Source organism: Anabrus simplex, chromosome 1 (genome assembly GCF_040414725.1).
Source record: "Anabrus simplex isolate iqAnaSimp1 chromosome 1, ASM4041472v1, whole genome shotgun sequence".
Lineage (NCBI taxonomy): Eukaryota > Metazoa > Arthropoda > Insecta > Orthoptera > Tettigoniidae > Anabrus > Anabrus simplex.
The window spans coordinates 504890313-504962401 of NC_090265.1; the positions used below are offsets into that span (position 1 = coordinate 504890313).

At 40.5% G+C, this 72089-nt stretch overlaps 1 pseudogene; it reads left to right on the plus strand.

The window, feature by feature from the left end:
* Nucleotides 1-26962: 26962 nt before the first annotated feature.
* LOC137500994 (uncharacterized) lies at nt 26963-37118 on the plus strand (annotated as a pseudogene).
* Nucleotides 37119-72089: the final 34971 nt, after the last annotated feature.

Genomic DNA, 72089 nt, shown 5'->3' on the forward strand with positions numbered 1-72089 from the left:
ATCGTGGAAAGCAGTGGTGTAAGAAGGTGCTGAGGTGAATGCGCAGGCAAGGAAATGACCAGAGCATACGTTAAAGCACAAAATTTTGAAATTTGATTTCTTTACTTCCTTTTTTTATTTTAAAATTGATAGATAGAAGATTTGGAACAAATAACAGTTCAGTAGGACAACAGCGGACTACAAGTACGAAAATCACGTACAAGAACTAGAAAGAATTATCAACACGATAATATACAAGGAATGAGCATTATTGCTCTGAACAGGTACACTATTTAATATGAGCATGTTTGATCCACTCACATCATCTAGGAGTTTGAGCTACAAAGGTTAATATAGTCTTGCAATTCTTTTAGGCAAAAAACTCCTAAAATCCCAAGTGGGCTTATAGCCGAAGTTGCAGAGGCTAAGCCTATGCTACAGAGGGGTGACTAAATGAGAACTATTAAATGCCAAGAATGTGTTGAGAATTTAGGGGTTTAGAAAACTTTAGTCACCCCATACCTAGTTGAATGGGATTCAACAGAGGTGATCAATCTTTGTGCCCTTAGTTTACATGTTTTCCAGCAGGATCTGAACGGAGTCCTCAGACTTGCCGAAAATCTACATTTAAACCGTTAAATTAGAACTTTACATAAAATGAAAGAGGCTTAAAAACCAACCTTCCCCTCAAGTTATCTGCCGGAACTATCACATGTTGAAGAAAATTTTGCCATTACCTTGTTTAGCTGGGCCTTCGGAACGCCGACCTGCAATCCCTGCCTTCGAATAACACGCCGCACTCACAGAACTGTAGCGATGAAGATGACAATGCGGCTTTAAAGCGCTCAAATTATAGCATTTCGAGGGGAAGTTTCCAGAACTCTTCACAGATAGTCTGGATGCCTGTACACACTCCCAATTTTAATTAGCTAAAAAAATATTTTAAAAAATCCTGATTGGTCAGTAACTAAGAAAGAAGGAAGCAGTAGAAGTGTTGACAACTTTGATACATGAACAAAATAATCTTCAAAATCTAAGGTTAACCAACATTGGAAATTGAAATTCCCTTAAGAATTAATGGTCCTTAATCCCGCCAGAGGGGGGCACTTAGGCCGATGGTAGAGACATCTAACAGTTGCAACCCCAAGTATATTGCATCACATTAGTTCAAGTTCAGTTCCATAGATGGCCTTATAGAAGGCGCGCAGTTTAACTAGACTGGAACGTTGTACCCCCGGTACAATCTCCACACGTCAATCAAAAAAGCCTCCACTTCCTTGAGCACATCACAAGGAGAAAATCTTGGAACGTGCATCATATCAGGGAAAGTAAGAGCTACAAGATCGTGGTGAATGGCACCGTATAGATGGATCGACCAAATAAAAAAGGTTACAGGTTTACTTCTTCAACATGTTGTAAAAAGCGCTGAAAAGACCGCCATTTCCAGGCTGGAAAAGCGTGTTTAACTGGGTCATGATGGTAGGAAATCTGTAAAACTCGAGTGAGTTGGCTGCGTAGCTTGGGTCACGTAGCTGTAGACTTGCATTCGGAATATTAGAATCCCATCAGTTTTGGCCTTGAAGACAGTCTTCCGCAGTTTCTCCATTTTCATACTAGGTAAATGCTGGGCCTTAATTTAGGCCATTTTAGCATCCTTCCAAGTCCAAGTCCTACCCCTTTCTTTTCGCATCGCCGTCGAAAACCCATGTGAGTTAGTGTGACGTTACACCTCTGAAGATTGAGTGAATTGGCCGTACGGATAGGGCCACGCAGCTATGAGCTTGCATTCGGGAGATACTTCACCTTGTCGAGAAAAAAAAAAAAAAAAAAAAAAAAAACCTTCACCGTCGTCAGACCTGAAGATGGTTTCCCACTTCCACACCAGGCAAATGTTGGGGCTGTACCTTAATTAAGTTCGCGCCCGCCCTATTCCTTTCACCCCTAGACCACTCCCATCCTATCGTCGCTATATGACCTATCTGTGTCGGTGCGACGTAAAGCAAGAAAAGTAAGATAAGAAATCCTCTGAAGAAAAATAAGGAATGGATAATACGACTTATGATGATAATTTTTTAATGACGTGTGGCCTCCGAAGAGGCCTGACGCAGGTTTTTCTAGCTGACGCCTTATAGGCGACCTACGCGTTTGTGAGGACGGGGCCCTACCTGTGACGAATTCTAATGCTGAAGACGGCACACACACCCAGCCCCGAGCCATTTGAATCATCCAATGAAGGTTAAAATCCCCGACCCGGCCGGGAATCGAACCCGGGACCCTCTGGACCAAAGGTCAGTATACTAACCATTTGGCCATAAAGCCGGACATGATAATAATGATCGTGATGATGACGATAAAATGCCTCACGATTGTACCACAATTCAATCCCGAAACTTTGTACGAGACGAGTGTCTACAGAGTTACGCTACTCTGTCGATTTCTTTAACTCCATGCTCCCCTACCGTCCACTGAGATGACATTGAAAACCGGAGGTAGCTCTGACACCTTTGTGCAGCAGAGCCTTGACCCCGCCAGGCGATGATTACCTGTTAGCATCTTCATCTTTTATTCAGGTGAAACAAACAATAAATAAATATGTTTATCCTAAACATATATTTTCAATAACATATACCAAAAAAGAGGTCAAAGTCATGGCAATTATTTGCTAGAAATGTAATTAGGGTGATTCACATATGAAGATTGGTATATGTTTGTCATCAGCAACACGTACTTAATGTGTGTGTTAGTCAGATGGTTAGTTTTGCTACCCTGTCAGTGATGAGCTACACCGTCGTGCCGAGGAATCATGTAAGGTCTTAACCTTCCAAAAACGCAGGAAAATAGCCTATTTGGTCACATCTTGCAAAATGACATGTGCAACCTGATACAACTGATCATGGAAGGGAGGGTAGAAAGGAAAGGTGGGGGAAGATCATCGTGGACGACGTGGCAACTCTCATACGGGAAACACAAAATAGGAAAAAGCGTTCTCCATGACGGCCCCCAAACTTCTGAGAGGATAATAATAATACTAGTAATAATAATAATAATAATAATAATAATAATAATAATAATAATAATAATAATAATAATAATAATAATACTATAATCGGTCAGTAACGATGGCTGTATTGATAATCTCCTATGGAAACTGGAGCTAAAAGTGGAAAGGATGGTCTTCAATTTAAACATTTTCCTGGAGTTCATAAATAATTTAAAAGAAGAAAGGAATAAGTGATGTATGACAATGAGTGATTCATTACAGAAGTCCTTTATCTTAGTGGGCTATAGGCCTATGTGTTAAGACTTGTAAATTTTGAAAAAATAGAATGAAATTAGGGTAGAGAATTGTTTGATTTCTAGCCCATAGTAGATCTAACGCGTGCCTGCCTCTTACCCGAAGGCCCCGGGTTCAATTCCCGGCCAGGTCAGGGATTTCTAACCTGTATATGAGAACTGGTTCATGGTCCACTCAGTCTGTGTGATTACAATTGAGGAGCTATCTGACGGTGAGATAGCGGCCCCGGTCTAGAAAGCCAAGAATAACGGCCGAGAGGATTCGTCGTGCTGACCACACGACGCCTCGTAATCTGCAGGCGTTCGGGCTTAGCAGCGGTCGCTTGGTAGCCCTTGGCCCTTCGGGGCTGTTGTGCCGTGGGGTTTGGTTACGTTTTATAATAGGTATGATTATGTTAGTCCTATCGAAGGACAGACAACCCACAAGAAAAGTCGGAGTAGAGGTAACTTTTGATATTTCATGTTTTATTATATTTTTAATGTGCTATCCCTGAGCTGTAGCTAACGTTTTACACATTAATTCTCAGTAAGAATATTTGTATAGTCACTCAAGAAAAGAATGAACGCATGATGTTGTATGCTCATCGCATTTCATATGTTATCACAATTTAAATTATTATGACAATATAATTTACCTCCCATGATATAGACAAAAACCCCTGTTGCACCCACAAAAAAAAAAGAACCAAATAAAACCCCATGGCGCAACAGGCCCGAAGCCTTGCAGATTTCGAGGTGTCATGTGGTCGACACGACGAATCCTCTCGGTCTTATTCTTGGCTTTCTAGATTGGAGCTGCTATCTTACCGTCAGATAACTCCTAAATTGTAATCACGTAGGATGAGTGGGCCTCGAACCATTTCTCACATCCAGGTAAAAATGCCTGACCTAGCAGAGAATCGAACCCTGAGCCTCGAGGTAAGAAGCAAGCACACTACCACTATCAATCAATCATTCGATACTGATCTACATTTAGGGCAGTCGCCCAGGTGGCAGATTCCCTATCACTGTTGTTTTCCTAACCTTTTCTTAAGTGATTTCAAAGAAATTGGAAATTTATTGAACATCTCCCTTGGTAAGTTTTCCAAATCCCTAATTCCCCTTCACCGGGCGAGTTGGCCGTGCGCGTAGAGGCGCGCGGCTGTGAGCTTGCATCCGGGAGATAGTAGGTTCGAATCCCACTATCGGCAGCCCTGAAGATGGTTTTCCGTGGTTTCCCATTTTCACACCAGGCAAATGCTGGGGCTGTACCTTAATTAAGGCCACGGCCGCTTCCTTCCAGCTCCTAGGCCTTTTCCATCCCATCGTCGCCATAAGACCTATCTGTGTCGGTGCGACGTAAAGCCCCTAGCAAAAAATAATTCCCCTTCCTATAAACGAGTATTTGCCCCAGTTTGTCCTCTTGAATTCCAACTTTATCTTCATATTGTGATTTTTCCTACTTTTAAAGACACCGCTCAAATTTATTAGTCTACCAATGTCATTCCACACCATCTCTCCACTGGCAGCTCGGAACATACCACTTAGACGAGCAGCTCGTCTTCTTTCTCCCAAGTCTTCCCAGTCCAAACTTTGCAACATTTTTGTAACGCTATTCTTTTGTCGGAAATCACCCAGAACAAATCGAGCTGCTTTTCTTTGGATTTTTTCCAGTTCTTGAATCAAGTAATCCTGGTGAGGGTCCCATTCACTGGAACCATACTCGAGTTGTGGTCTTACCACGGGGCCGGCGTGTATATCGACAACAAACATTTTATTTATAGATTCATTTGTTTTTGAGAAAAGTTTTTGAGCGACTGAACATTCAATATTATAATGTCAAAAATGAGGAGGGAAGTCGAAGCTACAATTAGAGAACGTTCTGTGTGTTAATGATAAGTTAAGAGCACACATTCAGTGCTAGCAAATTTATTGATTAAAATATATTGCAGTCCGCTTCTGTGATGCAGTGGTTAGTGTTATGAGCTGCCACCCCCGGAGACCCGGGTTCGATTCCCAACACTGCGACGAAATTTTAAAAGTTGTACGAGGGCTGGAACGGGGTGCACTCGGCCTCGGGCGGTTAACTGAGTATAGGGGGTTCGATTCCAACCTCAGCCATCCTCGAAGTGGTTTTCCGTGGTTTCCCACTTCTCCTCCAAGCAAATGCGGGGATGGTACATAACTTAAGGCCACGGCCACTTCCTTCCCTCTTCCTTGTCTATCCATTACGATCTCCCCATCTCCCACAAGGCCCGTGTTCAGCATAGCAGGTGAGACAGCCTGGGTGAGGTTATGGTTCTCCTCTCCAGTTGTATCCCCGACCCAAATTTTTACGCTACAGGGCACTGTCCTTGAGGCGGTAGAGGTGGGATCCCTAGCTGAGGCTGAGGGAGAAACCAACCCTGGAGGGTAAACGGAGTAAGAAAGAAAGAAAATAAATTTCAGTCTCATTTCTTTCTTTTTTCTCTTTTTTTTTCTGTTTGCTTTACGTCGCACCGACACATATAGTTCTTATGGCGACGATGGGGTAGGAAAGGCCTAGGAATGGGAAGGAAGCGGCCATGGCCTTAATTAAGGTACATCACCGGCATTTGCCTAGTGTGAAAATGGGAAACCACGGAAATCCATCTTCAGAGCTGCCGCCAGTGGGGTTCGAACCCAATATCTCCCGATTACTGGATACTGGCCGCACTCAAGCGGCTGCAGCTATCCAGCTCGGTGGTCTTGTTTCTAAATCGTTTAATTCCCTGGCGATGAATCAAACCTACATTATTCTGATAAACCAGTTTTCATACCACTTCGGTTAGACAGCACCCTATGGGTCAATAAATGGAATGATATGATACAACGTGTTCATATTACATTTTGATTAATGGCCATTACTAACGGTCAGAGAGAATACAAATAGTATCACAGTACGTTCAGAAATGTGTGTTTCCTCAGTTTTCGCTTACAGCTCCGACGATATTAAGAAAGTTTAATTTCTTCAATACCACTTCGAGATTTTCGGATGAAAAACACGAACGTATATGTCCAACAGACTTACACGCCATCTTATTTAAGATAAATTTTATTGACTGAGTGTGGAGTGAAAATGTTTAGACTGAAAAGCCGCCATGAAAAATATACCGGCTGATATTATTATTATTATTATTATTATTATTATTATTATTATTATTATTATTATTATTATTATTATTATTATTATTAACCAGGCAGTACATATTCCACCACATACTATTCAGCTGAGTTTTCCGTTAAAACGGTTACTTTGATAGCAGTATTTTAAGCATAATTTAGAAAATCGCATTCACTAAACGATGTGGAATAAAGGAAATCATCCTGCTGTTTTTATGAAACTAAATATTACCTTTCGCAAATTACGGCGTTCTATATAATTATGTATTTACCTCATTGCACAGACTAAATCATTCTGTAATGCTAAGTCAACAATCATTAAGGTCAGGGCCAGGTGAAAGCTTTCTCTTTTACTGGGTGAAGTAGGACATTTTGTGGTTAAGAAGCGTTACAGAATCCCCATCATCTACCTGAACAGTGGCTGCGATTACTTTATAACACCATCATTCATTCGTTTATTCATTCACTGACTTAGAACACTTAATCATTCATAGATGATGATCATTTGTAAACGTATTTATTAAGAATAGTCTAAATATTTCTTCAATGAAGAGTTCGGAATATGTTTTCACACGCAAAAATATATATGTGCATCAGTGTAAACGCTATCAATCATCTTTTATATAACGGAGATAAGAGAGGTCACTGACACACGACGATCTCGTCCGCTGTCCTATTCTGCGAGGCCTCACTATTCGAGCCCGACTTTTTGACCTGCCAATTTTCTTAAATAGCAATAATGCCAACAGCTTTACTGTTTCTGCTACACAGAAAGTGAGAGGGTTTACAAGAATGAATCTCCGTAGCAAATACGAGTATATGATGAAGAGGTTCCTTGACTATGTTCATTTTGAATTATAAATCACTATCTGGAAGTTAAAATTACCCAATGCATAAAGCACTACACACTAGCAATAGATGAAGGTTGAAGCACTTGTTTATGCAGTTACAGTATAGAAGTTTCTACTAAACACTGAGTGACTGCAGCACGTATGTATTCGACGACGATGGAATAGAGAGCGTAGAGGCCGTAGACTAAATTGAGATAAACCTTCAGCATGTTCATGCTGTGAAAATGGGAAACTATTTACAAATCTCCATATGGGCTGCCAACTTCTGAGATCAAACCCACTATCTCCCGAATGTAAACTTACAGCTACAAGACCCATAATAGATCTGACAGTAACATTATAGAGCTGTGAGGACATATTATTTGGATATTTAACACCCAGATCTTGGCAGATAGGTGTCATCCACATAATTAATTTTCCTGATAATTGCTTGTGAGAAAATTCTGGGATGCTATTTTATTTTCAGCCACATTACTCTTTCCTCAATTCAGATTCTATAATGTTCTATATTCTACCAGCAACAGTTTGAATATTTTAACGGTATCCTTCTGGTAATAATTTGTATGAAAACTTCCGTATACATGCGCACTCCGTTATCACTAATTAATTCTTGCTTCATACAATTACAATTTTTATTGAAACTTCGTCAATTAATTTAATTTAGTTTTTTTGTATTCATTCAATTACAATATTTTTCACAAAATAAATTCATAAGTCGAAAGAGTTTTTTAATAGAACTGAAAGTGCTCCGTACAAAGAATGAAACGAAACCACGGCGGCAAATTTAGTAACAGTTGAAGTGAAGACATATGAAGGGTCTGGGAAAGTAAACTTCGTTCTAAACTCAGAAAAACGGTTTTAATTTCAAAACATTGCTATATACAAATAAAATTATACAAAATCATATGTTTTGAGTAACTGAAGTTCTAAACATAGTAAACTGAATTACACTTAGTCCGATGCCCAGTACGGTAGCCTATATCAGCGCTAACTCGATTACGACAAAATATTGACTCACTGACTCACCTGTTGTTTTCCCCTGACTCTTTATATCTGATTGATCTGAAATCAGTATACGTCATAAGATGTATTCCAAAAATAATCGAATATTGGTATTAAACATGAAGAAAGGGGAAAAGCTAGAATTCTGTTAAACCAAAAGCATGACAGAAATTACTTCTGGATTAATAACTTTACGTTTTACTTTTGCATAAAGGAAATTATTCCTCAACCTAACAATGTTGTATGACGATGATGATGATAATGGTGATGATGGTGACAGTGATGATGTTTTAAAGGACCTAACTGTGAAATCATCAACCTCTCGTAATATGTTATATAACGAATTCAGCACAAATGACGTGAAAGGAAGGTTGTTGGAAATGGACAGGTATTCATTCCAGTTGCAGTAACACATTAAAGCACTTCGTGTATTCAATGCGTGCAACTTCGGTTACGAATATGGTTTCTTCTTGACTGAAGATTGTAATTCTTAATGACATATTCACACAGAGTGGAAAACATTATGTTACACGCCAATACGCTCATTGTTAATGAAATATCATGCGCTATGCATTATCCTCGAGATTTTAACTTTAGCAGATAATAAATATACTTGGTAAATATCCAAAGTGCGTCTCGTTGGCTGAATGGCCTTTATCGGGAGGGTCCTGAGTTCAATTACCGGCCCGGTCGAGAATTTCAGTCTTCTGACTCGGGGCTGGGTGTTTGTATTTGTCCAGATACACGCTTTTTAATCTTCACACAACACACCACACTATTAACCACCATAGAAACACACAATAGTGAATACATCCCTCCATATAGGGTTGGCATCCAGCGGTAAAACAGGATGTGGGAAAAGTGGCAGTAGATGAAGAAGAAATACTTACCTGTCATAAATTTATCTCTGCTTGCGTCAGTATCCTTGGATGAATGGTCAGCGTACGGTTACTGAACTAGTCTAGTCTAGTTTAGTTACTATGGGTCAGCGTAGTGGCCTTCGGTTCAGAAGGCCCCGTGGTCGATTTCTTGCAGCGTTGGGGGTCTTGAAGTTTGTTCTGTCCCCAACAACCCTGCAACTCATACGCCGCACATAACGCTATCCCTCGCCACAATTAATTCGCTTTTCCAATTTTCTCATACAAGGCAGGTGCCACCCATCCTCTTTGGAGGATCTGCCTGACAAGGGCTGCACCAGTAATCTAATCTAATACCTCTTTTTTCTTGTGGAGCAAATGGCATCCAGTAAAACTCCTCATTAGGTATGTTCTGCATCCAGGTATTTTACCTCAACCCATGTTATCCCAGTTTCAGTCATTTCCACTCCAACTGTTCGCCTCCAGTTGTTCCACGCTTCCATGCTTCTCATTTTATTTTAGATTTCATTCTAAGACCGACTCTTCAGCTGCTCCGTGCTGTTTTCTTCATGTGTGTCCTATGTATCCCTACTTTCTTTTTCATATTTCTGCATCAGTTGGTTTTTGGTTGATTTTCTTCGACAGGTTTTCGATTGTGATCACTTCAGGCCGTCCTATATTGATGATGCGTCGCAGACAGCAATTCCCGAACACTTGGAGTTAGTGTATGATTTGTGCAGTGAATTTCGATAATTCACAGCCGTATAGAAGAACAGTGCCGGCCCCCGTGGTGTAGGGGTAGCGTGCCTGCCTCTTACCCGGAGGCCCCGGGTTCGATTCCCGGCCAGGTCAGGGATTTTTACCTGGACCTGAGGACTGGTTCGAGGTCCACTCCGCCTACGTGATTAGAATTGAGGAGCTATCTGACGGTGAGCTAGCGGCCCCGGTCTGGAAAACCAAGAATAACGGCCGAGAGGATTCGTCGTGCTGACCACATGACACCTCGTAATCTGCAGGCCTTCGGGCTGAGCAGCGGTCGCTTGGTAGGCCAAGGCCCTTCAAGGGCTGTAGTGCCATGGGGTTGGTTGGTTGGTTGGTTGGTTGGTTGGATAGAAGAACAGTATTGAAAAGTCGGATATTGGTTTTTCGTGAGAGGTCACTGTTCATCCGAGTAGGGTATGGGAGAACGAATGAGCTATTTGCTTTCCGGATTCATCTTCCTCCTCTGTGCCACCAGTCCTTGTCTTTGTGCTCCCTAGTAGGCAAAAACTTTTTTTTGTTATTTGTTACACGTCGCGCCGGCACAGATTGGTATTTTGGAGATGATGGGAGAGGAAACCCCTAGGAATGGGAAGGACGCGGCCGTGGCCTTAATTAAGGTACAGCCCCAGCATTTGCCTAATGTGAAAATGGGAAACCACGGAGTAGGCAAAATAACTAACTTCTTCTGTTTGTTTGCCAGATATTGTGAGCTGGTTGTTTGCAATACCATTGATTCTAGCAATAGTCACATGAAATTATTAATATATATAATTTCTGTTTATATTAACATCTTACCACGATCCAGTCAATATGACGACAAGGTAGTAAACAATGTACACAAAACCACACACATATATTATTAATAATATTACTATACTCAGAACGTTGTTTCGTAGAACTACATGACGTTGAAAATGAGAAACTATCTTTATTCCTATTGTAGGAAACAATAGTTTACATTTAAGCTAAAACACTGAGAAGAGTAAAGACTGCCTGTCCGAGGTTGTAAAGGTGTGTTGGGTTCACTCGAAAGAAGTGGGTTCGATTCCCCGTCAGAAAGTCGAAAAATTCACGAAACATTTCCACTTCCGGAGGTGCATATGGACCGGAGGTTCATCCAGCCTATACCAAAAATGAGTACCAGGTTAATTCTTGGGGGCAAAGGTGGCCGGGCGTAAAGCTGACCACTCTCCCCGCAACCAAGCGCCGTGGTTACGGATAGTGGAAGCCTTTGCCTTACACCTCTACAAAGGCCTTCATGGCCTGTACCCAAATGGCTTCACTTATTAATGATAAGAGTGGCGCGACTAAACAGGAAAGAAAGCTTTGAAACAGTGACATGAAGTAAGGGAATTTTAGAAGCTGCCTCTTCTGCAATATTGAGGATTTAAGAGTGTACACCTACACGGATTTGCTTTAAGAATATGCAAAGTGGTTATGTTATTTGCTTGAGATGAAGGTCAGTGATTAGCGAGTGGAAAGGAAAATGCACGTTATGAGTCGTAGATAAAACAAACATCACGAATGGGCTAGTCTAATACTATTTTTATGCGGAAAGCGATTTTAATGATAATAGTAATAATGCTACAGGTTATACTTACTACGTTTAGGGGTTTTTGGAGATAGAGGTACCGGAAATTTGTCTACCTGGAATTCTTTTATGTGGAGGTTAATCTACCGACTCGAGGCTGGCGAATTTTGATACCTTCAAATTCTAACGGACTGAGCCGGGATAGAATCGGCGACCTTGGGCTCAGAAAACAGTACTTCTTCAGTGTAAGCCACTCAGTCCGGCCGTAAACTATTGAACGTTCACTAACTGATAGTGGTTTTCGAAGATGCCCAAAGATTGAAATTTTTGCCTACAAAATTAATGTTCCAGTAGAATAAACTGAAGTTAATGCCTGAGTGATCGACAGTGCTGACCTGCTGGTCTGCAGTCACAAGGTTTAAACAGATTATGGAATTGAAGTATTGACCGAAAAGTCAACATACGTCTTTCAGCCACAATCGACACTACTTCTTCCTTTTCCTGGTCCACATTATTGGAGTCGGCAGTTGATGATTTGGCTCAGTTTTACGAGCAGATATTCTTATTGATGCCAGACCTATATAGACAGATGTTTTCACTACTGCGTGTATCTGTGTTGGTTTGTTGTGTGGAATGTTGTATGTAGAAGAGAAGTGCATTACGACGAACCAGAGGAATTAATGATACGCAGTTAAAAACCATCAGCCCGACCGTGAATCAAGCCTACGCTCTCTTAACCGAAGGTTAGTGCTCTGACCATACAGCTAACCAACCGGACGATCGACACCACCTTTCTATATATGAAAGCTAATTATGGATAATGTAGGTTCATGAGAGATGAAGTCTACACATGAAATTCAATGCAGTTTATTATAGTTTAAAGGTAGTATACGTTTCCTCGAAGGAATTACTTGTTCAAAAGCAACACACGGACAGCGTTATCAACAGCCGTATAGACCATGCGCGTACTCTGCCGTCGTCATAGTTACCATAAACCATTGTTAAGTTCAAAGTGTGAAAAATAAACATATTTATGTACAGTGAGTTTCTTTCATCGGTCGGCCGGCGGGCGCGCGATGCCTGCTGCCAGCCTGCCGTTGACGCACTACTCGCCCCTCAGCGTCATAGCAACAAGCATGGCAATTCCCCAACGACATTAAAGATATATAGACTGCTAAACATACTCGTTACAGCGCCCCTGGTTGAAGCACAGCGAACTAACTTTTGCCTAAAACTGTCATGGCGGCTGCCACTTCTTGGTCTTGACAGTTAGCCCTTATCAGTTCAATGAATTGATGAGATTATACGTTATTGCAAATTAAAGATATATTTAAGAATAAACACGACATTTTCAAACATGCTTAATGTTGCATTGACGTTATAATGAAATAAGCGCAGTGAATATGGTGAGCATTTGCTTGGTTAAAACGAGAAGTACGTATGTAGAAGAATGGATAATTCGGCGTCATGCACTAACAATAAAGTAATTCACTACAGAAAGACATGTTATACGTACAGTAGTTCATTAAGGAATTCACACGCATAGAGAAAGATACCCTGCCTTTTCATGACATACCTTCAGTGTCATTCTGCTATCATTTTTGAATTTTGCTTCTTTGTCTGGTTTGTTACGTTTTACGCTTTTTGCTACTTATGGCTACTTTCTAAGAACTGCTGTGCGACATGTAGCACAGACGTCCGTTGGTTGCGGTGTACAATATCTCTACGGCATCCTCTGCCTGTCGTAAGGGGCCACTAAATGGGGTAACCCCAGATTCTAAAGTTGAGACCACCGGACCCCTGGTTGAGTGTAGCATTCCTTCCACATACGGTATCCTACCAGCTTTACCACTTTAATATTTCTACCGGACCTCACTTGGTCAAACCTCGCCTGACTTCATTCGACTGAATTCATAGCCTACATTTATTTATTTATTTATTTATTTATTTATTTATTTATTTATTTATTTATTTATTTATTTATTTATTTATTTTAACCTTGCACACCTTCTCAAAGACCGTACTCCATCACACAACAACTTCTGCAGAGCCTTTCTATGGCAGATTCAGAGGAAATAAGCATATGTTTTGCCTACAAGTGTCATGGCTGCCAGTGGTTCAAGTAGATTCAAAGATGGCCATCAGATTAGCAGTCTATATCTTTAATGTCGTTGCAATTCCCTCACTTTGTGCTACCCGCTTGGAACCTTTAAAAAGTGTTGATCTATCGATCCAACTCTTCTCGAGTTCTGAAATTTAGTTTGAGTTATAATTCTCATAATGCCTTCACATGTGTACACAGTACAGCAAAGGGTATTTACGAGGGCTGTAAATAAAGTAGTGGCAACGTAGTCCAGACACTCGCAGGAGATAGGACATGCGCAAATAGCATATGGGAGCGATCAGGTGGCGCCGTTGTCGATCTGTACTGTGCATGTGATTGGCATCCAGTTGGGAGTGTTGTTGCTGTGTGGCGTCGAAGTGAAGAGTGTCGCTTTCACCTCTCTAAAGCATATTTTCAAAAGGTGATCTGCGTTCGAGGTCGCCTGTGACAAAAATGCATCAGAATGTTATCGAGAATGACCTGATGCCTGTGGTGAGAATGCTTTAAGACGGTTGAACGATGGGTCAAAGCGTTCCGTGCGGATTTGCACAGCACAGGTCGGTCGTCCATTCCGCAAGATCAGATTGACATAATGAGTGGTGTCGTTTCCGTTGATCATCAATGGACTGTCCGAGAATTATCCATAGAGGCATCTGTACTCAGCACAGTAGGTCGCCCCGTCGCTGCCATCAACAGAAAACGCCTTGCCAACGGTCCCCAATGGCTTCCCGACATTTGGCAAAAGACTTTGCGGGAGACAACATTAAAGGAATGTAATGCAATTGTACTTGTTAGTTCATTAAACAATGCGTTCTATCAATATTGCCACTACAGCCCTTGTATTTACGATAGTTATGTGTAAACAGTGTCTTACAGGAAAGTCGCTAGACGATTCATAACACATTTCCCGTCACGGTCCCCATATTTAACAGTTTGCGACTATTTTATGGGGGAACTTAAAAGTAAAGTGTGTGAAATAAATCCCCGCACGTTAGACGAACTGAAAGAACCGTATCAAGAGAGAAATAGCCTCAATTGCGGAAGACGAACTAATGCGGGTTAAGCGGAGTTTCCCAACAGGTTGTCAAAAACGTGTTGATGCAGGAGGAGAACATTTCCAACACCTTCTGTCATAAGGCACGTTCTTAGTTTCATATCTTTAATTGTTATCCCGTGTCATGCACGCACAAAGTGAGGGAAGTGGCGTGTTTGTTGCTGTTCCTCCAAGTGGAGAGTGATGAGGTAGGCAGTCATCGCTACACCCCCTCCCCCCCACCTCTCGCCCGACCAAAGACAGAACCTCCCTGTACTATATGCTTCTTGTATCTCTTTGGGCATTTTGAACAGTGCCAGGACAAATAATACGGGTTCATTAGAATAAAATATTAGTAATAATTATAATCACGTTGCAAATCATTATGTAATATTAATTAAACAATAACGGCCGAGCACAATCCCTTGGAATAAATGAAAGTTGCTCTAAAATGGAGTGATTCAAGTCGGATAAGAAAATATATTAAATATGATTTTTAATTTAGTGGTTTGTGTTGATTCATTGATATAGAAGTTCCCTCTTCATCATCATCGTTACAATTATCTCGAAGTTCAGGATTCCAGTGTTTGCTTAATGTGGGTTACTAGGGTTGAGGTAATGTAATCAACGTAGGCTTTGGAATGAAAAGGGGTCAAAGAAGATACTAACAAAAATAGTTCGGCACTTTTTGACAGAATGCGTTCCTAATTTCATTTTAAAACATTTCAAAATTCAGAACCTTACCGCAAAAATAGTTTCAACTTGATCTAACTTGTTGAATAATAAAGGAAGAATTTCATGCAAAGTTTGAACAGCATTTGTTGAATATTGAAAATTGCTCAATCATGTGCTTTGTGAATTAATTGAACACCTATTAAAATGATATGGAGAAACTTTATCTACTGCCAGTATAACACAAAAAGACTATGTTAAGTAATTTGAAATAATCTATGAAAACAAACAGAGAAAAGGAGAGAGTTTACTAGAAAAATAGGAAAGAGGAATTTGGTGAAAGGTTTTCTGTACTTCATAGTTAATGTAACGAAAGGCAAAGAAGTGTAACTCACTCGACATAATAATGAATGTATTCGCAGATCCCTATGCTTCTAGTTCGCGTAAGTTGTAGCTTCATGACGAAGCATATTCTGTAACTGCAGATTTTTCTTGTTGGTTGAGACATAACGTGGTCCTTTCACATTTCATAACTGGAGTCTTAATGCAATTGCTTGTTTGCTAGCGATAGAATTGGTAGAAATTCCTAGGGATCTTGTACAGCCCGAGACGAAACAATAGGGTCGTCTATATCTGTCCACGAAAAAAAAAATCAACCAATATTTGCTGTACCGGTAAAGTAGAAATCCAAATGTTCCCGATTTTATCCAGGATTGTTCTGGCTTCTTCGTTCATTTATTTTCTAGTTTTTAGCAACTGTATACTACGAGATGGAGTTAAGAAACGTTAAGAAGCACAACCGGATAAATGTCTTAGGTACTACCTATAGCAAGCAGCAAGAAGATCTATTTCTTGTGATATAGGGTCTGTACAGTGCTATCCTCTGGTAAATGTAGAACAAATTTATTACTGTCATCGATCTCCCGGTCAGATCTTAGACTCTGACAATATGAAATTGAAGTATGAACGATGCTAGTAACGCATTTTCTTATATAGCGAGGCCCTTTAATGAATGGCGTTAATTTATTGCTTATAGGATGGATGGTTTATAGGTTTCAATGGGTTTGGCAGACTAATACCTCAGTGAGTCGTCTTCTGGATTTCTACGACAGCTGATAGTGAATCTGATTTTATTCAACCAGCTTTACGACTCAACTGTTCATATACTGTATATACATCATGCTATTACCAGAATAGGCAGAATAACATATCAAATCTTTCTCTTGTGTATGCATTATCGTTGATTTTTCAATTTCCAACAATTTTACTACCTCTTTCTCCAACTTTCTTCAGTGTTTAGTTTTAATGTTTTTATTTTTATTTTTAGAAGCTCTGAATCCTAATATCGCGTCAAACACTATTATTTTATTGCGTAGTTTCTTTCAATACATTATGTTTTGTCATGATGTTTCTCTTCTCTTTGGGATACAAGAATCTTCCAATCATTAGGTCACTGTAACCATTAACCTTGAGTGCAGCATTCTTCCGCTCTGCAGTTGATGACTTGCAGGTTCTTTTAAATCGTTTCGTGAGATTCGTGAGGTTACTGAGAAGTGGTGTGAGGGCAGACCACACTAAAGAATGGTAAAGGAGCTTAACTGGTAGGTACTGAAGTTATGGTATTCACACCTAATTCCACCGCAACTGTTATTATCTAAGAACAATACTTATGCTTAGCTTGTGTAAGTGCTGTAATATTGAGTATGCAGTCATATCTTGATTACGATAGATTACAGATTTGATAGATTTGCCATGGCTTTAATCTCCGTTTGCGAAGCTTTTTCGGCGGTCGGTTAAAATGTTTGTTTTAGGGTGACGGGTAAATTCAATATTTATTGAATGTTAGCAAACAAAATGAATAAAATAGAAGACAAGAAGTAGTGATGCTACATGTTTTGTGGTTGGATGTTCTTTAATTTAAAGAAATAGTTAATATTTGATTTTCTGTAATTTTTCAAAAGAGAGAAACAGAAAGAGACAATGGGAATGAATTGAAGCATCGAACAGTGAAACAAAACTTTACATTTTCTTCTTTATCGTTCATGTTAAATAAGTATATTATTAAATGTATTCTTCTCCTTATTGTTATTTTACTTCTTCTTAACCTTGGCGTTTATACAGCATTTGCTAAGCCATATGGCCTCTGTGGCAGCTTCCTCAGCCGTACTTCTAATATTTTTTTTACTGTCTCTAATATCAGAAAGCTCTTCTGTTCAATGTACACAGCTGAGCGAACACTATTTCGGCTCTCTCTTCCGAATAATATCCTTGGACTAACCGAGAATCGATCCAGAGGCGTCTGGTTAACAGACACTCTATCCGTACGCCAAGGCACTACCATTATTTTTCTTCTTCTCCTCCTCATCCTCTTCTTATTATTATTATTTGAGCACAATTGGCTCTATATGGGAATCTGAAATATTCTCAAGAATTTTCAGTGAACATTTTATGTTAATAAATTATCAGGTCATCTCGTGTGTCCGTCTAGGATGGTAGAAATGTAATGCCTAACATGATATGACTACTGAGCTTATCTAGTGAGTGTCACGAAGAAAGGCAGCAATACATCGTAAAGCAATCGATTTTTAGACACAGATAATTTGAACTGTCACGTGGACACACAAGATTTTGTACATAAATTTGCATTTTCACTTTAAAAATTTGTCAACACTCAACACTCGCAAAATTATTAAATATTGAGGTTTATCGACAAATACATTCAGAAAGAATTGATAGGCGTGAATTTTGAGATCTATAATTCTAGGTTCAGTTCATAGTACAGCAAAATACTCAACAAGAAGCAACAAACAACAGCCTTGAAGGCAATCCATCTCCTTACAGTCCATGAAGGCCTTTGGAGGAGTGGAAGGTAAAGGCTTCCCCATTCTCCGTAACCTCAGCAGTAAGTGGTTAGCTCCGTGCCCGGCTGTCTTTGCAGCTAGGAATTCAACTGGTACTCATTTCTGGTGTAGGGTGAGTAAACGTCAGGGCCATGTGTCGCTCCAGAAGTGGAAAAATCTCTTCTTAAATGTCTCGACTTTCTGACGGAGAATCGAATCCATGTCCTTCCGGGTAAGCCGAGGACATCTTTATCGCTTCTTCTAGATAGCCTTTCCCGCAGCCTTAAGGGGAATTTGAATGTCCTGGCTCATCAATGAATTTACCAAATTTATGTTCCTGTATCTCTGAAACTTTTAAATATGTAGAGCTGTTTCGGGATGATTTCGCAACTGTACTGAACTAGCGTTAAGTGTTTCTTATGGTATCAATGAGCTTTCTCAGGAATTCTGCCTCAATGTGAGAGGTAAGCAACAGGACTTGATCACAGCTGCAGCGTCTGGGTCCGAAGGCTGTTTGATCTGGTTACTAACAATTCTGTGAAGGAATGAAGAGATCGTTGGACAACCACCACATACGTTTCCCTACACAACATCTTCTATGGTGAACACTTTGCCAGAATATTCCATTTACAACGTAAGATGTGGAGCACTCTGATTAGAGTCAGGTCAAACCATGGAAGATGCAAGGGCTGACTTTAAAACTGGAAATATGTTTCAACAACAGCGTGCAACAAAGGCGCCTCACGACAAACAGTCCTCCGCGTGACTGCAAAGTGCGGGCCCAGTGACTTCCTCGGATCAACAGTTGAACCTATACACTGGCTTAAATAACTCTGTCTTCAACTACGATGTGATGTTCATGGAGAGATATAGGTTTCTTGTTTTTGTGTGTATTATAAATATAAACTGTATATATGTATTACATCTTTGCCATACGCTAATAAATAAATAAATAAATAAATAAATAAATAAATAAATAAATAAATAAATAAATAAATAAAAGCTTGAAATCAAGAGCTCGACAATGGGTAGCTATATTTGTCGACTTCCAGAAAGCATACGACTCAGTAGATAGAATTACTCTTTACAATACATTAAGAGAACTAGGACTTAACGACAAGATCAACAGGCTGGTGCAAGCAACCTTGCACAATACCACAGCCAGAGTAAAGTTTAGAGGACAACTCTCGGAGAGTTTCGCCATTAAAACAGGGGTGAGACAAGGAGATGGCATCTCATGTATATTATTTAACTGCGTTCTGGAAAAGATAATTAGAGAGTGGATGAGATTCCTTCCAGAGAACACTGGATTACGGATGGGGATTAAAGCAGACAACCTGAGGATACCATGCCTAGCCTTTGCAGACGATCTGACTTTATTGGCAAATGACATACAGGAGGCTACTACTCAGCTCCAAACACTGCACTCAATAGCGGCTAAAACGGGTCTTTTGATCAACATAGGAAAGACCGAGTTTGTTACTAACATCAAAGATGCCCCTGGAAAGATGAGAGTCAGTGATAATATCTACATCAAGAGAGTCAAAAGTGTAAAGTACCTTGGGGAATGGTTCTCAGAGGACCTCAGCGAAACAATGGCTCTTGAACACAGGAGACTCAAACTAGATAAGGCTTACCATGCCTGTAGAAAGCTGTATGCTTCAAAAAATCTGTCGATGAATGTCAAACTAAGACACTACAATGCAGTAATCAGACCGTCAGTCCTCTATGCAGCAGAGTGTCTATATTTAACTAAGAAGACCCCACTAAGAGCCCTCGAGGTACAAGAAAGAAAGTTCCTGAGACGGATAGTGGGACCAAGAATTTTACCAGATGGAAGCCGATGGTATCAACCAAATCGTGAGCTATATAAACACCAAGAAAATCTCATAGATGCCATCAGAAGAAGGCGACTGGCTTTTTACGGACACCTATCCAGAATGGACTCAAATAGATTATCTCATAGGATCTTCAAGGCTGCTAACAAGGGCAAAGCTACTGGGTTCATGTGGATGAAGCAAGTGGAGAAGGACCTTTCGGAACTCCACATAAATCAAAACGACATAGCTGATCGGAGTAACTATCATACAACTCTTAAAACTAAATCCTTTGTAACATCCCTCACAGAAGTTACCCACAGACCAAAAGACGAGACCAGGAAATGGTCTGAGGAACGTAAGATTGAATTTAGCCGGAAAATGAAGGACTACTGGGCCATCAGGAAAGCTCGAGGTACCAACAAGAAAACAGCTGCCAAACCAGCCGCTAAGAACACCAATTGTGGCAAACAACGACGATGACTTCAAGAAACAGCTAAAACACAAGCACCGTGGTCCATAGATGGCCCTAACGAATTAAAAAAAAAAAAAAAGCTTGATTAAGATTTGAGATTTCTTTTCATTGTAAGCCATTTTAACAAGGATTATTGCATTAAAAATTCAAACTTTTTAGGCCTTTTCAATCGTGAACTTAATTTAGAATATTACATAAGTTTATCCGATTCAGACAATGAGCAAGATTTTACTATGACTTTGGTTTAGTGATCTTTCATATTTGTTTTAGGAAGATGATGAAAATTTGTATGTTATCCAGCCAGTAGTTTGTAAGATAGGGATATTTATTGTATTCAGAGTGTGGGGTACAACAAGCTGTTGTCAAAGGAACTCGTTATGAATAGACAGCTCATACGATGAAGCGCTTAACTACTAACCAAACTCTGAACTTTAAGTAGTCGTACTTGGTTTGACAGTACTTAAATTGAACAACATGTAAATTAAATAAATGTCAGAAATTTGTGTCTAGAACGAGTTTCCCAACAACTAATATACCAGATTTATATTGCATGAGGGAAAACTAGAAATGTCTAATTTTCCATTTTTTAAGTTCCGACTCCCTTAACTGCAAATTACACTCTACCGTGGCACTGTGGCTGATAACAGTGCCTAGCGCACATTAAGAGTAGACACTTTATAAATACGGTATATTTGGATGCCAAAATACTTTCCTAATATCTATCAGACGGATTTAAATGATACTTGGCGAATAATCAATTAAGATATCCTAAATTTAAGGGTGAAAATAATTTTGCCGTAAAGTGTTAGTGTTATAATTAATTTGGGGCTGTCTAGCCGAGGCGGTAAAGGCGTGCTAGGTTCACTCGGAAGGACATGGGTTCGATTCCCAGCCAGTAAGTCGAAACATTTAAGAAGCGATATTTCCACTTCTGGTTAATTACTGGGGGCTAATGCAGCCGGGCGTAAAGCTAACCCCTCTATGCCACTTAGTACCAATGGTTACGGATAGACTAGTGGAAGCCTTTACCTTACACTCCTCCAAAGGTCTTCAAGGATTTTACGGAGATTGGTTTGATTTTTCTTGAAATAATTAATTGATGAAACATAGCTAGGCAGCTGAAAGCAGTTAACTAACGATGGCGTAGAATAATCTTGCGTATGTATTGTAAAAATGTACTGATAATTATATTTTAAAGTCACATGAAATATTGTATAGGCCCTACTGATATTTTTACGACACGAACAGACTTTCAGGCTCTAGGTATAAACGTGCATGCTTTTATTATACATTTGTATTACACAAATGAAGAATGCCAGATCCCTGTTTAGAATCACTCATTTTGTCATGCTGTGGACGGCCTATGTAAGAATGCCAGGCGTGGAGTGGTGTTCTGATGACCTAATAGACCATGCCTTCGATACACGACGTCCTTTTAAAACTACAGCAACCATTTATTATTTTTATCCAGATAAATATTATTTTACGGCAGAAGTATCGTCAACATTACATTTATAATGGCGTGGTCTGCGGTGTAGGGGGCAACGCGTCCACCTGTCCGCGTTCGATTCACGGCCGATTCAGGGGTTTTTAATTGTAAATGATGAATATCCCTGGCCTCGGGAATGCGTGTTTGTGTCGTCCTTAATGTTCCTTTCCTCACATTCAACACTTTACACTTCCGCCATTTCCAAATACACGCAGGTTCACAACATATGGTGCATAGTAGGGGCAAAAGATTTTCTTAGGCGGACGCCCCGAATAAATAGCATTCCAAAAAAGTTTATGTCTTAATTAATCATCGTACCAATTTTCATAAAATTTGTCTGATCTAACCCGAACATTTTACCTTGTAGCTGAGAGAGAAATATTAAAAACCTTCATGGTTCAAAGTCCTCTATTCTCACTAAAGTTAAATTGAATTCTTTGTTCGTGTTATTATGACGTCTGTGATATTCATAGAATGTGGACGCGAGTTAAGTAGCCTATACTCTGAAGAATTCTCAGGAAAGTCTCGTCATTGTAGAGGTAGCACGAACTCTAATTATCACGTTAGAGTGTATCTTGATAAATAACAACAGCCTCAGAGCCAACTGCTACTGTGTCATTATCTTATGATCATTTCAGAGGTGAGGAGTGCACGAGCATTGACATGCTGCAAGTGGATTTCACTGTGGAAGATCAGTTCTTTCTACAAAGGTCATAAAATCAAAATTTGAAGGTAGCAAGTGTCAGAGCACATGTACAGGACACATTTAAATGAGCACGTCTACATTGCAACTATTTGTTCCTAGATGGAAATAAGCTCGTCATCCTCTGTGGTGTTGTTTGCTAGATCGTGTGTTGTATCTTGGCTGTGGTCGGTGGCATTTCAGGGTGGTTAAATTCAACAGTTCCGAATCGTTGGCTTCTAGCACATAAAGGTATTACTGTTGGCAAAATTCTGACACTTCCGCGTTTCTAAATTATTAGCAATTGAAGGGGACGAAACAAATAAGTAGTTATTTAAAAAAAATCCACTCCTTCTCTCCATAACAAAATATAATAAGCAGATTCAAAATATCATTCAATAATCAAAATTTAAATTCCAAGTAGGGAAACATAATTTAATTTCACGGATTGGAGGTATCAAATCAACAGAAGCTGGATGTATTCAGGCCTTGACAGCCGTGAAATAACCAGCATTTCATCCCAGTGTGTCAGCGGGCTCATCAGTTTGAATACTACACTTCTCCAAGACACTGGCTGTTAACTGTTGAGATATAGGCCTATATCTTTTTGCATTCAATTCTTACCCTAAGGGATAGGGCGGGCCACATACAGGGCGAGACCATATCTCTGGCCAAGAGATGTGTATCGCTGATTTGACGTGGCTGAGAAGGGAGCGGCTGTGGTTCATTATAGGAAATACCCTGTATTTGCCTGACGTGACAGTGGGAAATCACAGAAAACCATTCTCAGGACAGCCCACCCTCTTCCCGAATGCAGAACCCGGTTCTGTCTCTCAAGGCGTACTGCTTGGTTTGAATAATAATAACAATAAAATGTTGTTTGTTTTATGGCTCACTAACTATTTTTACTGTTTTCAGAGACGCCGAGGTGCCATAAATTTGTCCCGTGGAAGTTCTTTTACGTGCCTTAAATATATCGACGCGGGTCTGACGTGTTTGAGCATCTTCAAAGTGTAAGTTTTACTTGAGTTTAACTGCTTTTGTATATCTGTAATTTCCTCTCTAACAGTATAACCGTGATTTTAAGTTCATCCCGATTCATCTTAAATGAACGAAGTTCGGGCACTCATAACGGGTAAATTGAGGAAATGAATTTTCTTAGTTTTTTTATTGCCGGGATTAGTGGTTCAGACGGTAGAACCTTCTCAGCCCAAGTCGATAGGTTAGGTACTTGGACGTTAAAACTATAACATTATTATTATTATTATTATTATTATTATTATTATTATTATTATTATTATTATTATAATGCTATTTGTTTTACGTCCCACTAACTGCTTTTCGGTCTTCGGAGACGCCGAGGTGCCGGAATTTAGTCCCGCAGGAGTTCTTTTACGTGCCAGTAAATCTACCGACACGAGGCTGACGTATTTGAGCACCTTCAAATACCACCGGACTGAGCCAGGATCGAACCTGCCAAGTTGGGGTCAGAAGGCCAGCGCCTCAACCGTCTGAGCCACTCAGCCCGGCGTTATTATTATTATTATTATTATTATTATTATTATTATTATTATTATTATTATTATTATTATTATTATTATTATTATTATTATTATTATTATTATTATTATTATTATTATTATTATTAGCTATACGGTAACACAGAAAAGTATTACTGAAGTGATGTCACTATTTTAATGTTAATCCAATTTGTTTAATTTTTTTGTACAGACGCAGTAGATGAACACCAACTACTTGATAGCATTCACACTTCCTTCACTATGTTGATGTAATATGCATAACACTTATCCTCAGCATTAGAGAACGTTGTGTTGAAATGCAACTTCTCGGCATAATGGCTGAAACAAGTAATACATGATCACTCATTGGCGAGTGTCACCGTGCGCGTTGTGGGATGTAACTCATCTTAATAAGCTTTCCCGGGCTTCTATTCACAAAAACAAATTGCAAAATATTCAGCATGAATTTATGTTCAACTTGAATTTCACAGTGTCTTCACGCTTATTATCATAAATAGTGGTTGACACTTTGACTGAAGAAACGGATTTTGTAGGCTAGCATTTCACATTTTACTGTATTGATGACTCCTTTCATCTATCCAGTTTCACTCCTATTAACAGTTTGCTGCTGTACCTCTCCTTGACGGGTTAATTGTTTACAATTGCAGCAGCATTGTTATCTAGCGGAGATGAGTGGCACTAGTAGCATCGGAAAATACTTCAACCTAATTAACCTACAATCAGTGAGTATAAACTTATTGTTGATCCTTTAGAACGCGCGTTTAAATACACAAAATTGCAATTTTATGGAGAACCGTTAGGGTTACAAGGAAAACGCTAATGAACTTTCTTGCAGAAAGCTGTTTTTGACATGAGTATGTCTTAAAACTGAGGGTCATCGGTAAAGTTTAATCGCAGAATTAGTAATACAGAATGTGTTAGTCGATGTTACCTGGCAACCATGCAGACTGTAATGTGAAGTACTGATGGGTGGCCATGACTAAATAATGGCGTGTGGCCTCCGAAGAGGCCTGGTGCAGGTCTTTCGAGTTGACACCGTATAGGCGGCCTGCGTGTCTGTGAGGATGGGGCCCTACCTATGATGAATTCTAATGATGGAGACGGCATACACACCCAATCTCCGAGACATCAGAATTAACCAATGAAGGTTAAAATTCCCGACCCGGCCGGGAATCGAACCCGGAACCCTCTGGACAAACGCCAACACGCTAACCACTTAGCCATGGAGCCGGATATGGCCATGACTGAAAGACATAGAGAAGGTTCTTTTCTCAAAGAAGCTTCATCTCTTCATACTCTAGTGAACTGATTATTCATTCGTTGTTTCATTGGCCCTGAGTCATTTCCCCCTTTGGATGCACTGAATCCTACACTTGTCGACTCCAAATTCCATATAGACGTCTCTAGAAAACGATTCTTTAGATGCAAATTCATTAATCGCTCTAAATTTGAGTTTCATTTATTAACCATTTAATTTTCCCAAGGGTAATTTGACACCGTTTTTAAGTACATTTTCTGTGCTTTATTTAGTGATAGGAATAATTATTTGCCTATTGTATTGTGTTTTAGCGGATAATACACCTGCATTTTCAGTAAATACCTACGTATTAATTACCGCCATTATGAAAAGTTTACATACTAAAAAAATCTAAATATCTTGTTATATTTGACCTCAGTACCTGACATATATCAGCTCATTTGTTATCAGTACAGACGTGACTGAGTGTTATAGAAACATTCGTCGTCTCATTTTAAGCTTTTACTTTATTTTCACAATTATTTTTACAACTAATATATCGGATGTCCACAATTAAAGTGATGGTATTCAGCGCGGTAACGATCGCAGGAGTCTGAAACTTCGTACTCGCAGATATGCTAACTAAGGAATGCGATTGCGATTTATGCCCCCCCCCCAAAAAAAAGAAATTGATCTAAGCATTGTCACAAGGCAAAAATATGGCACTCTAAGCGGTCAGAACGTGCAATATTCCGTAACTCTGACGTCAACATGTTCTTCCAGTAGAATTGTGTCATTTCCATGGTTGTTGCTTGATGACGGACGTTGATTCCTTTGTGAAGTGAATCTTCGTTGCAACGTAAGAATGTTAAACTTTTCCGTGTGAAACGTAATGCCTATTGGAAAGAGAGAGACCGTGCACTACTAGTGAAGTTGTTTGATCAGAATATTAAGAGCTCAGGTGGAAAATCACTTATAGGGAAAGAAGGTAAGGCAGAAACATGGCTGAAACATATTCAAGAGTTGTATCAAGGTAAAGAAGTAGATGACAAGGTTCTGGAGCAGGAAGAGGCCACTGATGCTGATGAAATGGGAGACCCAATTTTGAGGTCGGATTTCGACAGATCTTTAAGAGACCTAAATAGGGACAAGGCAGCTGTGATTGATGACATAACCTCAAAATTACTGACTTCCTTAGGAGAAACCAGAATGGCTAGGTTATTTTTTACTGTGTAAAATGTAAGATACAGGAGAAGTGCCATCCGATTTTTGATATAAGGTTACCCCTATTCCCAAGAAAACAGCTGCTAAAAATTATTGTGAAAAGTACCGCCATTATTTACAGGAGAATGGAAAAACAAGTTGAAGCTGAGATGGGAGAAAATCAGTTTGGCTTCGGAAGAAATGTAGGAACACGTGAAGCACTCCTTACTTTAGATGTAATCTTAGATGTAATCTTAGATGATCGAATTAACAAAGACAAGCCCACGTGCCTGGCATTCGCAGATCTATAAAAGGCATTCGATAATGTTGATTGGACCAAGCTATTTAAGATTCTGAAGGCGATCAGAATCAGATACCGAGAAAGGAGAACTATCTCCAATCTGCACGGAAATCACTCTATAGTGATAAAAATAGAGGACTGGGAAAGCGAAGCAGCAATCCAGAAAGGAGTGATGAAATGCTGCAGTTTTTCACCTCTCCTTTTCGATGTTTGTATAGGGCAGGTGTTAAATGAAACCAAAGAGGAATTTGGAAATGGAATCACAATCAAAGGAAAGGAAATAAATACTCTGTGGTTTTCCGATGATACTGTTATTTTATCTGAGTCTGCAGAAGGTCGAGGGAAACCACTGAATGGTACGGGCACAGTCTTATAGAATAAGTGCCAGATGACGATAAATGAATCCAAAATAAAATGAATGGATTGCAGTCGAACAAAGTCTACTGATGCAGGAAATATGTTATGAAATGACGTCTTAAAGTAAATAAATGAATATTGTTACTTGGGTAGTAAAATAACTAACGATGACAGAAGTAAGGAGGACATAAAATGCAGACTAGCATAAGCAAGGCAGGCCTTTCTTAAGAAAAGTAATTTGCTCATTTCGAATATGGACATAGGAATTAGAAAGGTGTTCTTGGACGCTTTCGTCTGGAGTGTGGCATTTTATGGAAATAAAATATGGACAATAACTAGCGTGCTGGCAAAACGTTTAAGGACACCCATGGGAAATAGAACGTCTTTTATTTATCTCACTAATTAATTAATGATAAATTACCAAAAACTTACACAACAGGTAATCTATTGGGCCCCGTTGGCCTTCTGGAATTGCTTGATCCTGTCTGGCATTGTGTCGATTAGCTTAGCACACTCATCCCTGGTGATCTGCCTCCAGAGATGCATTACTTGGAAAATCAATTCTTCCTCATGTTTAGGTTTCATTTTCTCCAACTTGTAGGCCGGGTTCCAGAGGTTCTCTATAGGGTTCAGGTCAGGGCTTCTTGCCGGCCATGGTAATACCTCGACATTCTTTCCACGAAACCATTCAGTAGTGACCTTGGATTTGTGGCAAGGGGCGTTATTCTGCTGAAAAATGAAGTTGTTTCCCTGTTGGCGTGTTACTGAAGGCAGCATACTTCTTCCATTGTCTCACAATATTGGATACTGTTAATTGACCCAGCAATAATCCTGCATTCTCCTGGTCCTTCAGAAGTGGTGCAACCCCATATCATTATCGAATCACCTCCTTGCTGAACAGCTGGTGCCACACAGGACGGAAGAACCTTTTCAGTTTTGGTTCACCGAACTCTGATCTTTCGTCTTGAAAACAACTCAAACGGCATTCATCTGAAAAGACAACCCTTCTCCGTGCTTCCCTTAGCCAATTCCTTCTTTCAAGACATCATTTCCATCTCCTTTTCGTGGCTAAGTTGTTCAATAATGGGTTGCGTATCGTGTAAAATGATTGGAGCCCTGCTTCTTGTAAGCGATTGGAAATTGTCCTTACGCTACGGTAATGTCAATATTGTGCAATGTCTTAACAGTACTCAAAACGTCACTGCTGCCAGCGTTTCTGTTCGCCTTACTTACAGCAACAATTGTTCTATCAAGTCTAGGTGATGTCTTTCTTGGGCGACCACTGCGAACGGCATCAAGCACTGTTCCGGTGGCATTAAATCTTTTTACAGTCTGTTCCACACACTCAAACAAGCTGCAATCTCCCTGTAAGTCTTATGCACCTTATGCATCCCAATAATCTGTCATTTTGTCTCGTTTGACACACTTTTACCACCCATTATCGCGATAAAACTTTTCCACAATGACTTAACCTCAAATTATCCAAAGGAGTAAAAAAACTCTTTGCAGTGCCAAAGAGATCCAGTCCTGCATAGATCTTCGTAACATCTCTCCTTGGGTCACTGCAGTGTGCTAGAAAGTCTTTGACTACATGGCCATCATATGGAGGGAAATTCAAAATTATTTTTCTTCTTCCTATATTTTATGTCTTTTTCATAAAATTCAGCAAACATTCAGAACCCTAAAATTTGAATACACATTTTTTAAATGACGTTTAGCAATAACTGGTTGATTTCTACCTGGTACACCTGCTTGTATAACAAAATTCGGAAAACTGGCTCAATCCGTTTTCAAGTTATTATTTATTTTGTTATAAATATATGGCTTTTTAAAGCACGCCTTAACATCCCTTTCCCGCCCATATTAAAATGCATGTTTTCCTCAGGATTAAAGCAATTCTTTTCAACCATCATTATGATAATGCAGATATTTATAAAAATGTATATAGTACAAAAACTAATGAACAATTAAATCGAAAATGTTTTCATCAAATATAAGGGAGAAATACTCTAATGCTGTACTAGCTACAGGAAGAGAATGGCAAGGTCCTGCCTCTTTAGTAAAGTCCGCCGGTTCGACGTAAGACAATGTATTTGTCCACTGAAAGTTAGGCCTACAATCTATGTCATCACGCATGTGTACGTCGTCATTTCCTGAAATATCGTCACTTTCATTTTCACTTTCCAGTTCACTGAGTTCACTTGAGCCACTACTAACAGTTTCACAGTCAGAATTATCGTTCACCAAACGTTCAATGTCGTTATCGCATAAAATATTTTCACGCGAATTAAACGTCGACGTGTTTGTTTACAATATGTCACTGCCTTCCGTATTTCGTGTTCTAATACGCCTGCTAAGGTTTTAAAAGAAGAAAACTAATATCTTTGGTCTCTAGGAAGTGCACATGCTAGTAACAGTAAGTTATATTTGTCTATCGGCCGATAGATGGCTCATACATGCGACTAGAATTACAAGTACGCTTTACTACGCTATGGGCGGGAGGCCCTAAGCTTTCGTGCTACGCATTACTACGCTATGGGCGGGAGAGGATTATAAAAACTACCTTAAATTGGAGATGGGTAGAACTAGAAACCTCTGGTATTCACTGATGGGTGGCATTTCTGTTGTACTTTCAGCTCCAATGCCAAAATATGTTTGTTAGCACAATGTTTAAGGCCTATAGATGATATCTGCCTTTGACAAGTGCCCTTAAATTTTTTGCCAGCATTAGGTCATAAAGAAGGAGAATGGAAGCTCTTGAAACATGGTGTTACTGAATAATTCTGAAGGTGAGATGGGTGGATCGAATCACGGATGAAGGAATACTGAACCGAATTGGCGGGAGGGGAACGACTTGTGAAAATTTGATCATAAGGAGTGGTAGAACTATAGGGTACATCTTAAAACTGCCGGAGTTGTTCAATCGGCCTTTGAGGCCAATAGGTGGTAAGAACGATACGGTTAGACCATTGTATGAATATGAGAAAAACATTAGAGTAGATTTAGAAGGTAACAGTTACGTAGAAATGAAAAGGTTAACACAGAACAGGGTGGGATGGAGACCTGTATTGCATCTAACCAGTGTACTAAACGTCCATTATGATTCAAAAAGTCAGTGCAACCATCTTGTAGGGAATGAACGATCCTCCTCCTCCTCAATCTTTACCTTGTTAGCCCATGACAGTGTGTGGTGGCTCATTATATGTCGATATTTTTCAACAATATTTGTTGATCTAGTGCCATCTCTCGTTGAGAGATATTCCTACCACAGGCTGTAGCTGGTCCACCCGTTGAATTGAATATCTCCCTCCAGGTTGCTTGCCATTACCGAGTATACTGGCCACGCTGTGAGCTTGCAGTCGGGGGTGGTTGGTTTGAACCCTACTGTCAGCAGCCCTGAAGGTGGTTTTCCGTTATTTCCCACCTTCACTTCAGAAAAATACTGGAGCTGTACCTTAATTAAGGCCACGTTCGTACCCTTGCTAACCCTGTACAATCTTCTTTATGGTACCTACCAGTTTACCCGGCGACGTATCCGGCCTGTTAGATCGATGCGGTGGAGTCTCGCCTGGATTCCTAATTCTTCCAGTACACACACATTGGTTCGATGTTCAATCTAGAGAATACGGTATATCCACATCTAAAATTTATAAATTTTCTATACTTCACACCTTTTCAACTTTCTTATGGAATTCTACTTGCCAAACTTTCCATGCAAGTATGGCACGTAAGATTTATCCAGTAGGGAGTGAATGCTGAAGCAGTCATCATAATCTTTAATCACTACGGCCTGTAGTTATCCCATCAGACCGTTACAAGTTAACAGATAGTGTTATTAGCCAGTGTCATGCAACTACTTTAGCACGGCAATTCCTTGTGTGTCATTACCGCGTGATAATATTCAGCCGTGGAGAATATATTTACGGTTGTTGGCGGGTCTCGTTGAACCCTCTGCTAATGTGGAATGTAGAGTCGTGGATAAAAGTTATGTCGGGCTGAGTGGCTCAGACGGTTGAGGCGCTGGCCTTCTGATCCCAACTTGGCAGGTCCAATCCCGGCTCGTTCCGGTAGTATTTGAAGGTACTCAAATACGTCAACTAGTGTTGGTAGATTTGCTGGCACGTAAAAGAATTCCTGTGGGACTAAAGTCCGGCATCTCGGCGTCTCCGAGAAACCAGGAAAGGAGTTAGTGGGACGTAAAGCTAGTAACATTATTATTATTATTATTATTATTATTATTATTATTATTATTATTATTATTATTAAGAATCATGCGTTTTATTTTAAGTACAGTTTATTATTTTACCATATATTTTTTTACATACTGGTCGAGTCCTAAACAATTTCTTTGGAAATGTTGTCTTCTTTTTCTTTTTTCTTTTTTTACTAGGGGCTTTACGTCGCACCGACACAGATAGGTCTTATAGCGACGATGGGATAGGAAAGGCCTAGGAGTTGGAAGGAAGCGGCCGTGGCCTTAATTAAGGTACAGCCTCAGCATTTGCCTGGTGTGAAAATGGGAAACCACGGAAAACCATCTTCAGGGCTGCCGACAGTGGGATTCGAGCCTACTGTCTCCCGGATGCAAGCTCACAGCCGCGCGCCTCTACGCGCACGGCCTATGTTGTCTTCTATTTTGGACTATCTCTGTAATGCCATTTATTTCCCCAAATTTTGGTATATTTATCCTTTTTAGATCAATTCAACATCGTATCAGTAGGTTTTAGCTTCGTGTCTATTTGTTTGTTCCACCATCACGGGGAGAGTCTACTCATGCAGGATCAGGTTTAAACACCACTGAACAGACTGGGGGCTTATAGGAAGACCAGAGGAGTCCTTTCCAATTTTCTCTTAAACTATTGAATATATCTCGACCAAACTTCATATTTAGAGTTTACTCATTCAAGAGAAGGTTTCGATATGCATATTATTTAAAAATCACTGAATGGACTGGGAGTTTACAGGAAGACTAGAAGAGTGTTTTTACCATTTTCTCTTACACTATTGAATATATTTAGATGAAACTTCATATTTAGAGTCTACTCATCCAAACATAAGTTTCGATATATGTATCGTTTAAAAATCGCTCAACCGACTCTGAGAAGACCAGAAGGTTTTTGTTTTGTTTTCTTTTACACTATTTTTATATCTCCACCAAACTTCATATTTTTAAAATCACCAAATAGACTGTGGGTTTACAGGAAGACCTCAGAATTTTATATTTTCTCTTACAGTAGTTGTTATATCTTGGCCAAGCTTCATTTCTAGAGTCTACTAATCCAGGAGCAGGCTTCGATATGCACATTGTTTAAAAATCACTGAATAGAAAGGGAGTTTATAGGAAGACCAGAAGAGTTTTCCAACTTTCTCTTACACTATTGATTATATGTAAAATCTGTCGCCTATATGTGAAACGTCCCTTTATTTTAAATAATTGTTGCACACAATGTCGCTTACTCTTCAAATGACGGAGAAAATTACTATTACCTACGGGCTTCATGCTCATCAGCCAATGGCGACACCCTCGCAGGCGTACAGTTATTTGAAGGATCCATAACAGTAGAAAATCAGAGGATGCATCATATTTCTCTCGACTTTAAGATTACCCCCACCTAAAGTAACTGAACACCAAGGCAATATGAGGTAGAACTTTTCCCTTTGGTGTCTGTCTGTTTATCTATCTGTTTGTATATTCCTGAAACTGGAAAACTGCTGAACTTAACTCAACCAAACTACGTATTTGGATTCTACTCACTCAGGATTGTGTTATGAGGTGCATATAACGTGATGGTAATCACGTGGAGTTGGTATTTATTGGAAGATTATTCTCAAATGATTTCATTAACATTTGGTCTATCAAAAGACTGTATGTAACAAACGTTTAAGAATATGTTATTTCCGTTCGTTTATGCCAGGTACATATTTACCGTACGACGTATAATAACGCAGAAGATTACGAAAAAATGAATTTTTAGTCGAAGTTCCGTCGGACATGTCGTGCGGGTCACTTCAGGGTGGCAAAACGAAAAAAACTAGAAAGCCATTTTACTCTTTTTGTTAAGAGAGGTATTAAGGGAGGTATCATCAATGTTAGAGCTCCACGACAGTGCTCAGAAATTCAATATGCAACCTGAGAACCATGGGGAATTTCGCACAATTTCGGACCAGGAACTGTACCGTACAATAAATTCGGAAATCGTCATCATGCACCTGGTGCATGCACTGTGCATGGTGCAAAATACGACTTCGCTTGGTTGACCAGAGTGCAGACCTCCACTCCTCGATTTGGAGCAATAGCGCTGTCTCTTTCTTTCCCCACGCCTGTCTCGCTCGCTCCACCTGTCTCCCTCTTCCTCACTTGCTCCGTAAAGCTCCAAATCCGAGCCGAGTTGAGCCGAGTTGAACCGAGCTTAGCCGAGTAGCCCAGGGACGAAGCGTTGGTCCGAGCGGAGCCGAATGGGACCGATGCACTGTGCACAGGAATTCTGCGCCTCAATTTGCACGCGTGAGATTTTGGGCGTTTGAGAGGTCCTGTTTTAAGATGTTGCATTGAACGTGTGAATTGAGATAATGTTACTTCGCATACATTTCTGAACGTAACATGTAATCCACTGCAAATTCCCACGCGACGAACGGGTACAAATGCTAGGTTTTATTTATTTAATTTTAGTGAAAACTTATCTAAACACAAATAAGAAAAAGTTAACAGTTGTATAAAGTAATATGTATTTGCGAGCGCACATGCGAAGGGTGATTTAGGTTGGTAATGAAATGTTTAACAGCCCTACCTTCTCCTGCGTCTATCTCCTTTACCGTCTCTCATGTTGCTAGCAACATGATTGACAAGTTATTTACCTCACTGTTAGAGATCAATGGAGGACTATACAAGGTGGAGTCGCTAATCATATTGCATTTGGATACTTATTTACTCCCTTTATACCCATTTCTTTTTAAGGGAGGTTATTTCTGACACAGTCTTCAATTGACATCGAATATAACATCGCTCGCTGGTTGCTATTTGTTTTTCTGGATTTACTTTAAACCGCGGAGATAAACGGTAAGCGCTAGATGAAATCAGATATTAGGTAAATGTGTAAACTGTGCGAAAAACGAAACAAAACACTAGGCCTATTGCGATCTACGAGTATGGGCCAGATTTTCGCACACCTTGGACCGTCCTCAAATAGGGTAACGATATGCATTTTACTTAAAATAGAAATCTCGACTCCCATCAGTAACACGTGACCTATTTAGAGAATCCTATTATTCATACTAGGAAACACGTAGATAATTTGGTTCCTTACATGCTCGAAGATTACTGAATAGTTTCATTTCGACGCTACATACATACCTCAGAGCCTGATAGCAAATACGTAAAATGTACGTTACCGTACTTTAAGGATATGGGTGTACAGCTTCTTGATTTGAACTGAAGCTTAACTTACTGTCCCTGGATGGGAATTTCAGTACTCTTTCTGTGTCTGACCGAATTCAAAAGGGCACACAACTAAAATGTCTGTATAGCACTCCGACACTTTTGAGGTTACACGCATATAACCTCAAATTATATTATTTTGTGGAAACATACAGCAACCCAAAAAATCCAGTGTTTTATTTTGGAGACTGTCCTGGTGGCTGTTTTGACAAGAAATGTGCTCGCATATCAGTAATAGCCACAGTATTTGTAATTCATTCGTCATCAGCTGGTTGACAATATCCCACTTGAACTTCAATACTTTCCGTAGCACAAGTTCAGTTGCTACGTTCACATACGTTTCATAGTTTCACCTTTCAAGTTATCACATAAATAGTTTAATATACGCGTTCTCCCAACAGGACTGCTTTGGTCAGAGTGTGGTCGGACATGTAGGCTGCATGTCCTACTCATCGCAGTCTTCTTTCCTTGTACACTGTCGCTCAGCAAATCATACAGTTCTTGGTTCTTCCTATGTCTCAAGTCAATTTCTCGAGGCTCTTCACTCGAAAGGTTCTGAGTTTTTCTTCGTCACTTCTTATTTTATTCAAATTCTCTACTTTCATGTTATAACACAGAAACTATCATGGCACTATACACTGTAAGTTTGTTCTTGGTTGCTATCGTTCGTAATATTATGATATGAGTCAACTGCAGCCTGTTTTCGACGCATTATAATCCAATAAATGTTCTTGATTTCCAGGTTGTTCTGTTTGTTGAACAGGGTACCCAGCATAACATGCAAACATATTTTAATCAAACTATAAGTATATGATTAAGATTACAAAGGAAATATTTACGGAGTGTGTTACATACTCGAGTAATGCGAAGTTTGTAAGCGATTTCTCAAAATCTGAAGAGAGGCCTACAGCGCCAGCTCGAGGTCCTGAACTACTTGTTCAGATGCAGTTATGTTAAATGTTAAAATGTGTGTGAATTTGTATATGATGATGCTGTATTTAGAATGTTGAGCTAGTAGTGTTTCTTATAATATTTTCTTTCCTTGGAAGTGTTTGTTGTACTCTTGCTGCTGCTGTGATTGTTGTTTGTTATTGTAAGTCATAGTGTAAAATTTTTAAATTTTGAAATACTTTAGGTACGTGTGGATTTGTGTGTATGATGGTGTTGTAATGTTAAGCTAGTAGTAAGCTCAACCTATAATAGTGTAAGCCGTAGTGGTAAGCACTGGAAATACTTAAGTTGTGTGTGAATTTGTAAGTAATCATTGCCACCGAGATATTCCCCAACTGTGATTTATTTTTAATAATAAGTGGACACAAGAGTCATAATTGAGCCACAGAATGTTTCCCTCTATCCCGCCAGGAAACCTACAGCAGTAAAGTCTTTGAGGTTGAAATAATTCACCGTGGGATTGCAAATTAATATTTTTTTTTAAGTTAAATGAGTAGGACATGCCAACTGATCACGGAAATATATGAAACCGGAGAAATTCCAGAAGATTTTAAAAAGTCTCTCATTATCCCTATACCAAAAAAACCTGGAACTCTAAAATGTGAAGAACATCGCACCTTGAGTCTGTTGTCGCACATGTCAAAAATATTGACAAGAATAATACATAACCGAATAAGCAATAAAATTGAACCACACTTGGCTGAAGATCAGTTTGGATTTAGGCGGAATAGAGGCACACGAGAAGCTATTCTAACATTACGACAGGTTATAGACAAAATGCTAGACGTAAGGAAACCTTTGTTTATTGCATTCGTGGATTTAGGAAAAGCTTTTGATAATGTGAACTGGAATATGTTAATGAAGATTATGACTAGTGTTGGTTTAGATTTTAGAGATAGACGAATAGTATACGAACTCTATAACAACCAGAGGCATCATAAATGGTGAAGTACGGGAAGCTTATATAAAGAAAGGAGTACGACAGGGATGTAATTTGTCACTAGTGCTGTTCAACCTGTATATTGAGAAAGGAATTGAAGAATGCAAAGAGGAAATGGAAGGGATAAAAATAAATGGAGTAGAAACCAAAATGATAAGATTTGCTGATGACATAGCTGTCATAGAGGAGAACGAAGAGAAACAAAGTTCATTAATAAGAATGAATACGATATTGAGAGATAAGTATAACGTGAAAATTAATACAAAAAGGACCGAAATTATGGTATGCAACCGCCAGCATATTGCAGTCGACATCAGAATTAGTGATATACCACTAAGGCAAGTAAATGCCTTTACCTACTTAGGAAGTAAAATCACTCCAGATGGCAAAAGTTCAGTCGACATAAAGAGCAGAATTTCCCAAGCAAAAATTGCTTTTTACAAGAAAAGGATACTACTTACATCAAGGAATTTAAATGTGGAGACCAAGAAGAGTTTTATTAAGTGCTATGTCTGGAGTGTGGCCTTGTATGGTTCAGAAACGTGGACTATTAGTGCACGTGATAAGAAACGTTTGGAAGCATTTGAGATGTGGTGCTGGAGGAGGATGGAAAAGGTCTCATGGACAGAAAAACTCACCAATGAAGAAGTTCTTCGACGAATAAGTGAAAAAAGATCCTTTTTAGCAACAATAAGTAAAAGAAGAGACCAGTTAATTGGCCATCTCTATAGGCACAATGGATTCATAGTTAATGTCATAGAAGGAAAGATTCAAGATAAAAGAGGAAGAGGAAGACCTAGACTGCAATATTCAAGACAGATCAGAGATGACGTAGGAACAGGCTCATATGTGGAAATGAAGAGATTAGCGAATTACAGAGAAGAGTGGAGAAGACGAATTGCTGCCAACCAATCTTAATTGAGAATTAAGAGATTAAGAGAGAGCCAATGCGAATTACTATAAAAAGGATGGGGGGTTGGGAGGAAACAGTATACTAAAATATGAATAATGTTATGTGATATTGAGTAATGCTGACTTTAATGGCAGTGCGTTTGTATGTTGAGAAACAATGATGTGATCCACCGTTATAAATTCTTAGACATCCTTGAATTCCGAATAGCATGACCAGTATCTGTCTTCCTACTTGAAGAGGAAGATTGTGTAACAGTTAAGTACTAGCGATACATCAATGTACACAGCGATTAATGCCATGTAAGGGGATATTATACGGATATACTGTACGTCTTACGTGCAGGCAGATAGTTGCTTGCTGCGATCTCTCCAACACCATACCTATGTACGCTTAGGGAAGATTGAATTTACTACGGTAGATCAGTTTATTTGATTTCTGGAGTTTCAACGAGCTTCTACTGCTTTTGTTCAAATGGCTACAATATTCCAAACGTATGATATATTTTTCAAATGAACATTACTAGCAAATATACCCATGCTTCTGTAAGAGCTTTCGTGGCTCAGGCGGCAGCGCGCCGGCCTCTCACCGCTGGGTTCCGTGGTTGAAATCCCAATCACTCCATGTGAGATTTGTGCTGGACAAAGTGGAGGCGGACAAGTTTTTCTCCGGGTACTCCGGTTTTTCCTGTCATATTTCATTCCAACAACACACTCCAAAATCATTTCATTTCATCCTTCATTCATTAATAATTGCCCCAGAGGAGTGCGTCAGGCTTCGGGAGCCGGCACAGTTCCTATCCTCGCCGCAAGATGGGGGCTTCATTCATTCCATTCCTGACCCGATCAAATGACTGGAAAAGAGGTTGTGGATTTTCATTTCATACCCGTGCTTCGCTACAGTAGTCTAGATTGTATACGGATATCGAAGTAAATGTCGGTACACGCAGTCAATAAGATTGTTTAAATTGCATGTCTCTTAGCGTTATACGAGAAACAAAATAGGGAGGTACAGAGTTGTGATGATACCGGCAGGCTCAGTTGCCTACTGCCATTCACAATCGAGTTGGGCCCCCTTCCCTACTTCCGGTCACAATAGATTTGGAGAGATTTCGTTACAATGGCAGACCCCCTTTCCTACTTCCAAACACATTCCAGTTGAGGAGTTTTCATTATAATGGCAGGCAACTTCCCTACTGTCAGTCAAAATTAAGTTGTGTTCTTATCATTAAAATGAAAGGCCCCTTTTCCTGATGCCAGTCAGTTTACTGCCAGTCACACTCGAGTTGGTGATTTAGGATTATAAAAGCAGATCACTTTGCCTGATGCCAGTCACAATTTAGATGGGTAAATTTGTTTATAACGTCAGGCACACTTGCCTACTGCCAGGCACAATCGGGTAGGAGAGTTATGAACAAAATCGGAGGCTACCTTGCTTTCTGCCAGTCAAATCGAGAACAGCAGTAGGCCCTCTTTACTAATGACAGATACAAAAAAGTTGGAGAAGGTCCCATTCGCACTGCCAGTCAAAGACGATTTGGGGAGAACCGATTACAATTGCAGACGCCCCAATTACTGACGGCCACGATCGATTTGTTAAGGATTAGTTATAACAGTAGACATCCCCTTCCTTGATCGCTGTGAATCGACTTCAATGATCGATATATGAAACTATATGCACGTTAAAATAGTACAGATTAAGTGTAGTTTAACGGTACGTCATATCGACAAATGGATTGCACCGTAAGACGCCGCATGAACTGTTCAAAGGCAATACTCTACTTACCAACTCAATCTGTCGTTTACTGGAATTTCGAAAGCTTGCGTAAAGATTTGGTGGCAAATTAGGGAACATGTGAGGCACTGCCCCTGGACGTAATTTCCATCTCATACGAGAGATATCCCCTTTTTCAGCATTCACTATAAAATTATATGATTTTACTATCAAATCATCAGAGAAATGAACATGACAAATTCTGCTATTATGCGTTAACTCCATATTCTTCCATCGAATAGCTCTGGCCAATTTTTCAAATTGATTTTATCCTTCAGTGGTGAAAAATATCGCATATCATCAACTATTCTACCATAGCCTGACTTACAGCCAAGCCCAAAATAGTACGACATGCTGGATTATTAAATGTATCAAGTCACATAAGATACATGCTTGAAGTACACAACACGCAGAAACTGAGTTTAGGAACTGAAAGCAAAGTAAATTCAAATTATTCACTGAAATAACTTGCACAGTAACGTCTCCCGCACTTTTCTATACCCGGGCTGCCGGAGCTACTGGAGCACGTTTTAGATATAGTCCCTTGCAGTGCTTGCAGTGGCGGGACCACAAACTACCATGCTATAATGGTTGACTCCTCACACTTGATCTTATATTCGTCATGGTCAAACTATGAAATATACGTGTAAAAAAAGAACAATATTTGCGTACAATCGAGAAAAACATACAAATCTAACGTATAATGGATAGAGATGCGACAAAAAGCCATGGGACCAAAGTTGAGGACCACTCCAATTTGACTAAGTTTGTGCCATCCGTTTTGTGATACGACTTACCGTTATCCACCAAATACCTCGAAACCAAGGTCTGCACCATAATTAAAATTCACTCCATATCCCGATATTTTTCGGGGGCAAAAAGTAAACAATTTAAACATCTTGGAATTTTTCCGCCGGTTACAGTTTAAAAGCTATAACTTTGCCAAATTTCAATTTTCTATCTCGTCTGGCAGGCAGTGCCGCCATCTCGATTTGGGGGAGGTAAATATGAGCACATTCAGGAAATTGTTAAGCCCACGAAACCTATAGGTTATCGCTTTGGATAAATATATACGACTGCGTTCTTATGCTGAGCCCAAAATTTTAAGCCCCCATCGTGCCCGCCTAAGAGAGTTTTGAGAATTTTCGATTTTTCTAGGGATCGTGAGGTCATCAGCTTCCTTGGTACCAAGTTGTAAGTTCCTGGGATGTCTGAAAGTGCCTCATTAATTCACGTCTATTTTCATTTCTATACCTTTTTATATACCTACATTCATCGTTCCAGACCGACATGATTTTTATATTTGATAAGTCAAATACAGATACATTATCGCGCGAGATGGCCGTGTGGTTAGAGGCGCTCAACTGTGAGCTTTCATCCGGGAGATAGTGAGTTCGAACCCCACTGTCGGCAAACCTAAAGGTTTTCCGTGGTTTCTCATTTTCACACCAGGCAAATGGCGTACTTTAATTAAGGCCACGACCGCTTCCTTCCCACTCGTAGGCCTTTCCTGTCCCATCGTCGCCATAAGACCTATCTGTGTTAGTGCGACGTAAAGCAAATTCACCTGTACAGATCCATTTAGAAAGACAAGTAAGGTTTCATGTGTATTACACGTTTCGGTACTTGCGCCACGAAAGAATTAGTGATATTTTAACTAAGATTTCATTAGATAGACATAAAGTTAATATTTATGCATTAAACTCGAGGCAATTGTATGCTAGCTCATTGTTGAAACAGGAGTTCTATACTGTTTCCTATCTGACAATGAGTGGAAAAGCATATTTGATCAAAATTCGCTGATGGATGATAAATTACGGATATCTCTACGAGCATGTGGTAAAAAATGTAACATCAGAAAAGTCCACTTAGTTGTTATCTACAGAAAAAAAGTAAAGAACAAACAACATGGCTATACAGCCACGATCAGGCGACTGCTGTTCAGATTACGAGGTGAAGCGGGGTCAACGCGATAAATTTTCTTGGTCATTATTCTTGGGTTTTTAGACCGGATCCGCTACCTCACCATCAGATTGATTCTCACTTGTTCTCACATAGATTGAGAGGACTTCGAATCATCCATACATGCTACCAAAAACCTATATAGTTACATTCAACATCCATACGGGAAATTATAATGTTACTCAATTTTTTATTGGTCCATTCTCCGTCACAACAGAACTAAGTATTCTAAATACATTAGTGAAATAAATAATAATTACGCCCTTCAAGAAAACACAAATACCAATCAATCAATCAATCAATCAATCAATCAATCAATCAATCAATCAATCAATCAATCAATCAATCAATCAATCAATCAATCAATCAATCAATCAATCAATCAATCAATCAATCAATCAATCAATCAATCAATCAATCAATCAATCAGTCAATACTGATCAGCATTTAGGGCAGTCGCCCAGGTGGCAGGTTCCCTATCTGTTGTTTTCCTAGCCTTTTCTTAAATGATTTCAAAGAAGTTTGAAATTTATTGAACATCTCCTTGGAAAATTATTCCAAACCCTAACTCCCTTTCCTAAAACGAATATTTGCCCCAATTTGACCTCTTGAATTTCAGCTTTATCTTCATATTGTGATATTTCTTAATTTTAAGGACATCACTCAAACTTATTCGTCTACTGATGTCATTCCACATCACCTCTCCACTGACAGCTCGGAACATACCACTTAGTCGACCAGCTCGTCTCCTTTCTCCACAGTCTTCCCAACCCAAACTTTTAAACATTTTTTTAACGCTACTTTTTAGTCGGAAATCACCTAGAACAAATAGAGCTGTTTTTCTTAGGATTTTTTCCACTTCTTGAATGAAGTAATCCTGCTGAGGGTCCCATACACTGGAACCATACTCTACTTGGAGTCTTACCAGAGACTTATATGCCCTCTCCTTTACATCCTTACTACAACCCCTAAACACTCACCCGCACACACCCACACATACAGGGGATACACACACTCTCTGCTACCGAGGACATTCACGCACACATGCACACACACACAACGCACACGTACACGCACACTCTGCTACCGAAGACACACGTGGACATACGCACACACTCTCTCACATACATACACCGACAGGTCCGTGGATACTTACCTACTTACGTCATATAATAGGCCGTGGGCAGGCTGGAACAGACTTAAACAGCCTGGGGCTGAACTTGTTCCAAATTAGAGTAAGGGGAGGAACGGGAATGGAAAGAACCCAGAACCCTTCCCAGTAAATGAAAGAATGGGGTCAAAAATATGGAGGTTTATTGATAAACATAAGGCAAAACAAGATAGACGAAAAGAAAATGAATAGGAACAAATGTTACTCACTGAGGTTTACGTCAGGTGTCTATCTCATACATCCAATTGGTACCAAGAGGCTCATCAAACACAAATGAAACATGGCCACATTCGCCTCTTACAACCCCAAACATCTCCAAACGTACGGTTTAATTGCCCCACCGTATATCGTATGCGTGACATATGACGCGTCGCTCCCCACGGTGAAATAATAAAACGCACATGCATAAAAGGAACTTCACACACATCAAAAACGTTAGATACATCCAGATCACAACTCAGATATCTCCGCGTGTTAGAACGAGCATCACCAGAGACGCGATTCATCACAACAATCCCCCATCTCGAATACGCAGCATCTCAAAGAACAAAAGAAAGATAAAAGATGGTTGCCATAGTTACGAGGCGAGTAAACAAATCTAACAATGAAAGAAGACACATTCAAAGGAACACAACAAACGGTACTAAATAATTAGGCCAGCAAATAGCCCAAAGAATGAAAATAAAGAAAATGTAAATAAAAATAGAAATAACACTGTGAGAAACGGGGAATACTATTAATCAGGCAGACAGACAGCACAAACACACATACACACGCACCATAGAGACCCAGGAGAAATGTACGTAAATCAGAATAATCAGTACGTCCAGACACATAACGAATATACAGTAATCCGCATAGCAAGACATGTGCTTTCATGGACTCATGAGCTCAATACAAGATGCGTAAGAACGATAAAAGATTGCCGCATCGAGGCAAGGCATATCCTAATTTAAATCACTGCAACATCATCATAACCAGCACGTCCACAACGTATCCATATCGCCTCGCCATGGACGAACATGAATACCAGTCATAGTGTCAAAACACAGCACCACACATCCAGAACTCGGCCATGAAAGAAATCGACGAATGATAAAAAGTAGTAGGCCTCAAGCATCATATCACATGCACGCAAAACAATCACACAACAGACCAATATCATCCTCCATCCTCACAGGTTTATATGACACGAAAAATAGAGCACACAAAATCAATGGAAACCAACAGTAGAATTAAACGTGAAATTAACAGAAAAATATATAACTAATATGCCCACGCAACCATAGCAAGCCAAGAAATGAAAATTACCTGAATAACAGGGCCTTTAGGTAGTCACAAAATAGTGACTCGAAGGAAGAGTCGGGCAATTGAGTGGATAAATCCACGGCAGGAAAAGTAAACGACACAAGTAAAATATTTCGCATCTCAAGATGTGAATTGTTTTGTAGACTGCCATGTTGGCTTCGCCGTCTAACGATCTTATTCCAAAGAAAGTGAACACAAGACTGATCGGAGACACTTCGGCTGATGGCCGGAAGCGCTCTCTGTCAAGGAGAAAACAAGTCATACGTCACGTCCAGGGGATAAATCGACAAAAATGTCGATAGCGGTCAAAGAATGTGGTATGTTCTAAGAAGTGCGTCACCAAGGCAAACTTGGTTCGGCACAACACCCTCAAAACCGTGTGCAAAGAATTGCACTCTTTATATAAAATCATATTTTTGTGATTACCCCAATGAAGATATTTCCTTATATTAACACCTAGGTACTTGCAATGATCCCCAAAAGAAACTTTCTCTCCATCAAAGCAGTAATTAAAACTGAGAGGATTTTTCCTATTTGTGAAACACACGACCCGACTTTGAACTCCGTTTATCATCATACCATTGCCTGCTGTCCATCTCACAACATTAACGAGGTCATTTTGCAGTTGCTCACAATCTTGTAACTTATTTATTACTCTGTACAGAATAATATCATCTGCAAAAAGCCTTATCTCTGATTCAACTGTCTTCTTTACACATATCATTGATATATATAAGAAAACGTAAAGGTCCAATAATACTCCCTTGAGGAATTCCCCTCTTAATTATTACATGGTCAGATAAAGCTTCGCCTACTCTAATTCTCTGAGTTCTATTTTCTAGAAATATAGCCACCCATTCAGTCACTCTTTTTTCTAATCCAATTGTACCCATTTTGCCAGTAGTCTCCAATGATCTATCCTATCAAATGCCTTAGATAGGTCAATCGCGAATTAATTTGACCTTCTAAACCCGAACTGCCTTCTATCGGACCAGTTATTCATTTCGCACCCAGGTCTAATATAATAAGAAAGAATGCTTTCCCAAAACTTACATGCGATGCATGTCAATCTGACTGGCCTGTAATTTTCAGCTTTATGTCTATCACCCTTTCCTTTACACACAGGACTACTATAGTAACCCTCCATTCATTTGGTATAGCTCCCCCATGCAAACAATAATCAAATAAGTTCTTCAGATATGGTACTATATTCCAACCCATTGCCTTTAGTATATTCCCCGAAATCTTATCAATTCCTGCTGCTGTTCCAGTTTTTTTACTTACGTATCTTATTGTAAATGTCATTGTTATCATAATTAAATTTTAATACTTCTTTTGTATTAGTCACCTCCCCTATCTGGACATTATTCTTGTAAACAACAATCTTTGCATACTGCTGCCTCTTGAAGATCCTCGAATACACACTCTTCTTCTCCATTAATGACCCCTGGAATGTCCTTCCTGGAACCTGTTTCTGCCTTAAAGTACCTATACATACCCTTCCAATTTTCACTAAAATTTGTATGACCGCCAGTTATGCTTGCCTTCATGTTATCTTTAGCTGACTTCTTTGCTAGATTCAATTTCCTAGTAAGTTCCTTTAACTTCTCTTTACTTCCACAGCCATTTCTATATTCTTTTCCAACCTTCTTTTTCCTCCTTCTGTGTCTCCTTATTTCTCTGTTATAATATAGTGGACCTTTACCATTCCTTACCACCTTTAAAGCTACAAACCTGTTTTCACATTCCTCGACAATTGCTTTAATCCCATCCTAGAGTCTGTTTACATTTTTTATTACCGTTTTCCACCGATCATAATTGCTTTTCAGAAACTCCCTCATGCCTGTTTTATCAGCCAAATGATACTGCCTAATAGTCCTACATTTAAAACCTTCCTTTCAGTCGAATTTATTTTAAACTACAACAAAAAAGGCTTCGTGACCACTAAAACCATTTCTTACTTTAGTTTCCCTATAGAGCTCATCTGGTTTTACCAGCACTACGTCCAGGATATTCTTCCCTCTAGGTGGTTCCATCACTTTCTGAATCAGCTGCCCTTCCCATATTAACTTATTTGCCATTTGTTGGTCATGCTTCCTGTCGTTCGCATTACCTTCCCAATTGACATTTGGTAAACTGAGATCACCCGCTACAATCACGTTCCTTTCCATATCGTTTCCCACATAGCTGATTGTCTTATCAAATAATTCTGAATCAGCGTCAGCGCTTCCCCTTTTTTATCTGTACACTCCAAATACATCAAGTTGTATAGTATCTCTAGAGATGAACCTTACACCTAGAATTTCGTGATTGTCATATTTAACTTTTCCTTAGCTTACAAATTCTTCTTTCGCCAGAATGAATACTCCCCCCCCTACCATTCCTACCCTATTTCTACGATACACACTCCAGTCCGAGAGAATATTCCTGCATCCATTATATCATTTCTCAACCATGAATCAACTCCTATTAAGATATCTAGTAAGTATCCATCTATTAAATTACTGCATTCTATTACTTTCTTTACTATACTTCTACAGTCCAACATTAACAAGTTTATGTCACCACTACTTGACTTCCAGATCCCTGTTCCCTTATCACCGCTGCCTAAACCACCCCGTTTCCCTGAATTTACTTCCCTATAACCCTTCTAAACAAATTTCGTTACTTACATGTTCCGCTGTGGTTTAAGCGAAGGCCATCTGAGCGCAGGTCCCTATCTCCTACCCACCCTTTAGGATCTAGAAATCTCAGTCCCAGTCTCCCACATACCCACTCCATAGTCTCATTTAAATCCCCAATCAATTTCTAGTCAGTATCCCTCCTACACATTATTCCATTGATAAAAATTTCCGCTTCCTTAAAATTCACCCGTGCTGCATTTACCAGATCCCACACATCCCCAACTATGTTGGTACTTATATCAGCTTGCCTTGCGGTGTTGGTACCAACGTGAAACACTACCATCATCTCCTTTCCTTCGTCCTTCTCTTCTACTTTCCTCAACATCTGCCTTAACATAATTACTGGATAACACTCTACCCTGGTTCTCTTTTCTCCACAAACTTTTCCCACGTGTCTAACATTTAATCCCCCATGACCAGAGCCTCAACCTTACCCACCTCATTTGATCCTCTCCCCTCCTGGTCAGCCCTATCTTTCCTCACTGCTGCAGAGGCTACTTCCTCCTCCGTTTTCTCCCTCCCAAGATCCCGTTCCACCTGTCTTTTCCTATCTTCTGTTCTACAGTTCCCTTTCCTACATTTTCCTTTCTTCCTACTCCCACACTTCTCAGCAACAGTTCCCTGTTCATCTTCCCTCTGTTTGTCCATCTGCAGTGACTCATACCGATTTCTCATAGACACCTGTCCTGAATTCTGATCCTGAATAGAGCGCTTTGCCTGAAATCTCCTTCCCCTTAAAACTTTAGACCATCTGTCTTCGACAATTCCCCCATTCCTTCCCAACCCTCCTTCACACCTACTGCATCCTGTACATTTTTGAGTGAGCCTACATTCCTTCCTGTCCTCTGAAAGAATCCTAATTATCCCCCTCAATCTCCTCCCTCATACTCCTTAATGCCTGGCCAAACCCTCAATTCCTACACTTGCACTCCATAGGCATACAAAGAAAGGAAAATAAATTAACTTATTCTGTACAAAATAAAAATGAAAGGAAAGAAATATTGTTTAGGCACCAAGATCACAGGACAATAAGGTAATTAATGTGGGCTATCAATCAATCACTACTGATCTGCATTTAGGGCAGTCGCCCAGGTGGCAGATAACCTGTCCTTTGTTTTCCAAGCCTTTTCTTAATCGATCGCGAAGAAATTGGAAATTTATTGAACATCTCCTTTGGTAAGTTATTCCAATCCCTACCCCCCTCTTGTCCTCTTGAATTCTAGCTTTATCTTCATACTTTCAAAGACATCACTCAATCATATTCGTCTACTGTTGCCATTAGACACCAACCCTCCACTGTCAGCTCAGAACATACCACTTAGTCGAGCCGCTCGTCTCCTTTCTCCCAAGTCTTCCCAGCCTAAACTTTGCAACATTCCTGTAACGCTACTCTTTTGTCGGAAATCACCAAGAGCAAATCGAACTGTTTTTCTTTGGATTTTTTCCAGTTCTTGAACGAAGTAATCCTAGTGAGGGTCCCATACACTGGAACCATACTCTAGTTGGGGTCTTATCAGAGACTTATATGCCCTCTCCTTTATATCCTTACTAAACCCCAAAAACCCTCATAACTATGTGTAGAGATATGTGCCCTTTATTAAAAATCAAATTTTTGTGATCACCCCAATGGTCACCAAGTACTTACATTGATTCCCAAAAGGAACTTTCAGCCCATCAACACAGTAATTAAATCTGAGAGGACTTTTCCTATTTGTGAAACTCACAACCTGAAATTTAACCCCGTTTATCATCATACCATTGCCTACTGTCCACCTCACAACATTATCGAGGTCACGTTTCAGTTGCTCACAATCTCGTAACTTATTTATTACTCTGTACAGAATAACATCATCTGTAAACAGTCTTATCTCTGATTCCACTTCTTTACACATATCATTGATATATATATAAGAAAATATAATGGTTCTATAATACTGCCTTGAGGAATTCCCGTCTTAATTATTACAGGGTCAGATAAAGCTTCGCCTACTCTAATTCTCTGAGTTCTATTTTCTAGAAATATAGCTACCCGTTCAGTCACTCTTTTTTCTAGTCCAATTGCACTCATTTTTGCCATAACCTCCCATGATCTACCCTAACAAATGCCTTAGATAGGTCAATCGCAATACAGACCATTTGACCTCCTGAATCCAAGGTATCTGCTATATATTACTGGAATCCTACAAGTTGAGCTTCAGTGGAATAACCATTCCTAAACCCAAACTGCCTTCTGTCAAACCAGTTATTAATTTCGCAAACATGTCTAATGTAATCATAAATAATGCTTTCCAAAAGCTTACCTGCAATGCATGTCAAACTGACTGGGGTGTAATTTTCAGCTTTATGTCTGTCACCCTTTCCTTTATATACAGGGGCTTCTATAGCAACTCTCCATTAATTTGGTATAGATCGCTCATGCAAACAACAATCAAATAAGTACTTCAGATCAACCCATTGCCTTTAGTATATCCCCAGAAATCTTATGAATTCTAGCCGCATTTCTAGTTTTCTTCTTTTGTATCTTACTGTAAATGTCATTGTTATCATAGGTAAATTTTAATACTTTTTAGTATTACTCACTTCCTCTCTCTGGACGTTATCCTTGTAACCAACAAATTCACATACCGCTGATTGAATACTTCTGCCTTTTGAAGATCCTCACATAACATTTCCCTTGTTCCTTAATGATTCTTGGAATGTCCTTCTGGGAACCTGTTTCTAACTTTAACTATACATACCCTTCCATTTTTCACTAAAATTTGTATGAACACCAATTATGTTTACCATTATGTTATCCTTAACTGGCTTCTTTGCTACATTCAATTTGCTAGTAAGTTCCTTCAATTTCTCTTTACTTCCACGGCCATTTCTAACTCCATTTCTTTCCAGCCTGCACCTCCTTCTTAATCTCTTAATTCTCTGTTATAATATAGTGGATATTTACCATTCCTTACCACATTTAAAGGTACAAACTTATTTTCACATTCCTAAACAATTGTTTTAAACCCATCCCAGAGTCTGTTTACATTTTTATCAGCCATGTTGTACTGCCTAATAGTTCTAATTTTAATACCTTCCTTTCTTTCACATTTATTTTAAACTACGACAAAAACAGTTGCATGATCACTAATGCCATTTATTACTTGATGTTTGCAAACTTCTGCTCTCCCCGAGCAAACAGATTTTCGCAGCATAGGCCTAGTGGCAATGGACGAAAAATATATATTATACCATAATCTTCGTTGACCTGCAAAATGAACAGATGTCAGTGAGATCCCAAAACACATTTCGAGCCCAATTCTTCATTCGAGGAGGATAATGGAGGCTGCTGAGCGTTGTGCAATGAGTATCATTCACTATTCTCCCTTGAAATATAGTGGAAACTCTAATACCGAGAAGTATTGTGCCTAGCTGGATACGTGCTGAGTGAACGGCATTGAACAACAGAAATGGAATTACTCTGCGTTGTGACTGTATGTGGCAAGAGCAACAGGCCAAAACTACGCAACATACATTAAACTTGCATTATAGGATTCTTATCAGATATCGCACCACTTTTCAGATACACGTACATTACTTTGGCCAGGAAATGGTTCAACAATGAAACAAACGTCAAAAACTCATTTTTACGTCCTGACGTGCGAAATCGGCATGAATGCTAAAATAAAATGGCGTATGGTTTTTAGTGTGGGGAGTATCCGAGGATAAGTTCGGCTCACCGGTGCAGGTCTTTAGATTTGACGCCTGCAGGCGACCTGAGTATCGTGATGAGGATGAAATGATGATGAAGACGACACATACACCCAGCCGCCATTCCAGGTGAATTAACCAATTAAGGTTAAAATTCCCGATCCTGCCGGGAATCGAACCCGCGATCCTTGTAACCAAAGGCCAGCACGCTAACCATTTTTCCATGGAGCCGGGCATTTTATGAATGCTGAATGCTCTTATGTCTCGTTCGGAGAGAAGTATTGCATCTAGTCTGATTAAGAAGTACTTGCTCTTACACAGTTTAAGTTCTTCGAACTGATGATGATAATTAAACTGATTACTTGTGATTAAGATGATTGAAATTCTTTGTGGGGTTGTTAGTTTCTACACACAGCACATACAATTGGATTACGAATTAGGAAATGAATGATATTTGTGTAAATAAATTGTAGCGTCGCTGTTGACAGGCGGAATTTCGTGGGGATTCTGTTGAGATTCTCCTTTAGGAAATCACGTGAGATGTCACTTACGGGATGTGTTATTATTGCACAAGGAATAAAAAGTCTCAAATTATATCTGAGGATTACAGAGAAAATTAAGTGAATGTCTCTAAACGGTAATCACCTAGTCATCCGGTTGTTAGCCACAGTTGGTTGGCACAAAGAATACCTCTTACGGCGGCCAATGTTAAGAGACGTTTCATGTCATAACCTTCAGTAAAAACTTTCTCTATAGGAATTTTCCCACGATATCTTTCGAAATAAATGACCAAAACTCACTGTTATCGACTGTAAGTGAGAAGTTGATAGGCATTGATGATATGGACTTGGGCTCTTAACGTTTCCATTTGTATATTTATATAAATAAAATTGTAAGGGATCCACTGTATTTGTTTTCGTTTTCTACGCCATTTTTTGAGATTTCATCCGTTTTAGGTCAACTCAAGACCGTATCAGCGGCTTTTAGATTTCGTATCTGTTGTCTGTCTGTTTGTCTGATCGACCATCACGGGGAAACGGGTGGATAGATCTCGACCAAACTTCATATTTAGAGTTTACTCATCTAGGATCAGGTTTTGTTAAGCATATCATTTTAGAATCATAGAATAAACTGGGGGTTTGTAGGAAGACCTGACGAGTTATTTGATATTTTCTCATACACTATCGATTTCCGTAAAATCTGTACATCATACGTAAAACACTCCTTCATTTTAAATACTTTAGGTTGTGTACATAACTTCGCTTACTATTCAAATGACGGAGAAAATTACTAATTTCTACAGATTGCATGCTCTGCAACAATTGACCGACACACTTGCAGACCGACAGCGAATCTACCAGTTGCCTTGACAACGACTCAGTCTGCCTGCGGCAGAGAATTAACGTAACTCTATTTTCGACATCATTCCTTTAAATTCGCAGTTCATTGGGTAAAAGGCGTGAGAGGCGTCAAGCTGCCATTCTGCGAGATATTTGCGGATTGCCGTTAGAGTTCACAATCGTCTTCGAGCAGTGCTAAGCGTGGCTGTTAACTTTGGAACAGTACCCGGGAGTGTAGCCATTATTTCACACTGCAAGGTTTTTCCTGGCATTTGATATAATTGAGGAGTGTCTGTTCAAAACGTTCTACTGTATTTCCACCTCAATTTTGTTTCTAGTATTTCGCCCATATGCATTGTAGTATTTGAATGCTATAGAATGCCAGGAGCAATCCAGACCAGAATGTTATAATTCCTTAAAAGTTTTATCATACCTGATCATGGGTACGTTCCATGCGCCTTTTATTATACGTTTCTTTGCGTTTTTCCACAAATATCTTAGGCTTGAAATAGCGCCGTTTGAATTGTTGCTGTATTTCTCCTCTACTTCCATTGTCTGCATTAATTTCTTGCCTCTGCCTTGCCTCTTTACGCTTAAGTATTAACACCATAAGTCACCTTGACTGAATAATTCACATTCCCTGCACCTAAATTTCTCCTCCGTTATCGCTTTCAAAAATCCGTAACTCACAAGATCAGAATTTAGTGAAGGACATTTCATTTTCCATATCATATACAGTACATGGTATTTACATATTTACCATATCCGAATGTCCTTAGATATTATCATACCTTCAGTTACTGTCTTAATTTATGCTTTAATTGTTTCCTTACTTGAGCCTCCGTGGCTCAGACGGCAGCGCGTCGGCCTCTCACCACTGGATATCGTGGTTCAAATCTCGGTCACTTCATGTGAGATGTGTGCTGGACAAAGCGGAGGCGGGACAGGCTTTTCTCCGGATACTCCGGTTTTCTCTGTCATCTTTCATTCCAGCAACACTCTCAATTATCATTTCACTGCATCTATCAGGTATTAATAATCACCTTGGGAGTGGCGACCCCATTGTAATACTAGCCTACGTATGTTTCATTCATTACATTCCTGACCCGGTCTAAGACTGGAAAACAGGTTTGTAGGTTTTCATTTTCATTTTTCCTTACTTGTGGGAGTGCTAATCCCGAAACACGGACACTTCTTTCTTTGAGTGATATTATGCACTAATTTTTTGTGCACTTTTTCCCTTCGCAGTCTATCATTTCACTGACAAGTCGTTTTACGTGCCGTTAACTTGAACCTATTTAGAGTGAGAGGGTAGGTTGTGACACTTTTGAGAGTTGGTGCCTTTTAATATGACCACTATAGAACGAGCTGCTCTTGAAAAACAACCCTTCAAAGATTCAAAATACCAGTACACCTTCAGGGTGTCTCAGAACGCTCTCGAACGTGAGGTCGGTTTGAATGAGGACAGATTTAGAAAGATCTTTGGATAGCGATGCTGATATCAGGCCAGGTTCAGCTCACAGAGAGAAACTCGTTGTTAATATAGTGCGTCTGAGGCTGCTTACAATAATGCTACTTTATATCCCAAGATTTCTGAAGATGCCGAGGAGATGGAGGTTTTGAACTGCAAGAGTTCATTTATGAACAGGTAGATCTACCGACACGACCTTTGCCGCTTTCCACTTTTCCACGAGCGACAACTCTTCATATACTACCGAAATAAGTCAGGATGATCAAACCCACTACCTTGGGACAACTAGCCAACACTGTACTGTGTAACCCTTTTAGCACAGCAAGACTTCTTTAGAGCGCAAGGCCAGGCTCTCTACCGACAAACTCAAGAAGAGCGCTGCTCGATATTCAGTGTATGATGCTGATTAGAAGATTAGATAGTAAGTACCCTTTAAGAGAAACACCGTTTCATGGATCCAATACAAGTGGTAGAGAGGTCATTTCATTCAGACGAGAAATCCCAACCACTGAGGAATACATTATTTGCAAGCGTTAGGAGAACGACGAAATAGTTCTACATCGTCAACGGAAATGCAGATTGTGCAGTAGAAATAGGAAAGACGGCCAACTCAGTAATATAAATCAGAGAACACTGATGAAGATCACAAACAAAATGTTAGAAATGTTAGAATGTTGCAAATGTTAGAAAATGAATCGCACCCTCAACTGAAGCTAGATATCTTACTACTCCATAATATGAAAGACAGCTAAGTGCATTAGTTTATAGCCGTCTCATAGATCGCTCTTGCTTATAACGGAAATGGAGGGTGTATCTTATTATTATCACACAACTGTGACAAAAGCAGTGAATTTTTGCGTTCATCGTGTGAGGCCTTGTACTGTCGCAAGGAAATCAGTTTTCAGACGGGGCCTACAAAAGCCTATAACAGGGATGGCGATCCTTTTCCAACTGGTGTGCCATTTAAGACTGGTTTATTATTCTCAACTGTCTACTGTGCCACTTGTTATTTTCCTTTGGAATGGCTACCCCACCCCCAAATCCCCCATCCCCTCACACCCCCTCCGACTTCCATCCCTAATTCCAAATTATGTTTCATAATATGTTATTACATATATATTGTAAAGTATTACATTTGATTTCATGTTCCGTGGCCGTATTTTGCCAATACCGCACAAATACATTTTTAAATTTGTAACATTATTTATAAAAAAAGTATATTAAGTGCCCACTGTAACACACTTCATCATTAAGTATTATTAGATGTTAGATTCATAACTTGCTGTCTTCAATAACAAGCAAGAAGCACTTAAGTCTGAACCAAGAAGGTTTCTAACTGTTGATGTTCATTGTAAAAAATAGATGCTCGCAGGCGTATGGGTAAGTAGCGCTGTATCACGTTTCTTCATGACCGAGGCTGTTCCACTGTTCAAAGTATTAAACTCTCCGGTTTCTCGAGAGAGTATGCAGCATCAAATGCACACTTGATTTTCACCAATGCTTTACAAACTTGTACAAATTTCTTCACCTATGTACTGCTTTCTTGAAATTCAGTCAACTCCATTTCTAAACTGTCAGTATCTAACCACTCAAAAAATTGGCATTAATATCACTCTTGTGTGTAATATGAGGCTTTGAAATGAAGTGCGATAGTTTTTAAAAATCAAGAAATTTGGATAATCTCTTGACAACTATTTGTCTTACAAAATTCAAAATAATAAACAGTTACACAACCACACACAAGCCAAACTTCACTAGTTAACTGATGTGGGTGAGTGAATGCCTCGCCGGCTGCATCTGACATTTATCTTTATCAGTGTTGCCACAATGCACGTCCGAATAGAACTTGAATTTAGATTTTAGGTACTTATTTCTTTAACCTGAAACACTATGACTATACGATGCATGAGATATTATAGTCTATAGAACAAGACATGCATAAATCGTTTATATGTGCATGTGGTGTGCCACCGAAATCGTGTTTGCGTGTCACCTAGTGACACGCGTGGTATAGGTTCACAATCCCTGGCCTATAACAATACATTAACCCTGTTTTTCTTGTACCCTAAACCTCTGGATTTAAAACTCTATCTCTCTAGAAACACATTTAAGATGAACAAACGTAAGTCCGAAAGGATTTTCGAGTTCCTCCAGAAATATGTGTTTCAACATTGATGAATAACCCACACGTATAAACTGTTTTTTCTATTTTTCTTCCTACTCTGTATGAAGGTGAATGAAGTTTATTCAGACAAGATAAAGCAGTTCTATCTGCCTTACAGAATGGCGTCTTGAGATTAATATATTGAGAGTAATATATATTGGAAGACCTAAAGGCAGTTCCAGCATAAAAGAAACTTTCCTCTTTGATCTAAGAATTTCAAATTCACCAATAATGGTGCTGTCAGCCATAAATAGTTATCTTCCTGTTTTCCTTCTTCTTCTAGTCTGTCAATTCCTCAGTGGGACAAAGGCTTACCCCAGATTTACCACTTTTCATTCATAATCCAAATTGTTCCCGAAAACCACTTCAGACCATCAGACCATTTGACAAAAAGGCGCCCCCAACCTTCGCTTACCATTCTTGTCCTTTTTATGTAATAATTTCCCACTAATTTCTCTTCCAACGTCCTATGCTGCGACCTTGTGCCTGATTTCAGTGTTTGATTAAGGAATAAGCCTCCGTGGCTCAGACGGCAGCGCGTCGGCCTCTCACCGCTGGATACCGTGGTTCAAATCCCGGTCACTCCATGTGAGATTTGTGCTGGACAAAGCGGAGGCGGGACAGGTTTTTCTCCGGGTACTCCGGTTTTCCCTGTCATCTTTCATTCCAGCAACACTCTCCATTCCCCTTTCATTGCATCTAGCATTCATTAATAAATCACTTTGGGAGTGGCGACCCCATCGTACTAACAGCCTATATCTGCTTCATTCATTACATCCCTGACCCGGTCAATGATTGGAAAACAGGTTGTAGGTTTTCATATTAAGGAATAATTATTGATTCAAATTTGCGATTAGCATGGATTCTGAGTAAGATACTTTCTGATTGGATGAAAGCTGGAACTGCAACTTCTATTAATAAGGGAACGAGATGGATTGCTACACCTATCCAGGTATTTCTGTGATCATTTTATCTTCGAACGCGTCGCACATACATTTTAGGAAAGAGGATGTGGTCGATGATGGAGAGTAAATTGGATGAAGACCAGTGCTGTTACAGACCACGGAGGGGTTGTCAGTACCAGATTTCAGTATGAATCTTCTTCTTCTTGTAGTGCCTTCTATATTACTGAAGGTTTGCCACAATCACAGCGAAGTCTATACGATGTTCGCCTGTCCTCATCAGTCTACGTAGAATCTAGTCCTGTCCAATCCCGTAAGTTCCTAGATACTAGAGGAATAGACACCAATGCATGAGTTTTGTGAATGCAGGAAAAACGTACTGCAAAATACTAAGTGATTAGGGAATCAGTGTTTAGTTATTACAGACTATCATAGGAATTTCTATTGACTTTCAGGCCACAATGATAATTGAGTGTACACTTGTCTGTAATATTTCACCCATGTCGGGTTGAGTAGCTCAGTCGGTAAAACATTGGCCTTCTGAGATCAGGTTCGATCCTGAAGATGTTCAAATATATCAGCCTTGTGTTGGTAGATTTACTGGCACGTAAAATAACTCCTGCGGGAGAAAATTCTTTAACCTAGGAAACCGTTTTGTAATAATAAAAATTTCGTGTGGCTATTACTACCCGAGTACAGCCCTTGTACTGTAAGGCAGACCCTCCGATGAGGGTGGGCGGCATCTGCCATGTGTAATTAACTGCGCGTTATTCTGGTGGAGGAGAGTGTTATGTGTGGTGTGTGAATTGCAAGGATGTTGGGGACAGTACAAACACCCAGCCACCGGGCCACTAGAATTAACCAATGGAGGTTAAAATCCCCGACCTGGCCGGGAATCGAACCCGGGACCCTCTGAACCGAAGGCCAGTACGCTGACCATTCAGCCAACGAGTCGGACACCGTTTAGTAATGATAGGTAATAATATGTAAAACCAATAACAGTATGATCTTTGACCCGTACTGTTCATAATTTTCTGAGAGTTCTAATGGTTCGCCGACAGCTTAGTCTTGTTTGCTGACTGTGTTGAAAGCCTGCTTGGGCTGATGGCCTAAATGTTGGCCCATTTAAACAACAACGAAGACGAAAGCCTGTAATCAAATACCGTGGAGCATGAAAAGAGGTTCAGCGAGTATGATATGAAAACTAATATTTCCAAGACCAAAGTGATATCAGTCGGGAACACACCTAAGAGGAGAGAGCGTCAGGTAAGGAATTTGAAACCGGAACAGGTAGATCATTTCAGACCATTTCATGTACTGTACTATGAATGTGTATTCTTCCAGGATGTTAGTATAGGAAATCAAATCCAAATCAAGTTAATGCAAAATATTATCCTCCACCTAGGGGTGGCCCCTTAAGGAATATATCTTCAACAATAAGGGCCATATAGTTTTCCCACGAGTCGTGCGGCGGATGTCATCCCTCCCCATCAAGGGCAATTGACTCTTTGAACTCTTCTAAAGCTGAAGGCTGGATCACCTCTCTCGACCAGCACATGAAAGGAAAGTTGGGAGCCTCATCTCACCGAAGGTCGCTCTATCCAGCCAGGGGGAAGAGACTTACATGCATCTCAAAATGACCTTTACGTCTTTGCTTGATGTTATCAGGTCTCTTGCCATGTTTAATGAATGGTGACAGAATTTTGATTTCATGCTATTACAAGGATGCCTAATTCGTTCCCCCTAAATAACGATGTTACCACACGACGCTGTTCAAGGAGTCAAGGTTTTGTGCTCATTGACAGGTCACTGCGAGGTGAACTACCATCGGTGCCCCGTGTCCAGGATATTCTCTTGCGTATATTAATTATTATTCTCAGGCTGTGCTTGTACGTAGGATGAAATTACCTAATTACTTCTATATATGGTCACCGACGTGGTTTGAAACCTGTAGATAGCTTCCAGCCGGATTGAGTGGAGTTCGATAAATGGCCGTTTTCCAAATTTAAGTTCTTTAAGGTACTCAGGCAGGAGGCTTGTGAAGAGGAGTGGACTGAAATGTTCCTGTAATACCTAACATACAAGTATATACCACGGCTCTTTCCCGACCAATGAGAACAACTGTGGGGGGGATGTATATTTTAAGCTAGCCGCCTTTTCTTAGAGTGACTTAGACAGCAGAGCGTAGTTCGTGGCTTTTCAGTCCGGTAGTAATAGAGGTGCCTAGCGGCAAAATCAGCAATCTCCACTTTTTTCATAAACCTTATGGCAGTAATGGATTCTCCTTGATGTTTTCTAGCAATTTCCAACGGTTGTGAGAAGCAAAAGCAGCTGCAAGTGGGTTAGTTCTCCTATTGAAAATTGGGTTTAGAAGCAAAGGCTGCAAACTCCATGATTATTTCTTAAAATCTGTGAAGCAAATCCTGCAATATCCCCTTTGGCCAACCAGAGATCCCATTTGGCCATGTGAGTGTCAGCCATCTCTTTTGTTTTGTTTACACTATAGAGGTATGTTTTGTGTTTAAGGTGCTTCCACTGAGTGAATTTATGATAGTAGCTATTATAAGTGCCTAGCAAATGGTTCCAAAACTCATCAAACCACAGCAATAAAACCTTATCAATCCTAAGGAAATTGCTGATGTCAAACGACTGCTTGAATTCACTCGTCAGAATGAAAAAATGGATTTTTACAAGGCGCTAATTGGCAGTGCCAATCCATCCGATTTGCCTAACGAGGCAGAAAATAATGACTGTTCATGTGAACTAATGGAAGAGTCTCCAGAGTTGTGTGTGTAGAAGATAACTTACGTTTTAATTTTTATGCAGTTCCAACAAAACGGACCAAAAATATTAGGAGTGTTGATTTTGTGAAACACTATTTCAGAGTATACTTTATTACACATATACTGTAATAATCTGTTGTAATCCATATTTTTATTTCAAGCCTTCAAATAAATTCTACTAGAAACCTGACTTTCTTCCCCATCTGAGGTATAAAGTCAGCCAAATCCACATATGAGAACCAAAAACAGCAATATCCTAACTAAAAGATTTATTATCTTGTCTCACAGTTACTTTACAATAAAAATATTATGTACAATTGCTTTTCTGATGTCAATTCACGTAACGAAATAATTATTGATCGAAATTTTGTTCCATGAACACCTCTGAATATTTTTTGTTTCTACTGTAAAATTTTCCAAAGTGGGGATTGCTTACTTTGCTTCTAGGCATCTCATTTGAAGGTGCTTCAGTAAGATAACTTCGTTCTTCGGGATAGCTTCGGGATCTCAGCTTCTCCAAAAACCATAAAAATAGTTAGTGGGACGTAAAACCAATAGCATTATTATAATTGCTTTCTGGTAGTGCAGACTTGGTTCAGTGTAAAAGGAACCCTCATAGTGTATTATTATTATTAATATTATTATTATTATTATTATTATTATTATTATTATTGCGAGCTCGATAGCTGCAGTCGCTTAAGTGCGGCCAGTATCCATTAATCGGGTGATAGTGGGTTCGAACCCCACTGTCGGCAGGCCTGAAGATGGTTTTCCGTGGTTTCCCATTTTCACACCAGGCCAATGCTGGGGCTGTACATTAATTAAGGCCATGGCCGCTTCCTTCCTATTCCTAGGCTTTTCCTATCCCACTGTCGCCATAAGACATCTGTGTCGGTGCGACGTAAAGCAAATAGAAAACAAATATTATTATTACTTCCTGGTCTTTCCTAAATTACTTACGTTCGTTAAAACCTGTGAATTAATCTCAGTGTTAAGACCAGATGCCCTTCCCGTCGCCAACCCCTTGTGGATACATTCATTGCTGCATGTTCCTGACGTGGTTGATAGTGTGGTGCGAAGTGTGTAAATGAAGAGGCGTACGTTAAGACGAGCTCAAATACCCAGTCATCGAGCCTGAGGAATTCAACAGACGTGGTTAAAATCTCTGACCCGGTCTGGAAACGAACCCGTATCCTCCCAACTGAAGGCCGTTACAGTGGCCATTCAGCCAAGCAGCCATACTTCCGTTCGTAAACTGAGCAAAGTTATATAAGTAAATAAATAAATAAATAAATAAATAAATAAATAAATTAATAAATTACCGAGTAGTGTGGCCGCGCACGTTAACGTGCTACGGCTCTGAGACAAGCTCTGTTTTGGGGAGAAAAGTGGTTCGAACCACACCGTCGGCTGTCCTGAGAATGGTTTTCTGCGGTTTTCCATTTTTACTTCCAGGAAAATGTCGGGACAGTTCCTATTATAGGCCACAGCCGTTTCATTCCATCCCATTTCATTCACTATCGATCATTTCACCTCTCATCTACTGAGGTTGGCGTCAGGGAGATCATCCGGCCGTAAAAACGTGTCATATAAAGTAACCGCAGCTCATCCCCGACCCCGTATCAGGAACTGAGGGGTAGACATACGAATAAAGAAGTACGGTAAGTTCATTTTAGATAATCTTGTATTCTGTAAAAGTATATCATTGTAGGTTTGTACTAAACTAATTAGCTAGAAGACTGTACGGAAAGTTAGATATATTGCAGAACAGAATGGTTTTCGTAGAAGTAAAGGGACAAGAAATGCAACTTGAGTGTTGAGAACTATAAGTTAAAGATAGATGAAGAATATAAGAGAAGTTTATACTGTTTTCATTGGTTTAGAAAAGGCCTTCGATGGAGTATAATGGAAGAAGCTGATGTGCATACTAATGAGGAAAAGAGTGGACTGGAAGTAGAGAAGACTAACCAAAGGCCTTTACTTACAACGGAAGGTCAGAATAAAGGTAGGGAATGAGATGACAGAGGAAAGCAGAATTGGAAGGGGAGTTAGACAAGTATGCTGTCTATCTTCCATAATATTCAACATTTACCTGGAATATATTATTGGGAAATGTCTTAATCACAAAGTTTACACAAGGAGTAATTTTAATACCACCTATTCAATACAATTTATTCCACTATTGTGTGGTGAAATACACATAGAAATTAACAGCATTTCAATCCCAATAAAAGGTGGGCGAAACATGTACATTTAAAATTCTGGTAATTTCTATGTGTATTTGACCACACACTAGTGGAATAAATAGTATTGAATAGGTGGTATTAAAATTACTCCTTGTGTAAACTTTGTGATTAGCTATATTCAATACGAAATAATGATGAGAATAATGGTTTGTAAATGAGAGGAAAAAGAGGAGTACGCATTGGTTTTACGTCGCACCGACACAGATAGGTCTTATGGCGATGATGGGACACGAAAGGCCTAGGATTTGGAAGGAAGCGGCCGTGGCCTTAATTAAGGTACAGCCCCAGCATTTGCCTGGTGTGAAAATGGAAAACCACGGAAAACCATCTTCAGAGCTGCCGACAGTGGGATTCGAACCCACTATCTCCCGGATGCAAGCTCAAAGCCGCGCGCCTCTAACCGCACGGCCAATACGTATTGGTGGCAGAAGCCTAGGATGTATTCGATTTTCGGATAACATAGAAGTTAGTAAAAAATGAAAATGTTCTAAATGGAATGCCTAAGGACCTGAATGCAATCTGTGAGCAAATAAATAACAAGACAGCTAGTAGGTGATAACTGGTAAGTGCACAAGGAAAGAAGGCAAACTTCAAGATAAACCAGAAGAATATTGAACAAGTTTAGCTTTTAAGTATCTAGGAAGCATAATAACGGATGATATGCGAAGCAGTAGGGAGGAAAGAACTCGCATTGCCATCGCTGAAGAAGCCTCCAACAGAAAGAACGCTTGGACTTGGGGTTAAGGAAGAAGTTGGCGAAATGCTTTGTTTGGAGTGTGGCGCTATATGGAGCAGATACCTGGACGCTAAGGAATGTAGATGAAAAGAGACTAGAAGCATTAGAGATGTGGTTATGGAGAAGGGTGGAAAGGATATCCTGGGTGGAAAGGGTACGGAACGAGTAGTATAGAGAGTGTTTGGGGAAAAATGGAAGTTATTACAAACCATCCATACAAGGAACTGGCTTTTTGGCACTGGCTACGAAGAGAGAGCTCTAGAAGAATCGGTAAGTGGAAGGAGAAGGTACCAGATTTTGGACAGTGTAAAAATAGCAGGAAATTATTAAGAAACTAAGGGGATGGCTACAGACAGGAGTGCATGGAGACCGGCTGTGTGAAGATATGCCTAAGGGCAGAACACTTTATAAGTACCTACTAAACTAGCAGAACATACCCGTTGTTGATGGACCGATTTGTGGCGATGTTACTGATTTGTATCTGTTATTACCGTTATTGTATAATTTATTATCACACTGGGAACTTAATAACTCTGTGAATTAGTTTCAAAAGGCTTCTTTCCACACTATATTAGTGGGTTCGAATCCCACTCTCAGCAGCCCTGAAGATGGTTTTCCGTGGTTTCCCATTTTCACACCAGGCAAATGCTGGGGCTGTACGTTAATTAAGGCCACAGTGCTTCCTCCCCAGGCTTTCCTAACCCTTCGTCGCCGTAAGACTTACCTGTGTCGGTGTGACGTAAAACCAACTGTAAAATAAAACACTATATTAGTGGTCGCCGGCCCCGTGGTGTAGGAGTAGCGTGCCTGCATCTCACCCAGAGGCCCCGGGTCCCATTCCCGGCTAGGTCAGGGATTTTTACCTGGACTTGAGGGCTGATTCGAAGTCCACTCAGACTACCTGATTACAATTGAGGAGCTATCTGACGGTGAGATAGCAGCCCCGGTCTAGAAAGCCAAGAAAAATGACCGAGAGGATTCGTCGTGCTGACCACACGACACCTCGTAATATGCAGGCCTTCGAGCTGAGCAGCGGTCGCTTGGTAGGCCAAGGCCCTTCAGGGCTGTAGTGTCATTGGGGGGAGGGTATATTAGAGGTCAACTGAAGTAAGAACAATTTTAGGTCGTTTTCTGAACGTAACGAGTAACGGAATAGATTGCCTTGAGAAAAGAGGCTGATTGTAAGACCAGATAGGGTTGCCCATTTTTCCGGTCTGTAACAGATAAAAATTCGAACCGGGCTGTGTTGGGGTAACGGATGAAAGTTTTGACGCAAAATACATACCGCGTGTCAGGTGTTCTCGAAACGAAGTATGTAGTCAATATAGGTTTGAAATATTCTTGATATATTTCTTAATTAAAAACAAATTTGCAAATATTTAAGACAATGTCGATGTAAAATAGGTCTATGATATGAAAAGCAATATACAAAGGAAAAGGGATCGACGTCAATATTATGGGCAAAATTTAAATCTGTATTAGTACCATACAGTCCGCCTCTGTGGTGTAGTGGTTAGCGTGATTAGCTGCCACCCCCGGAGGCCCGGGTTCGATTCCCGGCTCTGCCACGAAATTTGACAAGTGGTACGAGGGCTGGAACGGGGTCCACTCAGCCTCGGGAGGTCAACTGAGTAGAGGTGGGTTCGATTCCCACTTCAGCCATCCTGGAAGTGGTTTTCCGTGGTTTCCCACTTCTCCTCCAGGCAAATGCCGGGATGGTACCTAACTTAAGGCCACGGCCGCTTCCTTCCCTATTCCTTGCCTATCCCTTCCAATCTTCCCATCCCCCTACAAGGCCCCTGTTCACCATAGCAGGTGAGGCCGCCTGGGCGAGGTACTGGTCATACTCCCCAGTTGTATCCCCCGACCAAGAGTCTGAAGCTCCAGGACACTGCCCTTGAGGCGGTAGAGGTGGGATCTCTCGCTGAGTCCGAGGGAAAAGCCGAACCTGGAGGGTAAACAGATGATGATGATGATTAGTACCATACAGAGTCGTGGGAAATTTGATGGGAGCACCAGAGCCTCTTATCATCAGCAGGGTGATGAGTATCCATATCCATGAGTCCCAAAACATTTCCCAACACTGTGCTTAGCTGGGACTAAATCTGAGACGATCCCTATAAGCCTTTTGATGATCATCGTTGGTGATTTGGGACATTTTGCAATTCTGGTTAAGCCGTTCTATTCTCTCGAATACCCTTTTGATAACTTCGAAGGTATTTACTGCCCCTGCGTCACGGCGTTTGGCGAAAGAAAGTACGCCTATTCTTGTTGCAGTTCTTCGCACTACAAGTTTCTTAGCTGTTCCCCCTTTTATTTTTTACAGTAATAATATAGATCTCACCGATAATAATCAAACGACACCTCACACGAGATGTTACTTTGCCGAGGTCCAGTACACTAATTGTTAGCAGCGCGGTACGGTGATTTTGGTACTTCAAGACGGCGGCATTATTGCATTGCAACACCGGGTGACGTTATACTTTCGTCCTTCCTCGTTATAATAAGATGCTGGATACTATCATCGCACGTGGTATCTAGAAATTATTTTGATATGAAAACGTTCATTATTTCATAACGCAGTATTCGGGAGATAGTGGGTTCGAGCCCCACTGTCGGCAACCCTCAAGATGATTTTCCATTTTCACGCCAGTCAAATGTTGGGGCTGTACCTTAATTAAGGCCACGGCCGATTGCTTCCCACTCCTAGACCTTTCCTATCCCATCGTCGCCATAAGACCTATCTGTGTCGGTGGGACGTATTGCAACTTGTAAAAACAAAAAAAAAAGCAAAACAAAAAAAAAAAAAAAAAAAAAAAAAAGCAGATTTCACAACACTCACCGGCCAATGTACGGTTCTACATTAAAACATATCCAAGTCTAGTACATGAGCATCATTTTCAAGCAGTTTTTACCGAGCAAGATTTCCGTGCGGTTAGGGTTGCGCAGCGGTTTGAGCTTGTATTCGGGAGATAGTAAGTTTCTATCTCACCGTCGGCAGCCCCGAAGATGATTTTGCGTTGTTTCCCATTTCCACCCCAGGCAAATGCCGAGACTGTACCGTAATTAAGGCCACGGGAGCTACCTTCCCAATCTTAGCCATTTCCCATCCTTTCGCCTCCGAAAACGTTCGATGTGTTAGTCCGACGTTGAACAGGTAGAAACAAAATTAAGCGGTTAAACATTCCTAAGCAAGCTTATATTTTTACGTGACTGTTGATATCGTGATTAAAGCAATGGAAATTCCAGTTTTACGTGGAATCCAAACTAATGGGACGTGACTCTTCATTCCAAATATCCCAAGCACATTGCCTATGATTTGAAGCGTGACCGCCGTGGTGAGAACCCAGTGACGTTGCTAACAAGAAGCATTACCCAAAGTGTATACTCTGCTTTTGATGAGGCTAGTAGCACTGAAAATACTTTCAAAATTAACAATGACACATACTGTATATTGTCTCGTAATTATGAACGCTAAGTTCAGTAAAACGGTTTGGTTTCCTAATGTTATTCTTCTCCGAACGTACTTCAGTTGTTCAGTGCCTTAAAGTTCATTGGATATCTCAACACTCATCTTCTTAAAAAAGACCGCTGTTTCTAATTTGTTATTGTTACAGGTACTGTGTGTGGGACATCTATATAGGGATCTATTTTTCAAAGATAAAATAACGTGTCCATCCTCTAACAGGCGAAGATTGTAATTGTGAATATAATTAAAATAAACTCTATAAACATATTAATCATGCTCATCGATGCTTACAGAACAACTACAACAACTATTAAGCAAAAAAGCAAAGTCATCTCCATACAGGCCGTGAAGGCCCTTGGAGGGGTGGAAGGTAATGGCTTCCACCATCCGCAACCTCAGCACTTGATGGGGTAGAGTGGTTAGCTCTACGCCCGGCCACCTTTGCCCCCAGGAATTAACCTGGTACTCATGTTTGGTGTAGGCTGAGTGAACCTCAGGGCCAATGCATCTCCGGAAGTGGAAATCTCGTTTCTTAAATTTTACGACTTCCTGATGGGGATTCGAACCCACGTCCTTCCGGGCGAACGGAGCACGCATTTACCGCCTCGGCCAGGCAGCCCGTACAACAACTATTAATTAACTTAAAATTGAAACCAAATGTCATGGGTGTAAAAAATTTCACCTTATCATCTGCTGCTGGTGGTAGCAAAAACATTTGTGTTTTCTCACATTTTTGTCATTATTCCAATATTATGAAGATTCTTCAGTTAATTAAATCATTCTCTCATGTTCCTTGGTATTTACTAATTTACAAAAGGAAGCGCCGCCTCTGTGGTGTAGTGGTTAGCGTGATTAGCTGCCACCCCCGGAGGCCCGGGTTCGATTCCCGGCTCTGCCACAAAATTTGAAAAGTGGTACGAGGGCTCGAACGGGGTCCACTCAGCCTCGGGAGGTCAAGTGAGTAGAGGTGGGTTCGATTCCCACCTCAGCCATCCTCGAAGTGGTTTTCCGTGTTTTCCCACTTCACCTCCAGGGGAATGCCGGGATGGTACCTAACTTCAGGCCACGGCCGCTTCCTTCCCTCTTCCTTGTCTATCCTTTCCAATCTTCCCCATCCCCCGCAAGGCCCCTGTTCACTATAGCAGGTGCGGCCGCCTGGGCGAGGTACTGGTCATACTCCCCAGTTGTATCCCCCGACCAAGAGTCTGAACCTCCAGGACACTGCCCTTGAGGCGGTAGAGGCGGGATCCCTCGCTGAGTCCGAGGGAAAAGCCGAACCTGGATTGTAAACAGATGATGATGATGATGACAAAAGGAAGCTTTATTTCGTTTTAACTATTTATTTTTATTTACGATCTGGGAATAAACTCGTCCACAAAAGCCCTTTAAGAGGAATGTACCAAACGGTCAATGTGGCACTTTCGTTATGTGTCTTAAGTAACTGAAATGAACACGTGGTGCCTGTTATTTTTCGTCCTCTGGGTTGTTATGGCTAGTTAAGAACTCTCAGTAATTACATCATTATGGAGTAGAGTAACTACGGTCTGTGGTTTTCCATTTTCACACCACACAAATTCTTGGGCTATACATTTATTAATTCTGTCGCTGCTTTTTTCCATATCTCAGTCTTCTAAGTGTTAATTCAACGTTGAACGGCTAGAAGAAAAGAAACCTTCTGGTAGTAAGTGTATTATGCAATCAGAATTCTTACGTGTCTACGACGTACTTGATGCCAGTGTTCTCTGCAAAAAGTAGCAGTAATATGACGTTGATTCTCCGAACCAACTACGCATCAATTGGTGTCATGTAACTCAATGATGTTTCCATAGTCCTTCCAATGCTTAGGATGACAGTGATATGTTCATATCTGTCATGGGTGATAGGTGGTACTAGGGAGTTAAAGGGAATTACAGTTTAGTGTGGAAAATAAATATTTGATAGAATTATCATTTTCTGATTTCTTGCTTATGCTATATGCATGGCGACTTCACGTTTCGCCTAAAGTACTACAACCATTTTGTGGTTATACACAGAGTGGATCACAGAACACGAAATGTTACACTGTGTTTTACTTTTTTTTTTTTTTTTTTTTTTTTTTTTTTTTTTTTTTTTGCTAGGGGTTTTACGTCGCACCGACACAGATAGGTCTTATGGCGACGATGGGATAGGAAAGGCCTAGGAGTTGGAAGGAAGCGGCCGTGGCCTTAATTAAGGTACAGCCCCAGCATTTTGCCTGGTGTGAAAATGGGAAACCACGGAAAACCATTTTCAGGGCTGCCGATAGTGGGATTCGAACCTACTATCTCCCGGATGCAAGCTCACAGCCGCGTGCCTCTACGCGCACGGCCAACTCGCCCGGTTGTGTTTTACTAAGTTTACAGAAACACATATCGCTCAGTTCAGTACTCTCACATGTATTGTCCTAAAACTCTCACCCGGAGGACAACTGACTGACATTACCAATTGTGCGAAGTTAATAATCCAGCTTCCTCTGCAAATCAGTCCTAGAGGGTCGATCCCCTGATCATAACAGCGTAGATTATCCGGATGGTGTGTCTAAATAGTTTTATGAATGCTGTCAGAAAACAAACAAAGCATATTTTTCTCTATTTCCCTTCAAAATAATCACTATCCGCTACAGCTTCGTAAGCTTGTGGAAAGTGTCAGTAAAGGCCTCCTTAGGAATCGATCGTGGAATGAGTGTGGGTGTCAGCTGTCACGTCCACAAAATGCGTACTTTTTATGAGCCTCTTCAGGTGAGGAAATGTAGGCCTACAGTAAGTCACCAGAAACCGACCTGGAAAGTACGGTGGTGCTCAAGAACAGGCAGGTAGCGCTGAGCCAGGAATTGGTGCACACGGACCACACTGCACGTAGAGACATTTTCTCTCAGGGTTTCACTCCAGCAAACTTGCACCGACGTTTCATGCGTCTTCACCATCGTTTGCCCCAATTTATGACATAATCTGATGTTCACGCCTTGCTCCATTGTGCTGCGACTACCTCTCATACTGACTACATTCTAATGGCCGCAGCGGGTTTACCTGCCGGACGTCCGGCTCCATGGCTAAGTGGTTAAAATGCTGGCCTTTGGTCACACGGGTCCCGGGTTCGATTCCCGGCAGGGTCGGGAATTTTGACAATCATTGGTTAATTTCTCTGGCACGGGAGTTAGGGCACGGGAGCTAGGTGTATGTGTCGTCCTCATCTTCATTTCATCTTCATCATGACGCGCAGGTCAACTATGGGAGTCAAATCGAAAGAACTGCACTTGGCGAGCCGAACATGTCCTCGGACACTCCCGACACTAAAAGCTATACGCCATGTCTGACCTGCCGGACATGTACTCCCTACGAGGCGCTTCTCACCATGTCTCTTACTAGCGATGTGTATGCGCGCGCACTTGTGCCATGTTGTCGTTGAAAATGGCGTATGGCTTTTAGTGCCGGGAGATCCCAGGACGGGTTCGGCTTGCCAGGTCTTTCGATTTGACTCCCGTAGGCGACCTACACGTCGTGATGAGGACAAAATGATGATGAAGACATCACATACGCCCAGCCCCCGTGCCAGGAAAATTAACCAATGATAGTTAAAATTCCCGACCCTGCCGGGAATCGAACCTGGAACCCCTGTGACCAATGGCCAGCACGCTAACCATTTAGCCATGGAGTCGGACATGTTGTCGTTCAAGCAGGACGAATAGAAATTAATAGTGTAACGACTCCCTCTGAATCACAAGTTAACAGCACGGCCGACTGGATCCCTCTCTGCACTCTAGCTAGAGTGACGCATCAAGTCGGCCGTGTTAACAGACACGATGTACATGTACTACCACCTGCAGTGCTGCTGTCGGTATAAAGTCCAAGTACACGCGCTTTTTGTCGGCTTAATGTTGAAGTGTGTAAACAACATGTGGTCTTTCTTTTGGTAGTTTTATACGTTCCCCAGTTTTATACGTACAAAATATCTGGTGTTACGTTTTCTTGAACTGAAAAGTGAAAAGGATTAAGCATTTGAGACGTAGGACGTCCACTTTGGCATATGCTTCAATCTATTAGCGCACGTGAATATGCTGACAACTTGCTATGTCCCCGGTTGCAAGTCGGGTTACGACACAGGACAACTACATCACAGAGGGTCACAGATCCATCACAATTACGAGGAGGAACAATACAGGATCACTTCACTTTTTCGCCTGGCTGGGTGCCGCATCACCTCTATCTTGCACCTCGCCTGCGCCAACAAGCACATCGGCCTGACACCACGTAGGAAGTCGGTCTTCCCATCATGTACACTTGCATCGCCCGTGATATTCCCCCCTACTATCTCCGAATATAACATCGAAATGGAACTCCGTCTACTGGGCGTCCATAGTGTTTCAAGACCACGCTGGCCATGAACTTTCCCCGGATGTATTCTTGTTTATTCCTAATTCAGATGACTTCCGGTACATCGTTGACAATGGAGTGGCTATCCATCGCAACCACCAGCGTACCGACTCTACGCCTCCGAGTATTCTGGCTCAGTTCCCGGACAACACACCAGCTCAACCTTCAGCAGCCGCGCCACTACGGGAAACATCGCCACAACAGACTTCGTCCTCTCTTTACACCGCACCAGTGACTGCTACCACCACTTCCACCTTCACCTCCACCACCCTCACTTCGTCTGTTCCCATCTCTTCTTCCGTTGCCATCACCACACCATCCATGGCTCATCATTCCCCGCTTATGATTTCTTCTCTCCCCGTCTGTCCCATCACTGAACAACCTAGCTCCCAGCCCGCACCCCTTCTACCTCCTGCAGCAGAAATTGCCACAGCTCCAGTTGATACAGCACGTCCACCATCGTCCCCACCACTGCCCGACAGCACCACCATCTTCAGCTGCGTGGCCCGCGGAGTGGACCCGAGTATTCCACCGAAAGACATCGCCCACTAACTTCGCCGGGCAGAACTAACGATCCGTAGGGCGTCCAGGATCTTAAATGCCGATGGCCCTACCTTTCTGGTTCGCCTTCATCTTCCGACCTTCCCCGACACCGAGCGCCTATTGAACATGGACTGCGTCTGTATGGCCACCGTCATCGTGTCGAATATTCCCGCTCTCCCCCTCAATCTCCGAACCAGCCACCCACATTTCAACGACGTCCCCGGCCAGCCCCTCCTCCCTCGCCTCGCCCGCATACCCGTTTTGATCATCCCCTTTCTGGTTACTTTTCATCCCCATTGCCTAACTTTGACCTCTTCCGTCTCCTCCTCATATCGCTCGTGAATATCTCCTTATTCCACCTCCTGGCACTCCACATTTTCCCTCACACCCTCGTGTAACTAACCACTTTTTCTTCACATCCTGGCACTCCACATTTCCCATCATACCCTCGTTCAAATCTTCCATCTTATACAAGACTGTAACTTAACCGATGAAATAAATAGAGCAATTGTCCCATACTTAGACATAGATGCACTTCCTCTCCCATCTCCTACTTCTTCACATCCTTTACCTACCTCCTTCTTCCATCACCTCCACCCGACCCGCCCGCATATCTTGGCCAGAGAGAGCGCGTAACCCTCTAGGTGGCCCGCACCACCCCTTCAGGGTTGGGAATGAAAACATTTGAGCAAGCAAGGGTTACGATAAAGATTCGAATTTAAAACGGCATTTTTCACCCCAAAATATCCCACTCTGTTCTCAAAGTGGTCGAAGGCTATCCCACGTCAAGATCTGTCTTTAAATAATAGTACCCTTAACCCTTAGGTACTCGCGCTCATTTTCCCCCCTTTATTACTCGCGTGGGGTCTTTAAGGCATTGAAAAAATACCCTAAATACAATACAATTGCATCTTATTTTACTGCAAACACTGCATCACATTAAAAAGGATGTTTACAAGAAATCAATATACATTAAGTAACATTAAGTTCATGAAAATGTTCTTTTTCTCGCATTACACACAATTCTCACATATTTTCTTCATGTGCTCCCCACAGACATGTTCCTTGCATTTTACACATCTAGTTTTTATTTTCCTGTCCTTTGACCTAAGGCAAATCACGCAACTCTTTCTTGAATTGTCTGGCTCCTCTACATTTTCCCTTTCACCATCATCTATACGTAGTCTTTTCTTGAGATTTCTAGGCAGGCTAGGTATAGCAGCACGTACCAACAGCCATGGTTTCATTAGTTCTTTCGCCAGCTCTTTCAAAAATACTCTCCTTGGGATGTTTTTCTCATGGCTTGAATTGAATTCACATACAACGAAAGCGTTGATACCAACCACATTGAAGAGATGATAGAAAACAACGAGTGTCCATTTGTTGGTTCGTCGTTCTACGTTGCAAGTTTGGCATAACTTGTCATTTGTGTCTACACCACCTTTCGTGCTTTTATAAAGCAGAACTATTTCCGAATTCTTCTTCTCAGCCTCTTCAATAGCTATCATGATGCATTCTGGAGATCAGTATTACCGCTTTATGATTGCTCAATATTTCACAGTCCGGATCAGAATCAGAAGCAACTGGGTCATCATCATCATCATCATCATCATCATCATCATCATCATCATCATCATCATCATCATAATTGACTTCTTCTTCTTCTTCTTCTTCTTCTTCTTCTTCTTCTTCTTCCTCTTCTTCTTCTTCTTCTAAAAGCCACTGTTCAATATCCTGTACTTGACGACTGTGCCTTCCAGCCGTATTAATCTGAAAGCGAAATACAAATTGAAGTAACCCTCTCTATTTGCTGCACTGTATCTCATGTCAAAGTAGAAGCGCCTTATACTGTAGGTTATAGGTTTACTTTTGTATATTAGCAATTCCCAGACTTTACAAGAGGTTCAGATGCTGGCCAAAATATGTGTATTACACGTTCACATCTTCAAAACTAAACAAATAGTTAGTTATAAGCAATATGTCCAAGAATATGAACATATTTTATTTTCATACGTAATTACTCGCGTGGGGTCTTCCAGGCCTGGTCACTGCTCTCCACTGAGTACCTTACTTGGC